The sequence below is a fragment of the Dysidea avara genome, chromosome 11, assembly GCF_963678975.1.
Source record: "Dysidea avara chromosome 11, odDysAvar1.4, whole genome shotgun sequence".
NCBI lineage: Eukaryota > Metazoa > Porifera > Demospongiae > Dictyoceratida > Dysideidae > Dysidea > Dysidea avara.
In genome coordinates, this window is record NC_089282.1 from 24,650,087 (window position 1) to 24,713,649 (window position 63,563).

The 63,563-nt window shown below is 37.3% G+C and overlaps 3 protein-coding genes, 2 long non-coding RNA genes and 1 other non-coding gene across 8 annotated transcripts; 2 read left to right on the forward strand and 4 right to left on the reverse strand.

Moving 5' to 3' along the window:
* Window positions 1-31: 31 nt before the first annotated feature.
* On the reverse strand, window positions 32-1,455 carry LOC136239038 (uncharacterized). The gene is made up of 2 exons (XM_066029776.1): window positions 1,291-1,455; window positions 32-807 (listed from the first exon to the last, which is right to left on the reverse strand). The coding sequence occupies exons 1-2, from the start codon at window positions 1,354-1,356 to the stop codon at window positions 205-207; spliced, it is 669 nt and encodes a 222-aa protein (XP_065885848.1). The 5' UTR covers window positions 1,357-1,455; the 3' UTR covers window positions 32-204.
* A 25,609-nt stretch (window positions 1,456-27,064) lies between these two features.
* LOC136238587 (uncharacterized) lies at window positions 27,065-34,590 on the reverse strand. Its single transcript, XM_066029142.1, has 3 exons — window positions 34,504-34,590; window positions 34,373-34,429; window positions 27,065-28,008 (listed from the first exon to the last, which is right to left on the reverse strand). The coding sequence occupies exon 3, from the start codon at window positions 27,997-27,999 to the stop codon at window positions 27,199-27,201; it is 801 nt and encodes a 266-aa protein (XP_065885214.1). The 5' UTR covers window positions 28,000-28,008; window positions 34,373-34,429; window positions 34,504-34,590; the 3' UTR covers window positions 27,065-27,198.
* An 86-nt stretch (window positions 34,591-34,676) lies between these two features.
* On the reverse strand, window positions 34,677-43,239 carry LOC136238586 (proline-rich protein PRCC-like). The gene is made up of 6 exons (XM_066029141.1): window positions 43,066-43,239; window positions 42,957-43,016; window positions 38,267-38,743; window positions 37,573-37,707; window positions 35,700-35,774; window positions 34,677-34,838 (listed from the first exon to the last, which is right to left on the reverse strand). The coding sequence occupies exons 1-6, from the start codon at window positions 43,207-43,209 to the stop codon at window positions 34,752-34,754; spliced, it is 978 nt and encodes a 325-aa protein (XP_065885213.1). The 5' UTR covers window positions 43,210-43,239; the 3' UTR covers window positions 34,677-34,751.
* Trnas-uga (transfer RNA serine (anticodon UGA)) lies at window positions 41,305-41,386 on the forward strand. Its single transcript has one exon. It is a non-coding gene; the product is annotated as a tRNA-Ser (tRNA).
* Window positions 42,781-45,461, forward strand: LOC136238588 (uncharacterized). Its single transcript, XR_010693075.1, has 4 exons — window positions 42,781-42,868; window positions 44,861-44,927; window positions 45,059-45,116; window positions 45,250-45,461. It is a non-coding gene; the product is annotated as an uncharacterized lncRNA (long non-coding RNA).
* A 7,594-nt stretch (window positions 45,462-53,055) lies between these two features.
* Window positions 53,056-60,510, reverse strand: LOC136239394 (uncharacterized). Of its 3 annotated transcripts, XR_010693438.1 has the most exons (5): window positions 60,218-60,510; window positions 56,130-56,369; window positions 55,354-55,413; window positions 53,303-53,361; window positions 53,056-53,253 (listed from the first exon to the last, which is right to left on the reverse strand). It is a non-coding gene; the product is annotated as an uncharacterized lncRNA (long non-coding RNA). The 3 variants fall into 3 exon arrangements; XR_010693437.1 differs by lacking the exon at window positions 55,354-55,413; XR_010693436.1 differs by lacking the exon at window positions 55,354-55,413 and having other exon boundaries at window positions 56,081-56,369.
* Between the last annotated feature and the right edge of the window lie 3,053 nt (window positions 60,511-63,563).

The window sequence follows — 63,563 nt, forward strand, 5'->3', positions numbered from 1 at the left end:
GGAATAAGGTGACTAACTATAACTATGAGCATCACTCATTATTATTTGTTCAATTTAGGGCATGATCATTGCATACAAGATTCTATGTAAACATACATATCGTCATACTGCACATTGCAAAATCACATGCACATACCAATAATAACACTACTAAAACAATGTCACTACTTTTCTACACAATGTCAGATAATGTCAAGATCAAAATTAAGGTTCAAAGTTAATATCCAGAGTAATATACCTAAAGTTGTATCTTTCTCCAGTATTGTCAGCATAGATATCCAGATAAAGTTGCTTGCCCACAGCTAAACTGGCATTATAAAACCCTGCATTGGTGTAGCTTCCTTCATCTTCTGTGGCAGTAAAGCAGATTCCTGTTTGTTGACTACTACTGATCAGGAAATTATACGTCTGGGGATATCGATTATCATCATCAATTGATGGCCCATAATGCCACACTTTTCGGTTGGTAAGTGTAGAACCTGGTGTTCCTCGGGCATGGATACATGGTTCATTACGGTTGTAGTTTTTGCAGTCCACAACATTGAAGCCAATGCCTACAGATGTATCAGAGAGAAGTGCCCAAAAGTCGCTATCTTGTGTGTCTCCATACTTTGGGTAAACACCAATGAAGATATCTGCAAGCACATTCTGTTGATAGGTCCCAAGGTACACATGGAATAGTCGTAGGTATGGTTTGGCAGAACTTCCGCTGTTGTAACACTCTACTGCATCACCGTTTGAATTAATGTAACAGACAGGTGCCATATTGCCATGAGTAGCCAACCTCTGAGGTGTATACAGTATTTCCTGTTAGCAAAACACATCATAGTCTATAGCTATATAGATGTAGTTGTACTGTTAGTGTACCTTACAGGGGCGGATCTAGGATTTATAAAAGGGGGGGGGGGCTAACTCAAGGTGCTAATCTCTTGGGTAGAAGTGTGCGAAGCATACTTCCCAGCATGCAAAGCATGCTGGAACTAGGGGGGTCTGGGGGCATGCCCCCAAGGTTTTGGGGGTTAGAAAGCTTAGACTACAGTGAAAATTCTAGACCTCCAATACATTTTGAGCAAGTCCACGACAAAAGTAAAATTATTGATTACTCAACCTCGAAACTTTTTCCCCCTGAAATATTTAGGCTATACGGTATAACCTATATAGCAGTCTATAATATTATCTAGGCTATAGATATCAATTCCAGCATTTGTCAACACAGAAAAAGTACCGCAATTTTCCAGGATTAGCTGGCTAGATGACAATGCAGTTAAATGGTTTACAAGATAAGCTAACCTTTGCGTCAATTGCAGCTGCAGCCGCTATAATCAGTAACAGGCATATCTGCTTGAAGTTGGCCATTTTATGCGAGCGCGGTAGTATAGCAAGTAGAACGTATTAAATAGCTAGTACGTAGAGAAGCTGCAAAACTACTCTGATTTGAGCTCTGATTTGCACTTCAATTTCTGAAAGTGACTACAGAGCAGTGGCTACACAGCAGCTTATATATCAGAGAGACCGCATAAGACCGGCAGTTATAGGATACGTAGACCCTTGCAACACGGGTACGTCACTGCTTTTGACACCCCGTCACCATGGCTCTTTGAGGTTGAATGTGCATGGCAGGGAAGCCATGATTCGCTAACTAATTAGTCTCGCGTGGCCAGACCGCTTTTTCTCGGCACGGCGCTTATCAATTGCATTATAAGCGCCTGATTCGTATAATGCAATCGATAAGCCCAGAAGATGGCATAGACTTGTTGAACTAAGTTATTAATTAAGGTTGTTTTGTAGTTAAGGTAGCTAGTTTTGTAGTTAAAGTACTTAGTTTGGTAGTTAAGCTAGTTAGAATTTTTTTTTCTTTTCTTTTTTTTTTCATTGTTAACGATAATGATAGCTAATATAAATAAACACTTAAACAGTGGGCAGAGAGGCAAACTCTGCCCAGTCCTGGGATGATGGTATATTGTTGCCATTACAGAAGCAGCATTGCCACGTTGAACATCAATGGCAACCTTCTAGTCATTAAGTCTAAGTCCTTGAAACTAGGTTAGGTAATCCTAAGGCTGCAGCACATGTTGTTGTAGACCTTCAGTGCTGGTCACTGTAAAGTGTTAATAATAAAATAATAAAAAATTGAGTGGCCCTATCGATAAGCGTCCCGACTTCCATTCCTAAGAATAATAAACCTACTCCTTGGTGGTCCAAAAACCTCTCTAAAGCCATTAAAGCTAAGCAAATTTCCTTTACCAAATATAAACATTCCAAATCAAGATCTGATTATGCCACCTATGCAGCAAAACGCAATGATATCAAATGTAAGATACGATCCGCTAGAAATTCTTATGAACTGTCCCTGTTAGACAAGCTACGTTCTAATCCAAAAGCACTGTACAGTTACATCAAGTCTAAACTACCTCCGTTACATACTCGTGATTCCATAAAATTCTTATCATTAAACATTCAAAGTATTACAAGTAAGAAAGAATCATTTTGGGAACTTCTGGAACATGAAAAACCTGATGTTATCTGCTTATGTGAAACTTGGCTGAACAATAACATTCTAAACAATGAAATTTTACCCCCTAATTACAACGTGTACCGATGTGATCGTGCTGATGGTTACGGTGGAGTTCTTATAGGAGTTACTTGTGACATTTTGTCTGATTTGATTGATGCATCTCCACATTTGGAAATTTGTTCTGTATCGCTTAAACTATCTAGTAATGTTAAGTTAATAGCTATCTGTGCATATAGGCCACCTCGTGCGGATGCAACATACCAAGCTAACTTGTGTAATTACATAATTGACATAGTTGATAAACATCCAGAGGAAACTGTATGTTGTTATGGTGATTTTAACTTACCAGACATCGACTGGGAAAACGGATCAGTTACATCTCACAGATACCCTCTCGAAATTAATGATCTTGCCTTAAACATGTCCACAGAATGTGGATTCTCACAACTGGTCAATTTTCCCACTCGAGGACCCAATACACTTGACTTATTTTTTACCTCCCACCCATCTCTTGTGGAACAGTGTATGCCACTGCCTGAAATTAGTGATCATTGTGCTATTTTGACTACCATGAAATTAACAATTACCTACCAAAAGTCTCTGGGCCACAAAGTTTATCTTTGGAAGCAAGCTAATTTACAAGAAATGAAGAAAAGTATGGTGGAGTTTTCCTCCAAACTTACACAAGATTATTCTATTGAAACACCTGTAGAAGTACTATGGTCACTATTTCATAACAAATTATTAAGTCTGTTAAACACATTTGTCCCATCAAAGATCAAACACACTAGCAACCGTAAGCTTTGGATAAATCATAAGATCAAACAGTTGAGAAGACATAAACAAAAGGCCTACAACAAGGCCAGACAAACGAATTTATCACTACACTGGACACAATTTAAAGACCTTAAAAGACAAATGCAAAGAGAATGTCGTAAGTCTTATAACAAGTATATGTCTGACATTATCCATGATTCATATGTAAATATTAAAAAGAAAAAGTTATTTAGTTTCATAAAATCCCTACGGAAAGACTATTGTGGTGTACCAACTTTACAAAAAGATGGACTTCGGCATGATGATAACCAAGCTAAAGCTAGTATTTTAAACCAGTATTTTTCCTCAGTTTTTAGTAATGATGAACATCTCCAACCACCCCCGGATATGGGGCCTAGCCCCTATCCAGATATATCTAATATTGAGATCTGTTGTGAAGGAATCACTTGCTTACTTAATGATCTAGACCCATCAAAATCCCATGGTCCTGATGAGGTACCTGCTAGATTACTGAAATCCATGGCTGCTGAAATTTCTCCTAGTTTGAAGCTGATATTCTCTGCTTCCCTTCATCAAGGTGCCATCCCACAAATTTGGAAACAGGCTATCGTGACACCCTTATTTAAAAAAGGTGATAGATCTAACCCCTCAAATTATCGACCAATATCACTTACGTGTATATGCTGTAAAGTTCTGGAACATATTGTACATACAAACATCATGTCTCACTTCTCTGACCACAGTGTACTCTCTGAATCCCAATTTGGATTTCGTAAGAATTATTCAGCTGAATTACAATTAATAAAAACATCTCATGATTTTGCTTCTAGCTTAAACAACAAAGGCCAAACTGATGCCATATTACTAGATTTTAGCAAGGCTTTTGACCGAGTACCGCATCACTTACTGCTCACAAAGCTTCAACATTATGGTGTAAGTGGTAACATCTTGAACTGGATTACTGACTTTTTGGACAGCCGTACTCAGCGTGTGGTATGTGGTGGTGTCACCTCTAAACCTATAAACGTAACTAGTGGCGTACCTCAGGGAAGTATGTTGGGACCATTATTATTTTTAGCATATATTAATGATATCACCACCAATTTATCATCTTCCTGTCGTTTATTCGCTGATGACTGTATTTTGTACAGAAAGATTGATACACCGGATGATGCTAAAATACTTCAAGAAGACTTGAGAAAACTGGAAATATGGGAAGAGACCTGGGGGATGAAATTCAATATAGAGAAATGCATGATATTAACAATCACATTAAAACATAATCCTTACATTACGGGATACACCCTCCATGGCAAAAAACTGAATCCTGTTGTAAATGCTAAATACTTGGGTATCAATTTTGATAGCAAGCTTACATTCAACCATCATGTGGACACTGTTTGCCAAAAAGCTAATAACACTTTAGCATTCTTACGAAGAAATCTGAAACACTGTAACCAAAGAGTTAAGCTAGATGCCTACAAGATATTTGTTCTACCAATTTTAAACTATGCTGCGACTAATTTGACACAATAAAACGAGCAGCACGCTTCTGAATAGCTTCTAGTTTATTGATGTAGTATTGCATGTGTGGGGACCAAACTCCGCAGATTAAGTAGTATATCACATATCCTAAATTCACTAAAGTTAAAATCCATAGTGTACCATCATACAAGGCTTCGTCTCTTGATGTTCTACAAGATTGTCAATCACCTAGTAGAGCTTCCTATCCCCAGTTATATTGTACATTCTACAAGATGTTTACGAGGAAACCAGGATAAATTTATCAAACCATCTGCTACTGTTGATGCATACAAATTTAGTTTTTACCCAAGATCAATTACCCTATGGAATCAACTACCAATCAATGATATTTTTTCCCTAAATGATTTTGATAGTATTCTTCAATCAACACTGACACATTCAATGAAAAACAGTAATTAATAATCTAAAGACATTGTTTTTATACTCAAATTTGTGAGTTTTACAATCATAAATATATATATATATATATATAAACAGAAGATTAGACCTAGTATTGGCCCATTGATAAAGAGTGATGGTTCTCTCACTACTGATGATCAGGAGGTTACTGAAACCCTAAACCAATTCTTTGAGTCAACATTTACCAAAGAAAATTTATCTAGTATGCCTGTTCCCTCCTTTGTGTCTGAAGATAGTATTTGTGATATTGACATAACAGAGTCAACAGTTCTTCAGAAGCTACTTGAGCTCAAGGTTAACAAAGCTCCTGGCCCAGATGGTATACACTCTTACGTCTTAAAAGCTTGTGCTAACACACTTTATGTACCTTTAACCATTCTGTATTCTCAATCCTTATCTAGTGGTGTCCTCCCTGATGAGTGGAAACAGGCACACGTTGTTCCTGTTTTTAAAAAGGGTCAAAGAAACCAAGCTTCCAACTACAGGCCAATTAGTTTGACATCTTTAGTTGTTAAGATCCTGGAATCTATTATACGTTCTGAATTGGTAACCTTTCTTGATGGGCAAGGCATACTTAATGGTGAGCAACACGGTTTTGTTAACAGGAAGTCTTGTTTTACTAACTTGTTATCAACTTTTGAAGAGTGGACTTCTGCTTTGGATCAAGGATTTGGCATTGATGTCATCAGTATTTCTAGACTACAGTAAGGCATTTGATTCTGTACCTCATCACAGATTGATCTCCAAGTTGGAAACATTTGGTGTTCGTGGTAATTTGTCTTTGTGGCTATCAAACTTTCTTTCCAACCGCTTCCAGAGAGTTGTGTTGAATGGTTACTTGTCGTCTTGGGCTCAGGTGGTGAGTGGAGTCCCCCAGGGGTCTGTTTTAGGGCCCTTGTTGTTTATATTATATGTTAATGACATCCCAGACCTTATTGAAAGTAGGTGGGGTCTATTCTACGGAACGGAACGGAACGGAACGGAACGGAACGGAACGGAATGATGGACTAAACTACGGAACGGAATGCTTTCTCAAATTGAAGCTTGCAGCTTACCATTGCTGTACAAGTTATCGGTGGCACTTCCAGCTGGTAAACAAACGTACCCCAAGAAAGATAAAACGAACTTAAGGATCGATTGTGGGTTCTTGCTGTTTATCTTCGGATGTATCAAGTATAGGGAACTTAAATGCATGACTTGTTTTTTGCTAATATGTGAGTTGTTTTTGCTTACTTTGACTTTAGAATGTACAATCTGGGGCTCAGCCTTTCTAATAGGCATAAATCCGGCAGTATGTAGCTACACTACAAAGGAAACAAGTATGGTGACAAGCTGAATCAACTCTGTCAGGCTAATCAGAATCTAAAGGAATTTTGTGCAGTGTGTGAGGAGCAAACATTCAGATACCTCAAGGAGGCTATATTGTGTGAACATCAATGATTCATTAACAGAATAGTGGACTACATAATGTCAGATATCTTAGCCTGAGTAGTGAGTTGAATCCAGGTGGGGTCTATTTTACAGAATCGAATGTTTTCTGAATCAAAACTTACAGCTTGTCTAGCCGCTATCATTGCTGAAGTTGCATTCATCAGTGGAACTTCCAGGAAATGGAATAGGATAATAATAAAATATTAATAGCTGTTTCATGCAGTGCATTGTTCTATTACCTGATATATCAAGCAGGTCTCTTCAATTCATTTATTGCATGACCAAGGCAAGTTTTGTTACTACAATATGCCTGATTATCCATTGGCAGACCATGTACAACTCCAAACTGATTTAGATAATCTAGCCAAATGGTGTGATGTGTGGCAACTGAAGTTCAATGTTACTAAATGTAAAGTGATTCACTTTGGTCGAGCCGCACACAGCTTTGGAGGCTATTATCTTAATGGCGTCTCATTGGACTCAGTTAATTGTCATAAGGACTTAGGTATTATATTTGATGTGAATTTAAAGTTCCACCAACACGCTTCTGAAGTAGCTATGAAAGCGAACAGGGTATTGGCTTGTATGAAAAGAAGCTTTATTGATTTGAATGAATTTGTACTATCACGGTTGTACAAATCAATGGTTCGACCAATATTAGAATACGGAAATGTAATTTGGGGACCCCATTATGTATTGGATTAACGTAAACTTGAGGGTGTGCAACGGCATGCTACAAAACTAGTACCATCTGTAAGAGACAAGTCTTACATAGATCGACTGACATCAATGAATTTACCATCTCTTTTGTACAGGCACAGACGTGGTGACTTAATATTTCTTTTCAAGATGTTGAACGATTACTTCAATTTGGATCACTCCAACTTTTTTACTTTCTCCCACAATACACAAACTAGAGGTCACACATATAAATTACTTAAGCCCCCTGCCCACCTTTCATGTCGGGTCAACTATTTTGGTACTAGAGTAATTAATGATTGGAACAATCTTACGAGTGATATTGTAGGAAATTCTTTATTAAATAATTTTAAATCAGTTGTAGATAATTACTTTTATGACTATAGATTTATGTTAATGTAATAATTATATTCATAGTTAATTTTTGTTTATTGCATCTAATTTATGTATGTGTATGTATGTAATTGAATGGGTGTACAGGCTTCTAAGCCTCAACCCAAATCACATCATAATCATAATACAGTAGCTGATTGGATGTCAGTTGCTTCTGGTGATCTTGAAAAGATAAATAGTTTAGAAGACCACTCAATTTCTTCAGTTTCAGAGTGTAATATCCAGAGAAATTAACTATAAAGTTACTGGTGACAGGAAAAGTCTAGGTGATCATGACTTTATTCAGTCTAATAAACAGAATATAGGGTTGATTGAGTGAGGTATCACTTGCAGAATGTTCAGACAACCAGCGATGAGATGCATGCATGGATTCATTGAATTTTTGTTACAGTTGGAGACATTAAATATCCAAAAGCAAACTGACTGTATAATATTAATTCACTTGCTTTATAGTTTCTCAATTTTGAGCCTGTATACAAATAATTAAATTTTTCTCAGTCCTAGAATAAGATGGGAGAGAAAATTTATCTTTGTTTACCTATACTGTACAACTTCAAAGGAAATGAAGAATAAAATTAGTAAAACCACAACAAGGTGAATTACAGATTTAAATACTAAATATGAATTAGAGCCTTTAGATAATTATTGTTCCAAAGCAAAATTGTAGATGGAAAAACAAGGATTGGTGAGATCTTGGTTATTTAATGACAGCGGTTGGAGATTAAAAGGGTGGTAACTTCTTGTTCTTGAATATGTTGCAAAGTGGAGGTACAAATCAAAATGGGATATCAATTTCATTATGAAAAATTTGTATACTTAAATAATCTAGCATTACTGTATTCATTTGTCCTCCACTTAAATATGCTACAACACTGTTGGTACATTGGCAGTCTACCTTGAAATCTCAACTCTAGAGTAGATCCAACACAGAGCAGCCCACACTGTAACAAATACATGTGATCCCACTGTAATTTCATGGACCATGCAGCTGGACTGGGAATCACTTGAAAATAGATGAACTGTTTTGTTTGAAGTGAAGCATGTGAAATGTTACACTTAAGAAATCCTAGGATTCTTAGGTGGTATGTAATTAATGTGAGTGTTCCATTTCCGGTCTGACTAGATGCATTGAAATTACACACACATCTTGGTCCAAATCACATTTGCCTGGTGGCTATGGGCATGGTTTCACATACATAGCTAGGCTTATAATTGAGATTTAGTTGATCTTGAAGTTTTGGCATTTGGCCTGATTCAAGGCTAGCAGTCAGACACATCCTTGAATTTGTGCAACAGAAAAATCAGTTCACTATTGAATACAGCATTAATCCACTGCACCGGCTGTTAATAACTCCATGCATACAATTCAGTGATGTTCGCAGAATATAGCCCCTTTGCGATCTGCCAAAATATTTGCTCCTCTCACACTGCACATTCTTCAAGTTTTAATTCAGCTGGCCCTTTCCTGTTACCAGTGTCTTCCTGCTTGCTTTATTTAGTGTACACTGACATATGACTTGAAAAGCCGGCCCAGACTGTTTTCTAAAGTCAAAATGAGCAAACCAGCTCACATAAAGTGCCCTTCTTGGTATATCCGTAGATGAACCAAGGGTGAACATCACTGATACAGCTCAGTAGTCATCCCACAATTAATACTTCGTTACTAATGACAACCAACAAGAACCCACAATCGATCCTTTAATTCTTTTTATCTTATGTTTAATCACCCACTGGAGGTGCCACTGATAACTCGTAAGGGCAGTTTCAGCAATGGTAAGTTGCAAGCTTCAATTTGAGAAAGCGTTCCGTTCCGTAGTTTAGTCCATCATTCCGTTCCGTTCCGTTCCGTTCCGTTCCGTAGAATAGTCCCCACCTTGAAAGTAATGTAAGAATGTTTGCTGATGATACAAAGCGCCGTGCCGAAATACGGAAATTCGAACGCAATCCGCTGTAGTCCATCATTCCTATCCCTTCCGTAGAATAGACCCCACCCATCTAAGCCACAAAGCCATGTAGAGTGTGAGACTGCGGACTTGAGTGTGTCAATTCGTGGTAGTTAGTAGCCCTAGCGTGCATGGCCAGACCGATTTTTCTCGACAGTGGGGTATATTGGCTGTTTCTGGATATAAAACTCATGAAATATTAATTATATATTTAGAAATATCCACGCTATATAGACTTAAATATAATTTTTTTTTTCCTTGCCATGCCCACTGCTGTCCACTGTTGGTCAGACATGTGGTCGCATGTTGTCCGAGGACACATAACACATAATATATAATTTGTTTGTAATCATGCATGTTTTCTCATCAATTATTAGTGATGGTTCTCTCTCTATAAATACAATTCTGTTGTCTAGTTCTCGTGGTTCCACTGGCCTGATCGTTGCTTACCGTCACCAACTCCAGTGTCCTCCACCCGTGCTCAACATCCTCTCAAGCTAACTCAATTGCAAACAAGAGTTGATGTGTACAAATACTCCTTCCTCCCTCGAACAATTATTCAATGGAACTCCCTTCAAATTCCTAACATCGACACAATAGATCTTGAAACATTTAAGAACGCTGTAAGTAATATAATATAATGTGTGATTGTAATGCTCATTAGCGTGTTGCCCCTAGTGGGCTTTGCTAATTAACAATAATAATAATAATAACTGGTCGGTTTATTGATGGCAATACGTGATACACAAAATGCACTGTATCGAAGAACACTAGTTGGAGCCAAACCTGTCCTTGACACTTTTATTGTCACCACTAATCATCTGGTTGGCTGAAATGTTAATTCTGTTGAGAAAAATCCACTTTTCATTTTTAGTTGTTTCTCGGGATCCAGCTCAACCTCAACTTGAACATGCTAAAGTATTCAACACACTTATGTTTTTTACGTAGTTATAGTCTACTTATAATAATGTTCTTTGTGACATGTACAACACTATGCTGTATGTATGCATGTAGTTGGATTAGATAGAAGATGCAGACTCTGTTTATATTTGGAGATACTTTACAATGGCAGATTCAGGATGGGGCATTTGGGGCAAATCCCCCCCTTCACCTTGTGGAGTAGCCATAGCTAGCTATTTCTTTTGATTAACATACTAAACTTCTAGCTATAGGTCATAAATATATCTATTACAAATTTACCAAAAACAATGCAAATCAGTCAAACTAGCTTTGAAATTGTCACCCAGCACCTTCGTGAGTATATACTTAGTGCCTCTAAAAATAATTATCGTATTTATTTATTGGACAACTATCATTATTATTATTATTATTTATTACAGGTAATTTATAAGGCTAAACAGCCTGTTACACCTGATCAACTGGTAAAAAAGTACAAGTAGACTAATAAAATACATTTATACATAGTGTTAGATGAATACTGGTCAATCAATCCCTGTAGGAACCTGCAAGGAGGCTAACAGAAAGCCTGTGAGGCAGGGAGTATTGCTGCTTTCAAGACATTAATAGCCTTTTATGTCACGTCTTCACAACCATCTGCAAAAGGCCAAAATGGCAAAATCAACAGTGAGACACTACTAAGAGGTGATTATTTGCTGCTTAAAAATGCAGCAACTAACAAGAGAATCTGGCTCTCCCCAACCACTTACAACTTAGTGTATTTGTGCCCCTCTCCTTGCCAGCTCCTGGATCCGCAGGGGCGTACGGAGGGGTGTTCCAGGAAACCCTTTTGGATTTTACACAGTACTTGAAACATTAAGAAATTGATACTTCAGGTTTCCAGAATCTGGAATCTGTCATGGAACAGGACACATTTTAAACTTTTATCTTAGTTAAATAATAGTTTCTAACATGATAGCAATACTTATAGCATTGTTCTGAATTGTGATTTTGGTGAAAAGATCGAGATACTCTAATAGAGCAGTCAGGCAATATAAACTACTCTAATATAACAGTCACTTAGCTGTAGTGGAAACCCCTTTTCAAAGTTCCTGCGTACGTCCCTGATCCGCCCCTTCTTTTGTATGGATATAAAGGACCTATACCAAAAAAACAGCCAAGCTGTAAAAAAGGGTATGGCTTCCAAGATTCCAAAATATGTGAATTCAAGGAGGTGGCCAAGAAATGGCGGCAATGATGCTTAGTTTAATAATTTGTTAAGCTGCTTTACTGTAGTTATACAGTCATACTGATAGTAAAATATCAGTAACTTTTAGTATATGGAACATGTTGTTTTGCTAAGTTTTAAACTATCAGTAAAACATCAGTGAATGCGGCTTTACTGAAAAGCTAGCTGTTCCATATGCTGGATATATACCACTCTAGTAAACTAAGAAATTTCAAGCATTGCATTTTATTGATGAACCCATTAAAATGATTGGTAAGTAGCATTGATGTCATTGCAGCCATTTCTTGGCCGCCACCTTTGATTTCACAAATTTTTTCACCCTGGCCGGCCACACCCCATTTCACAACTGGCAAGTAGTATTATAATTATTTTTACTGTTACATATTTATTTCTTATAGTAGTAAGTTTAGTACTGAATTTATCCACTTAGTATCTCAGAGTACTGAAAACTTACTCCCAGAATGACTTTGTATGCTTCAAGCTCTTGTGTGTAAATTATTGCTAAAGCCACTCTCCTGAATCTAGGATTTTGCTTTGGGGGGGGGGACACTGGTAGAAGTAACCACACAGTGTGCAAAGCTCATTCTGCGAAATGCAAAGCATGAGCTTCTATAGGGGTCTGGAGGCATGCCCCCCAGAAAATTAAAATTGACAAATACATTGTGTGCAAATACATTTCTGTACTACATGTGCTAGTACTCTAGCTATACAGTAATCAAAAACTATACATATAATAAGAATATATGAAATAATATATTATGTAAATACCATTGTCTGCATGCATGCATGCATGTACAGTATGATGCATGCATGTATGTGTGCAGTTTTTATGACCAAAAACTTCCTAAAAGCCACTTTCCAAACCTGCTAACAACGACAGCTTTCTTACCTGCATTCGTACAGAGCAATCCTTCACATTCTATGTCCGTATGCTCTTCAATAACATGTTTAGGCACCGGCCTATTATGCCCGAAATTTTACCTATTGTGCTTTTGAGCATTGCTCAAAAATTAAGCCTATTATGCTCAAAATTATGCTTTCAAAATCAAGATTATGCTCTAGAAGTGACTGTTTTATTAGAGTATATCAGCCTTTCCTGGCTGCTCTATTAGAGTAAGTGACTGCTCTATTAGAGTATCTCGATCTTATTTCTGTAAAAAGTGTGAATAACCAACAAAGAAACGGTTTAATAAGTTATATTACGTGTTTTCGATTATAAAATGCACTAATAATACTATTGGCAGTGAATATTTGCTTTCTTTCAGGCGCGCGTATTGCGCATTTAATTAATTTTTCAAACATCGTCCCTATTATGCTGGCATTATGCTTGATGCTTTTGGTCACCTATTATGCTTTAAATTATTCCGGCATAATCGGCCGGTGCCTAAACATGTTCCATTCTTGCTCTGATTGGATCAATGCCTGCGTGATTCTGCAGATATTTCATTTCATCAAAGTCCATGACCACCAACGCACTCAAGAATTTATTGGATTCTCTTTTTAACTTCATAATCACTTCTATGGCTTTAGGTATCACTATGTCATCATCATCTTCATCAACACTACACCCGATTTTATTTTCCAGTATAGCCATCTCTTCTTTATCTTCAGCACATGACTCCTTTTTCTTCAATTGACAATACTTGATAACATTGCATGTACATGTGATTTTCAAGGTAATCAATTGAACTAATCCATCTTTTAATATATTCAACTTGGTTAGATATCACTTCTTGATTAGTGTCACACCGTTCTAGTTGCTCAATCAACTCCTGATTTTGCTTGATCAAAGTACCTACTTGCTTATTGTTTTGCTTTCTTACTTGTATAAGTTTTTTCACCACGTCTTCTTTTTGTTCAGTCAATATCTGGTTATGCACTGTCAACTTCTGATTTTGCTCAATCAGTTTTTGCTTTTTGTCTGCCAAAGCTTGATTTAGTTTTGTCAAGTTGTGATTGTTTTCTTTCAAGATTTTATTTTGTTCAATAATCAAGTTTTGTTTTTGCTCCGTCAACTTCTTGTTTTGTTCTGCCAAGTCTTTTGTCTTGTTCCATCGTCAAGTGTTTGTTTTGTTCCACCAAATCTTGCATTTGTTCTATTAAGTATTCTATTTCCTCCATCAACTTTAGATTTTGCATTGTTAATTTCTGGTTTTTAAGTTGCAATGAATCATTCATCAGCTGAATCTTATCTTTCAATGAATAATTTTCATTATTCAAGGAATTATTTTCAGCTATTAAGTTATTGATTTCGACCAAGGTTGAATGAAACACAGAAGCCACCACAATGGTAATGATAAACACCAACAATTGGTTTTTGTTATTCTTAATCCATGCATTTCCAAGTATGAATCGCACCTGTACATGAGCAATTACACTATTAAAACCAATCAAACAATCATATACATGATGCATGATGCATGAACAGCAACAATCATAAAAATCACAATAAATTATGTGTCTTACAGTTTGTAGTATAGTACTGCGCATGAGCGTTTGCATAAAATATAGCAATAGATTATAATTATCAGCCTCATTGTTGTTTCATGACAATTTTACAGTATTAGAATAAAGTATATACCTTATCACAATAAAAGTTTTATTAATTAAACTTATAGTGACTGATCTATTACCATATCTCAATCTTGACATTTTTCATAATGTACAGGTTACACTTGTAAAGTGCATATGTATGCAGTTGTCTTTTATTTACCCATTAGTTTTCTGTAATTCAGTGCAGTCTGTTTTTTAGGAGTGAATATGTTTAAGGGATGCAAGAGAAGGGCCATGGGGAGTAAAGGTTAGTCTTGTGTCCATAATAACTTTTCTTTTGTGTGAAGCCATAACGAAAGCAGGATCTACAATATTTGGGAATCATTGATGAATAATAGCAAAGGACAGTTAGCTAACGAGATGAGAATGGAAAAATGGTGCACTTGTCTTTGAGTGCAGGCTTGTGTCAAGAAAATGCATGCTGTTCTCCTATTCTCATTTCATCAGGCCAGGCAAAGTTGACTCACAGTTTATTTATTTACTTATTTATTATTTATACTGAACAGTCAGCCCTGCTGGTATGCTCAGGAAAAAAAAAGTTACAATGTAAACCAATTATCTAATTACATGTATACAAGCTAGTGCAGTAATGTGATTGTAAAAGTGACATAAATAAGAGTCAGGTTTCAATAATATTAAGTGGCAAGGTGTTCCATTCTTTAAATACCAAGCTGGTGGTACATTGCCTCATGTAGGACTTGCAATCTAGATATCTTATGACGGGTCTCAAGAGATGGCCAGGATAGTTCACTTAACATTGCTTAGACTGAGATAAATGTACTATAGTCATTATAAATCCATCGGGCTGCATGACATTGTACCTTTTCTAATTGTTGGTTTCATTTGTGGTCTAAGGTATGCCAATTCTTTAAATTTTCTTGAGCAATTACTGAGGTTGCATTTCAAAAATTTTAGAGATTTTGTTGCCTTTGCTAATATAGTGGATAAGTGTGGGGACCAGGATAATGATCTGTTAAGTAAGACACCCAGATAAGAGTGTTGTTCATATACTTCTAATATGTGGTCATTCAATGTGTAATCATGTGTGATGGGTAAAGAGGTCCTTGTGCACCGCACTACAGCACATTTGACGATATTAAAGTTTAGTTGCCAAGAGTTAGCCCATTCAGATAACTTGTTCAGATATTGTTGGAGCCTGATGGATCCTCTCTGCTATTGTCAGGACAGCTCCTTGAGGTACTCCTGACAAAACTGGTACAGGGTTTGGAAGTTTCACCATCTAAAACCACTCATTGTGAGCATCTAGCAAGCCAAGATTCAATCCATGTAAAAGTACTGTTGTTAATCCCATAGTTTTTAAAATTTAATTAGAAGTCACTGATGTGGGACCATATCAAGTTTTAGAGAAGTCTAGAAGGATTATATCAATTTGTTTTTTGATGGTCAAGAGCATACAGTAGAATATATCTTCAGTCAGAGTGATTAGTTGAGTGACACAAGAGTGATTTGATCAAAAGCCATGTTGGTTTTCAATTAAAACATTGTGTTGATTAAGATGGTCCATGATGAAATGGTAAATAATGTATTCCATAGTCTTAGCACAGATAGAGGTTAAGGATATAGGTCGGTAATTGCTGGCACTACTGCGGTTACCATTTTTGAATACAGGGCAAATATTAGCTGATAGCCAATCACTCAGTGATGAGCTGGTGGACAACGATTGAGTAAAGGTCACTTGTAGAATTGGAGCAATTTCATCTGCACAATGTTTTAGAACGTATGGTGAAATAAGGTCAGGTCCACTAGACTTTTGTACATCAAGTGTTGAAAGTAGGCATTGTATCCGGTCCCAGACTGTGAGGTGGTGAGAGTAGGCATGTCAGGTATGGCATTAATAGTATCACTTATTGTAGGTATCCTCGACAGGTTTTCCTTTGTGAATGCTGACTTGAAATGATTATTCAGGGCATTTGCTTTATCTTTTGAACTACTAATACGTTTCCCATCTACAACTAGGGTAGGAATATCATATCTGTCCTGTTGTTTGTCTCTTATATACAGCGGCAATTCCCACTAAATGAGTTATCAAACAGTCAGGTGCAATAATTATTATGTGCCTCTTTCAATCTGCAGTTAACCAGGTTCCTGGCATTATGGTAAGTGTTCCAGTCAGACTCTAACTTACTTCTCTTAGCCTTGTTGCGCCTTGTTGTGTAGCTTTTTACATAGCTACTTTTATGTCTTTCTTTATTAATTCTATCCAGGGTAAACTGTCACATGAATGTTTTACTTTGTGAGGAACATGGTTAGGCCACTCCAAATAAATTCTCTGTTTCCCGTCCACCGCCGCATCCAGTTACTGTCAGCTCTAAATATTCCATTATTCCGTATTCTTCCATTATTTTCCGGCTATTGTTGCATACTGACAGGCTCATTTGAAACCATGTCAGCTCACGTGTTAGCAGTGCTATCAACTGAAGTCGGCACAAACTTCACGTTTGTGCGTTTGTGCTATTTTTGCAACTTCAAAAGGAAGGAACAAGCTTAAGCATGCTTTTATACAGCTTTTTAAAGTTGTGCCAGGCAAATAATGGCTTGAAAAGCTGCCAATCGTATAATGAATAATGGAAATGGACCGCCCGCCCGCATGCAAATATGCTCGAGTCTAGGACGGGAAACAGAGAATTTATTTGAAGTGGCCTTAGAGACAGCCTTACGGATTCATTGGATTGCTTGCTTAAAATTCTTGCCAAAGCTGTTCAACAGGTCTGGATTGTGGATCACTTGATAAGAAAGTATTTGCAAAAGTTGCCAGATCTCTTTTAATTAGTTCAGTGTTTCCTTTGTGGTACAAAGCAATTTTGTGTTGTTTGCACTTGGCATTGAATGTCTGTTTATATCAAGGTGAAAGGTTATGGCATCATGGTCTGAGATACCAGGCACAGCAGAAAGGTTTGCTATTTTAGCATAAGTACAGAAACAATTTGCAAGGTCTAACGTATTATCTAAGCAAGTTGGTAAGTGTACAAATTGTTCTAGACTGGTATCAAGACACACGACAGTGTGTGGTGCGGCCCAAGAAGCCGGCGCGCCACACCGTAGGTATATCGACAGGAAGAAAGAAAACGTCATTTTCACACTTTTGTATCTCGGTGATCCATTATCCAATTTGAACCACATTTTCTGCAGTTGTCCGCCAGCCAGGGGAGTCTACATACCAAATTTGAAGGAAAACGCTCAAGCCATTTCCGAGATACAAGCTGCCAAAGTTTCGTGTTTTTCTTCGTTTTTCCCTTCTTATTCTTCTTCGTGTTTTCGCACACTTGCAAAAATTGCTATAAAACGAAAACGCGTACTCCGATCGCCTTGAAATTTGGCACACAGAAAGGGAGTCCAAAGGCGAATCCTAGCATCACATTTGGTGTAAAACCGATGAACGGTTCGGGAGTTATTACCGATTATTCGCGTAAAACAAGATCGATTTGTTGTCACGCCTACAGGGTAACCTACTTCATGGAATGAGTTGAAAATTGCTATGTAAATGGAGTAACCAACGTAGGAGTGCCTTTTGGTGGTTTGAAAAGAATCGAGATAAAGACCATGGAGATATGACACAAAACGCAACCTTTGTCACAATTACGCGATCGATTTTTATGAATAAAAAAAGTATTAGTTTTTACGCCTACTAGGCAAACCGCTTAGAGCAATGAGCTGAAATCGGTGTATAGCTGGAATAATCTTCATAGAAAGTCCTTGCAGTAGTACAGAGGAATCGGATTACAAACCACTGAGTTATGATTCGAAAGCCAACTCCGTGTAGCAAATGCGAGATCGAGATACTCTAATAGAACAGTCACCCTAATAGAGCATTCAGCTAATTTATTTACTCCATTATAGAATTCTATTACATTACAAGTTATTCTGTAGGGAGTTCAGCTGCAAACAATTAATCTTATAGACAGTTCAGCAAAAAGCAAGTCACCCTATAGAGAGTGCAGCTACAAATATATTGCTGTAGTGATTCAGACATTACAAGTCACACTAAAGAGAGTTCAGCTATAAACAAGTCGTGCACCCTGTAGAGAGTTCAGCTACAAGCAATTCACTCTTAAGAAGTTCTGCTACAAACAAGTCTTCATGCAGAGAGTTTAACAATCAAAATCCACCATGTAAAGACTTCAGCTTTACTAACAAGTTACTCTGTAGAGAGATCAGCTAGAAATAAGAGAGAGCTCAGCTAGAAAATGTCACCTTGTAGAGAGTTCAGCTACAAAGAAACCATCATGTAGAGAATTCAGCTACAAACAAATCACCCTGTAGAGAGATCAGCTACAAACAAGTCACCCTGTAGAGATATCCGCTGTACATGTTACCTTATGGGGATCAGCTACAAACAAATCACCCTGTAGAAATATGTGTTGGAAACAAAATTATCTTTCATTGTTAAATATACAAATATTTTTAAACAGACAAAAAACTGTACACAACATTTCTTCCTTTGTTCCAATATTCCTGCAGGAAAAAAAAAAAAACAAGTTAGAAGGAAGCACCAAAGCCAGTTAATGGCTGGCTTTGTGGCTTGCAATACAAAAAGAAGTGATATCTAAACCAAAATAGCCAAGCTGTAAAAAAAGAGCGTGGCCCCCAAAAAGGCCAGGATGAAAAAAGATGTGAAATCCATGGCAGCCAAGAAATGGCTGTGATGGTAGGTTAATGGCAAAATTTTTAATTACGACAATTCAGGTGAATTTGGTGCCGAATCCTAGTGGAGGAGGCAACACAAATTCACCCAAATTGTCGTAATTAAAATTTTTGCCATTAACCTACCATCACAGCCATTTCTTGGCCGCCACCTTGGATTTCACATCTTTTTTCATCCTGGCCTTTTTGGGACCGCACTCTTTTTTTACAGCTTGGCTGTTTTGGTTTAGATATCACTTCTTTTTGTATTGCAAGCCACAAAGCCAGCCATTAACTGGCTTTGGTGCTTCCTTCTAACTTGTTTTTTTTTTCTTTTCTGCAGGAACTGTGGAACAAAGGAAGAAACGTTGAATACAGTTTATTGTCTGATTAAGAATATTTGTATATTTAACAATGAAAGAAAATCATACTGTAGCTAATAAGGTAACTTCTTATACATAACTGAACTGTAGCTGAAACTCCCATTGTTTGTTCTCTACAGGGTGACTTGTTCGTAGTCGAACTTTCTACATGATGGTTTCTTTGTAGCGGAATTTGGTACAAGGTAACTTCTTCTAGCTGATCTTTCTACAGGGCGATTTTATTTGTAGCTGAATTCTCTACAGGGTGGTTTGTTTGTAGCTGAACTCTCTACAAGGTGACTTCTTATAGCTGAACTATCTATACAGTGATATTTTCGTAGCTGAACTGTCTACAGGGTGATTTGTTTGTAGATGAACTCTCTACAAGATGATTTGTTTCTAGCTGATCTCTCTACAGGGTGACTTGTTTGCAGCTGAACTCTGTACAGGGTGGTTTTTTGTAGCTGAACTCTCTACAAGGTGACTTCTTCTAGCTGATCTCTCTATGGGACAATTTGTTTGTAGCTGAATTCCCAACAGGATAATTTGTTTGCAGCTGAACTCTCTACATGATGGTTTCTTTGTAGCCAAACTCTGATGTGGTTGTAGCTGAACTCTCTACAGGGTGATTTGTTTGTAGCTGAACTCTCTACAGGATGGTTTCTTTGTAGCTGAACTCTCTGCAAGGTGATTTCTTCTAGTTGATCTCTCTACAATGTAACTTCTTGTAGCTGATCTCTCTACTGGGTGACTTGTGTCTAGTTGTACACTCTACAAGGTGATTTGTTTGTAGCTGAATACTCTGCATGGTGATTTTTTGTAGCCAAACTCTCCGCAGGGTAATTTGTTTGTAACTGAACTCTCTACAGGATGGTTTCTTTGTAGCTGATATCGCTACTGGTGACTTGTTTCTAGCTGATCTCTCTCTACAGGATGGTTTCTTTGTAGCTGAACTCTCTACAGGGTGATTATTTTCTAGCTGAACTTTCTCCCGGGTGATCACTTCACAGCTGAATCCTCTACAAGATGGCTTCTTCTATCTGATATCTCTACAGGTGACTTGTTTCTAGCTGATCTCTCTACAGGATGGTTTCTTTGTAGCTGAACTCTCTACAGGGTGATTATTTTCTAGCTGAACTTTCTCCCGGGTGATCACTTCACAGCTGAACCCTCTACAAGATGGCTTCTTCTATCTGATCTCTCTACAGTGTGATTTGTTGGTAGCTGAACTCTCTACAAGGTGACGTTTTCTAGCTGAGCTCTCTCTTATTTCTAGCTGATCTCTCAACAGAGTAACTTGTTAGTAAAGCTAAAGTCTTTACATGGTGGATTTTGGTTGTTAAACTCTCTGCATGAAGACTTGTTTGTAGCAGAATTTCTACAGAGTGAATTGCTTGTAGCTGAACTCTCTACAGGGTGCATGACTTGTTTATAGCTGAACTCTCTTTAGTGTGACTTGTAATAATCTGAATCACTACAGCAATATATTCGTAGCTGAACTCTCTATAGGGTGACTTGCTTCTTGCTGAACTGTCTATAAAATTAACTGTTTGCAGCTGAACTCCCTACAGAATAAATGTAATAGAATTCTATAATGGAGTAAATAAATTAGCTGAATGCTCTATTAGGGTGACTGTTCTATTAGAGTATCTTGATCTCGCATTTGCTACACGGAGTTGGCTTTCGAATCATAAATCAGTGGTTTGTAATCCGATCCTTCTGTACTACTGCAAGGACTTTCTATGAAGATTATTCCAGCTATACACCGAGTTTACCCAATCACATAGTTAATGCTCCCACACTTAATGATTTTAAAAATTTTCTTGACAGTGGCTGGTCTACTTTATTGTATGATTATTAATTAGTTAACTATTATTGTATATAAGTTTTTGCTATGTAGTTGCAAATTTGTTAAATTCTTTTTGTACAGATCAGGCTTTACAGGCTCCTTGAGCCTTCTTTACCTGTAATACTAATACTAATACTGATTTTCAGCTCATTGCTCCAAGCGGTTTGCCTAGTAGGCGTAAAAACTAATACTTTTTTTATTCATAAAAATTGATCGCATAATTGTGACACAGCCTGTCAGGTTGGGTTTTGTGTCATATCTCCGTGGTCTTTATCTGGATTCCTTTCAAACCACCAAAAAACCACCATCTTCAAGTAAATAAAGTAAGTGGTCCTGATCGTATTCCTCCCTATATTCTTAAAAACTGTGCCGAAGAAATCTCTCCAGTGCTAAAAGTGATATTCACCAAATCATTCACAACAGGTACTTTACCTAAAGATTGGCTTACAGCTAATATATGTCCAGTTCACAAAAAAGGAAGACGTGATGATGCTTCTAACTATAGGCCCATCTCTCTGACATCTATTTGCTCCAAAGTCCTTGAGCACATCATATATCACAACATCATGAATCACTTAAACAGCAACAATATTCTCATAGAGAATCAGCATGGGTTCCGAGCAAATCATTCCTGTGTCACAACACTAACAGAAGACATATCATATGCCCTCGATCACCGGAAGCAAGTTGATGTAATCCTTCTTGACTTTGCTAAAGCTTTCGATACTGCTCCCCATCAACGACTCTTTACCAAACTTCATTTTTATGGAATTCAGAATGACACTTATAACTGGATTAAGGCATGGCTTTCCAACCGCACCCAGCAAATCCTTCTTGATGGTATAACATCTAGTTCAGTAGCTGTAACATCTGGTGTCCCTCAGGGCACAGTCCTCGGTCCTCTTATGTTCCTGTTGTACATAAATGACATCACCACCAACATAAAGTCGCCTTTACGAATATTTGCAGACGACTGTCTTTTGTACAGAGTTATTAACTCTCCAGAAGACACCATCATTCTCCAACAAGACCTAGATCAAATCTCAGATTGGGTCAAAATATGGCAGCTTAGACTAAATGTGCACTAATTCGATGTAGCAGATTCCTAACACCAATAGTTCATCACTATACACTTAATTATTATTATTTATTACAGGTAATTTATAAGGCTAAACAGCCTGTTACACCTGATCAACAGGTAAAAAAAGTACAAGTAGACTAATTACATACATTTATACATAGTGTTAGATGAATATTGGTCAATCAATTTTCTTAATAATTCTTTCCTAAAAGAAACTGACCAGCATCTCTACCTGGGGATCATGTTGAATAAGACATTGTCATGGTCGTCACACATATCAAACATAGCTAAGAAAGCATCTAATACTTTAAATTTTATAAAGCGTAATCTGAGTGATTGTTCAAGAGAAGTAAAAGCACAAGCATATCTTACCATGGTAAGACCCCAAATGGAATTTGCTTCAGTTGTTTGGGATCCCTGTTATAATGTTGATGTAGACAAATTGGAAAAAATCCAGCGTAGAACAGCCAGGTGGGTCATCAGTGATTGCAACAGAACTAGCTCCGTGACACAAATATTAAATCAACTATCCTGGCCTACCTTACGGGCACGACGAAAGATATCTAGACTGCAACTGTTCCACAAAGTTCTCCATCAAGACATATCCCTCAATTCCCCATATTATCAATCCGTAGAGAGACAAACAAGACACTATCATCCCTTGCATTTTATCCTGCCCACACCATCAACAACATCTTATCAACAATCATTTTACTCAAGATCAATCAAAGAATGGATTGAACTGCCTGTATTTATTATAGAGATGACAAACTATGATGAGTTTACAACTAACTTGATATCACACTTTACAAACAATCAGCACCACACTAGTTAGTATATAATTGTACCTAATACTGTGATTCCCTTTTTTCTTCCTGGGCACACCAGCTGTGTTGACTGCCCAGTAATCATAAATAAATAAATAAAACTAAATAAATAAATAAAGGCACTCCTACGATGGTTACTCCACTTGCATAGCAATTTTCAACTCATTCCATGAAGCGGTTTACCCTGTAGGCGTGGCAACAAATCGATCTTGTTTTATGCGAATAATCGGTCATAACTCCCGAACCATTCATCGGAGTTGCACCAAATTTGATGCTAGAATTCGCCTTCGGACTCCCTTTCTGTGTGCAAAATTTCAAGGCGATCGGATCACGTGTTTGCGTTTTATAGCAATTATTGCAAGTGTGCGAAAACACGAAGAAAAAATAAAATAAAAGAAAAAAAATCAAACCTTTGGTAGCTCGTATCTCGGACATGGCTGGAGCGATTTCCTTCAAATTTGGTATGTGGACTCCCCTGGCTGGCGGACAACTCTGTAGCAAATGCGGTTCCAATCGGATAAGGGATCACCGAGATACAAAAGTGTGAAAAATGACGTTTTCTTTCTTCCTGTCAATATACCCATGGTGTGCGCGCCGGCTTCTTGGGCCGCACGACACACTATCGTGTTTCTTGATAATATGATTATTATTATTATTATTAATGGACAAAAATTGCTTGGCAGTACAAGACTGTCAAGCTAGGCCGCAGGCCTTTGAGAGTGCCCATATCTTGTTGTTCTCCATAAATCATCAAGATTCTTCTTAAACAATGCCACGGTTGGTGCAGAAATAACATATCCTGGAAGAGAATTCCACAAATTAACTACTCTGTTGGTGAAAAAATTATGCCTCACTAGCAGCCGAGATCGAAATTTAAAGAGTTTACGGTGGTGACCTCTGGTGGTATCCGTATTACTCAAAGTGAAAAATGAGGTAGGGTTGATGTCATAGTAACCATTCAATATCTTGTAGGTCTCAATTAGATCTCCCCTTTGACGTCTACAATACAGTGAATATAAACCAAGTCTCTCTAGACGAGTTTCGTATGGTAAATCAAATAAACTAGGTAATAGACTAACTTGGTGGCACGTCTCTGTACTTTCTCTAAGAGATCAATATCTTTCGCCAAGTACACTGTTAAAAATGAAGTGCTATGATAGCACCTAAAAATGCTATGGTAGCACCTAAAAGTGCTAAATTTTGACTGTTCCAGTCAAAAAATAGCACCTAGAGGTGCTACCATAGCACTTCATTTTTAACAGTGTAAGGGCTCCAGACCTGGATGCAATACTCCAAGTGAGGTCTGACATACATTTTGTACAAAAAAGTCAACAAGTCAACAGAAAAAAAGTTTGAAGGACCTTCTTAGCAAACCAAGAACTTGCATAGCTTTTGCTGCAGCCTTACGACACTGTAGAGATGGTTTCAAGTCTTCAGTGCACCAAATACCAAGATCTTTTTCTTCTTGCACTTCTGTGATTTCAAAGGATAAGTTGGTGGAACTGTCCAGCATAGAGTAGGAGAACGGAGCAGAGTTACCAATCCGCATCAGCTTACATTTAGCTATATTGAACCGAAGCAACCATGTGTGAGACCACTGCAACAATCGGTCAACATCACTTTGCAGCCTAAGGTGATCGTCAAAGCTATGAATGACAGAATAAATTTTTGTATCATCAGCAAACATTCTTACATTACTTTCAATAAGGTCTGGGATGTCATTAACATATAATATAAACAACAAGGGCCCTAAAACAGACCCCTGGGGGACTCCACTCACCACTTGAGCCCAAGACGACAAGTGACCATTCAACACAACTCTCTGGAAGCGGTTGGAAAGAAAGTTTGATAGCCACAAAGACAAATTACCACGAACACCAAATGCTTCCAACTTGGAGATCAATCTATGATGAGGTACAGAATCAAATGCCTTTAATACTGTAGTCTAGAAATATGACATCAATGCCAAATCCTTGATCCAAAGCAGAAGTCCACTCTTCGATTAGGCTTTGAACCTTATTCTTTCTTCTTGTTAGCATATAATATGAAGCATATACTGTAGCAATTTTTTCATAATTAAAGGGATTACCAAACAGTACCAAAACAGATTAATTTGTTTTACCGTGATTTTGCAGCATTATATTTTAGCTCTTACTCCAATAGTAGCTGTCTCTGACTGTATCTCGTACAGATCCAAATCTTCGACTGGAAATATATGTATTCTGTGTACTTATATTTAAATGATTTGTGCTAGTAGAAATACATAACACCCCAAAATAAGTTTTAGTAATTCAAAAAAGCTGGAGTGCATGAGTCATACTTATGTAAGATTTATACTTTAGACTGTTGAATCTACAGTGAAATTTCAAACCATAATGTTAACTGTACTTTTAAAAAGCTGGTGTCAACTTCATACTTTAATATACAGGAGTCATATAATTATGTTAGATTTATACTTTTGGATTTACAGTAAAGTCGTCCTTTGATATACAAAACAAATAGACAGAGATCAATTGCTATTTAGTGTTTTGTAGCAATGAAACACTTACAAACATGTCACATTCATGCACTTGTTTAGTTTCAAAGAGTCTACTCTTAGCTAAGAAATAAAAATTGCAAATTGAATTGTTGTCAAACCACAAGTGGAGAAGTTAAGTGAGTATACACATTGTATTTGTGTATGTTCTATATTACAGCATTTTGCATCTCAACTGATCAATGGAATCTTACCTTTACCAATTTCCATCTTAGCCTCCAGTATGTTTATCATTAATCGTGAGTATATAACACATTGCTCACTAGAGCTGTGACCTGGACCAAATGTAGTAACCAATCATAATTATTGACTCCCTATTACTGATTGATTAAAAGTTTAATGATTAGTTTTACATCTTTCAATGTAATTATAGTACATTAACAGTGTTTTTTTTAAATCAAACATGCTGTTTGACATAAGAGTAAAGGGAAAGAATGGCTTTGTGATGTGTAATTAACAATAGGTGGCCTCCTTGTTCACTTTAGTACCCTCTTCATGACCAAAACTGTAAACAATTCTGTGGTCATGTGATCTAATTGTATAATTGGTTGTTGCATACATAGCCTGATTATCAATCACCCGTCAACAATAATTGATTGATAACCGATTATTGCACAACCGATTCACAGCCCTATTGCTCACACAGACTAGTTTGCATAAACATAAACTAAACAAAATTTCTTATACAAATTTGTCTTTGGACACATTGAAGAGACGTTACTGGTTGACAGCTGGCATTGAGAGTAATAATTATGGCCATAGGATGCTTTAATCTTCTTTATAACCTGAATATTGCATACTAGCAATCTTTTTGCTACAACAGTTGTGTACTCCGCAAGTGTTTCTAATTGTTTGTCATCATCCACTGACTTCACATAGTCAATGTGCACATCTGCAGTATTTGTAAGTTACTATGGTATGCATGGCCCCACTTTACCAGTGGATGGTTTAACCAGCTTATCATAATTAGATTCCAAATGAGAAGAAAGAGTTATTGTTTTTAATTTAGTTAAATACTTGCCTGACTAGAAATTGCGCGGCATACCTGCAGCTGCAAGCTGAAATTACTTTTGCTTCACATATAAATTTACGCATGCATATCATGCATTGGAAACTATCATAAAATTCAATTACATTCAGAGAAATCACCAGAACTACAACACGTCTATGCAATTCCTTGCTAAAATCTTTGGGCCTTTCATGTACAGTCCTGCATATGCACACATGTGCCTATTAAGGGTGGCATTCATAAATAAAATCTTGTAATTGACATAATGGGTAAACAGCTTGGAGTTGTGTGATCTTTGATGGCACAAGAACCATATTATTCGCATTCATATCACTGTTCGTGCATGCATTCACAATACTGAATTAACCCAACTGATATAAAAGCAAAATATTGTACAATGAAGTGTGTGCATTTGATTGTATGTACCGTAATACAACAGATAATTACATCGTATTAACTAATGTGTGCATGCCTGTTAGAATTGTTAACATGTCATGACCAAAACTTTAGTTTCCCCCAAAACCATGAAGCAAAACTGTCAATTGCTGACCCTATCGTGGAGAAGATACCTTGACTTTGTAAACTGGTATCAGTACTGAATGTGACACTGTCATGCATATGATCATTAGACCTTTTCCATTTTCTTTTTAATGATTGCAATTTCAAGACTTCCCTTGTAAAGTTTTCCCTCATGTCCTTAACTATACCCATGTTTGTATAAGCCTGCAAAGCTCGCATCTTATCAAAGTCCATAGATGACAAGGCACTCATGAACTTGTCGCACTCTTTCCTAAACTTTGCTATTAGCTCAATGGCCTTTGGTACTATTATGCTATCATCATCTTGATCAATATTATATCCAATCTTACGATGCAGTACAGCCATCTTCTCTTCATCTTCAGGACTGAAATAAAATTCTGATTGCTGTTTCTTTAAATCACAATACTCCGTAACATATTGTACATGGCTTTCAAGCTCTTTGATAGGTCCCATCCATTTGTTAATATACTTGATTTGTTCAGCAATTACATCACGGTCATTTTCAAACTGCTCTATCTGCTCATTTTGCTCCATCAACTTCTGCTCTTGATTTTGGATAACATGAATTTTGTCCCTCAAGGTATTATTTACAAACCAAACTTCATCTTTTAGAAAACCATTTTGTTCTTTTAAGTCATTATTTTCAATCCAGGTTGAGTGAAAGGTATGAACTGCCATGAGCTCGAGACTAATGACAAATACTAACATGTTGTATTTGTTTCCCTTAACCCATCCTACAGTATTGACAATCATGAATTGGACCTGTGGACAGTTATCATATTTGTAATTAAAATATTAGAAGCTCATCAATAAACTACTGTAATTCACTTTATTTTATGCAAGCGATTTTACATTTTACATGACTGCTCTATTAGAGTACTTCAGTCTTATGCAGCACTGGTAGCTACAGTAGTGATAGTGGTGGTTGTTGGTGGGGGGTGTTTGAGGCTTAATTATTGAGTAATAGTTGAAAGCTAGCTAATAGGTACAATATAAAAGGCAGTAGCTAACCCACACAGTTAATGTCTGAAAACTTTGGCTAGTAGCTTTAAGACATAACCCCATGCAAAGTAATTAATTTTGCATCCAAAATTTATATTTTACAATAAAAGAATAAGTGAAGTATAAATAATATGGCAAGATGACAGACAACCACTGATCCTAATAATTTATGCAATCTACATTTTCTATGCCCATGTTCAAGATACTACCATGATTTGCTTCTTTTTTTTGCTGTTGTAAAATAATTTTCGTATGCAAAACTTGTATGAAAATTTCTTACACAAAAATTTTTATATAAGATCAAACTACTCTAATAGAGCAGTCATTCACATAAATCATACGAAAATATTTTTACACTAAAATTTTTACCATGAAATTTATTTTGCATGGAAATAAAGCAAATTACAATAATCCCAATTTACTTCCCACAACTTTGATAACATAAGTAGAAACTTTAGTATTAGTTAAGTTTGTAACTGTATGTGTAGTCAAGTGCTACGGTTGTAACTACTGTATGCATACCCAGGCTGTTCCCACAGACAGTTAATGCAGACTTGCTGCATTAAAAAGCAAATAAAATAAACAATACTCCGCACAGCAGTGTGTCATGCAACCTTGAAGTATGATATCAGGCACATACATGTATGATGGCATAATGAAACAAAAGTCCTTGGTCACATGCAACTACAGAGACTAAACCAAATCCAGCATGGCAATGATGAATACAAAAATGAATACCGGCAATTATGCATGCACCTACCAATATATTGCCCCTACTTGACTATACTGGAAGAGTTGACACGAAACTGTTGCTCCAAGTCACTGTAAGGTATTGACTGTTGCTCAAATAATCTTTTGCCACTGTTTTAATGTCAAATCCCCTGCGTGTTGCAACTGGGGCTTATGTAGGGGGTTTTACAAGCAAAATATAATTTACATTACAGCATGTCAAATCTCCACCACAATATCTTGAGGGGGAAGGTAGTGGAATGGTAGGTGTATTTATAGTCAAAGTCAGAGGACATTGGTCACATGTCATAACTCTATGACATGCAATTATGCAACCAGGTGCTAAAGCTTGTGTAACAGCTATAAAAGCAACATGTTGTACTGAGGAGGCTTGTAATTAATTCAGGGGCAGTGGAGCAGGCCAAAGAGTGAGGGGGTCAGGCCAGCTGTAAGCTGAAGACCAAAAAGAAAGGTAGCTAACAACCTGCTGACAATACCTGCCCTCCACATATGACTACACACATGTAACTAAGTAGCTTGCTACACTGCTTCTCTGAATACTATGACTGCTCTATTAGAGTATCTAGATCCTGACTGTTCTATTAGAGTATCTCGATCTTCTCTTGCTAACATTGTCCCATAAAAGTGCCCCCCCCCCCATCTCCACCACCTATGAATTAATTAGTGTAGTGGTTCCAGGATGCACCAGTATGGATAATGTTGAAATGAATGGTGCCAATTGCAATCCATGACCAACCTCCTCTGTGTCCCCAATGAATTAAAGTAGGTAAGTTATAATAACCGGAACTGAAATCAGGAATACAATGGAATGACCAAACTTTTCTGTTTGCTGTTTAGCTTCTTGTGCCGTGTCCGTTATGCAGTTTATTGTACTAGGCTCAACTGTACTTTAGCTACTAGCACTTATTCATAACTATCAAGACTGACTGTGACACACCGTTTGCTTTGTAGATCAAATTACTCTAATAGAGCAATCAGCTATTAAACAGTTACTATAAACTAATCTTCTATAGAGTACACCCTGGCTGTAGATTATGGAAAGTTTCCAACACAGATTTAGCATATTCATGCATACTGTGTAATTACTATTAGATAATATTACACTGTTATTTGATTGCTCTTTTACAGTAATTAATTTTGATCTTCGAACAAACAGTGGTGTCTGTAAGCCTCACAGTCAATCTTACAAATGCTAGTAAAATATAATAAGCATAAGCAGCTATACATGAATGACAGGGTTCCAGGGAGCCATAAAAATTTGATTACTCATTCCATTCAATTTAGGCCTGCATCAAATATGCCAGCATAATTATAGGCTGGAGTGCTTGCCAGCATAATAATAGCATATTAGGTGGATATTTCGAACTATGGAGCTTAATTCCATGAAAATAGTTTGATACTACCTAATAGTGCAAACTGCAAGAGTACTCAAATGTATTCATTGTACATAGCTCCTTAGATCGATACTTTCTAATAGAACAGTCACTTTGTAGTGAAATTGAATGATACCGTCATTTAAACAATGAGAGAATGTACATACATATACAATAAAAGAGTGAATGTGTCCTTGGTCACATGCAACCACAGAGAAGTGTTAAATAAACACCAGTGTGGGCAAGGCAAGGTGTGAAATATAAAAATATATATGCGTACACAATAAAATTTAATACAGTTTAAATCAGTTCAGGTCTGGAGAAAACCACTCACTGCATTTCTGGGCCATAAATATTCTCTGTGAAGCTGATATACATTTCTTTGCTGCAGTATCAAGCATTTGTTGCACCATAGCCTTTGGAAAATGGAAGGATATAATGCAACAGGTTCAGCACATTCTTAACAGAGAAATGCTGATAATGCCCTAGCACACTTACTCATAAAAGTTTGGGAAGTTTAAATGATAAAGTTCTGCCAAAAGTTGTTGGTAATCCGTATTCAATTTCGTTCTGCTTGTGGGACCTGGCTGACTCCAGATAGTCTAATAGAGCATTCACTGATTAAAATGTTCCAAGATAATTGTAAGAAATGATGCTAACCTAGGAGCATAATGCAAGCAAAATGTGAACACTGAATAGCATAATAGGTGAAAGTTTAGGGAAATTCCTGAAAACATTTTGGGTAAAATTTTGAGCATATAACATTTGACTCAGTTCTAGTTCCATTCCTGATTCCAGTTCCGATTATTATTTGCCATTAAAGTCTATTCTTTGAGATGTGGTAATGGTAATTGCTGTGGGAACTTAGGGGGCGTCTCCAAACTGATTTTGGTACACTTAACGTCATAATGACGTTAAGGGGGGAGGGGGGTTCAGGCCATGACGTTATAAATTTTTATTAAAGCAGTTATAGTGTAAACAGCTAGGAATAGAGGAATTGACGTGATTAAGCTGCTATGCTGCTTGTAGACTATGTTTTCAGGTAAAGAATATAATGTTTTGTGCTTCTATTGCCAATGCATTGTTTTCATAGTGTGACGTTAAGGAGAGGGGGTCTGAAGTTAGCGTCATTATGACGTTAAGCTAGGGTCAGCAAACCGAAAAATCAACTTTTACAAATCGATCCCCCTACCATTATGGGATGTTCATTGTGGTATCCCATTGCTAGATCCACCATGAAACTGGAGGCACGATTGTTGTCTTCACAGAAATATCGATTTTAGTATTTCGTGAGATGCAAAAATTATTTTTAAAATTTCGTACTCCACACAAAGAACAGGATAGAACTTGCTGCTTAGCTAGATATTATCTATAGTTAATGTAGTTAAAAAGTACACACAGTAATAAGCAAATGATTCACTGGGTTCCCGGCACAGGGTTGCTTTCTCTCAAAAAGCAGAAAACGAAACACAAACTTTCGAATTCAAACTGCCCTACCAGCCAAGACAAGAAAAGCCAACTCTTCCTCATAGTGATGTGATAAGGTTGGATGCATAGTCTGTCTATGCTGTTAGTCTGGAAAGGATCTGAGGCTTCTCACCATCTGGGTGAAGAACGTCAAAATTTTCTTTCAAGGAATTCTCTCAATGGTACCAAAGTGCTTTCCAGTACTTCTGATGCCACACTGGTCACTTAATTTTGTTTAGAATGATGATAAATATGGATCAAAACGTTTGGCAGTAGTAGTAGTAGTTGGTGTTTCTGTGATTTCATATGATGCAGTATTCCAGCAGCTCACCAGGAGCTCCACTAGTCTGGCGCCGCCCGCCCCTTCGCAAAAAGTAAGGGTCTGGTGAATTACAAATACCTAATCATTTCAAAAGGAATTCAATTAGACAGCGTACGTAATGCTTGTTACGTCAGATGATTGCACTTCAATTCGAACAAAAGTATTGTGTTGCCAAGGCGATTTCTGTGTGAACGTCATTGGCATGCACTAATTGGCTAGCGCCGAATCTGGGCGCTAGAAATGATTTAGTATCTGTATTTCACCAGACCCTTACTTTATGCGAAGGGGCGGGCGGCGCCAGACTAGAGCTCCACCTAGCTCGAATCAAAAATGAAATTTTTTTTTCGGTTTGCTTTTAGATGTTTTGCAGCATAATGGTGATGTAGGTGATCTAGTGAAGATTTGAAGCTGCTGTGGAGCGTGAGAGGTGAAGTCAAATTTGGACGATTTTGCTGCCTCCCTTGATGCATAGCTTAGAGCGAGGCGTGGAAGCCAAGGGACATCTTTTGCCATAGTTTTAGTTTATAATTGATGATTGTTGTGGCTGCAGAAGCGATGGAAATGGCTAGAAAGCGCGATACAATTCTTTGATGCTGCAGAAAAGTTTGACGCTCGTCACCCAGATGGTGAGAAGTCTTAGATCTTAACAGCATAGACAGACTATGCACCCAACCGTATCGAAACACTATGAGGAAGAGTTGGCTCCTCTTGCCCTGGGTGGTAGGGCAGTTTGAATTCGAAACTTCGTACCTCTTTGTCTGTTTTTCAAAGAAAGCAACCCTGTGCCGGGCACCCAGCAAATCATTTACTTATTTCTGTGCGTACTTTTCAACTACAACAACTCTGGATACGATTTGTCTAAGTAGCAAGTTTCATCCAGTCCTTTGTGTGGAGCATGAAATTTTAAAAATAAATTTTGCATCTTGCAAGATACTGAAAACAATATTTCTGTGAAGACAACAATCGTGCCTCCGGTTTCATGGTGGATCAAGCAATGGGATACTACAATGAACATCCCACAATGGTAGGGGGATTGATTTGTAGAAGTTGATTTTTCAGATTGCGGACCCTAGTTAAGTGTAGCTACCAAAATCAGTTTGGAGATGCCTCCTTAAGGCCAATGAAACTTGATTCCCAGTTTCTTGCTCAGAATTTTGAAAATTTGATGCGGGTGGGCGGTTATTAATCATTATTTTCCAAAAGCACAACACACATCCCAAACATGAAGATTTCTACCAAAAACAGTGAGATCTACATTGATTACTCTTGCATAAATAGCTAAAGTACGTTACTAATCCATATAACAAGTGATTTTTCCATTAGAGTATAGCTGATTGCGTAAAAATGACTGCTCTATTAGAGTATTTCGATCTGAAATACCAATAATGAAATTCCTTGCGGGTGTATCAAAAGCATGCGGGCGATGACGCGAAACTGCTAATCAAGTTTCATTGGCCTAACTAGCATATTAATTTTATAGCTATCTACCTTAACATTTTAATGGCACTCCCCTCGTCTCTAAGACATAATAAATCTAAGAATTATTTTGACCTAAGGCCAATGAAACTTGATTAGCAGTTTCGCGTCATCGCCCGCATGCTTTTGATACACCCGCATGGAATTTCATTATTGGTATTTCAGATCGAAATACTCTAATAGAACAGTCACTTTTACTCTAATAGAGCAATCAGCTATACTCTAATGGAAAAATCACTTGTTATAGATTAGTAACGTACTTTAGCTATTTAATGCAAGAATAATCAGTGTAGATCTCACTGTTTTTTGGCAGAAATCTTCATGGTTGGATGTGTGTTGTGCTTTTGGAAAAATAATGAATAATGAATAATAACCGCCCGCCCGCATCAAATTTTCAAAAATCTGAGCGAGAAACTGGTAATCAAGTTTCATTGGCCTAACTGTGCTAGCTATCCTATAGTCTCGCGTATAGTTTCTTCAAACCACGCTTATCGATTAACATGAAATTTAATAGACTGGCGGCGCTGCCCTTTGCATTGTTAACGTAGGGCGCCGCCAGACTAGTAATTTAATGCCAACTTACTAGTCTCGCGTGGCCAGACCGCTTTTTCTCCGTCACGGCGCTTATCGATTAGAGATTATAAGCGCCTACTCCGAAATAGGCGCTTATAATCTCTAATCGATAAGCGCCGTGACGAAGAAAAAGCGGTCTGGCCACGCGAGACTACCGACTTACTTCTGGCCTTCTAAGCTTGGGAAGTTCCAATATCAATCCAAGAAGTTCACGAATAACCTTTATCCAAAAGGAGACACTCGTGAATATATTCATAACGAGATTCAAAATAGCCATATTGTCAAGGAACGCACCTCGAACTTATCCAGTCGAAAAACAATACACACTGAACGGAAATACCCTATGACGACAAAACGAATCCCTTGTGACGACAACGGGAATCCCCTAGGACGACAAAGGAAATCCCCAATACGGGACAATACGTAAACTACTAAATTTAGCACAGATTTACATGCAAAAGTTTACATTTCTGAGCAATAAAACGTGAATTAAATTATACATGTACATGTAAATGGTGTAAAACAATCATGTGATAAACATCTCAAAATCCATATTTCATTCTTGATTCTCTCCTACTGAATTTGTTAGCCGCCCATTCTTGTTTCAGTTGAATCTCCTTCTCTTTAGCCTACAAACAATAGTGTCAACACACCACTTCAAAGATGAAGCCTCAACTTATTTAATTGTTTCATGGGCTCAACCAACTGATCCACTTTTCAGTAAATTGAAATATCATAGACTACTTGCCGTTTTAAGGTGTGGTCATTTATCTGTCACCTTTCCATACACTTACCAAGTTTTGGTGGTCAAAAAATCTATTACAGCCCATGGCGGTGACAATATTTCAGTGCTAGCCAGATTTTAGTATGGAAAGTAGATTATAGTGTGAGGTTTGAGCTATTGATCATATAAGATGATTCCTATCAGTAAAAATACAGTTCTACAACTATCTATTCTTTGAGCACAACCCTTCTATTCTATACAATATATTCAACTACTATTCACCCTCAAAATGTCTTCAATACATATTATGGATGCATGAAAGGTATAGAGGACTTGCATGTGTGACGACACAGGCTAGCAACGGTTGTCAGGTGGCCATGTTTTGGGACAACTTTCTATGGCACACATTTCACCAGAACAATGGTGGTAACTTTTATTCACTGAGTGCTGGGTATAGTGCCACTGGGATGAAATAGAATTCCTCAACACATTGGCTCTGTGAAATACGTGTTTCTAACAAGCTGGGTATTATTCATTCAACAACTTGATACCCATACACTTCACTATGGACCATCACTTAATAATTTATCTACATACTTCTAAGGTGTGGTGCTTATTAATTAGAAATTATAAGCATTCCGGGTAACACTTTTAGTTTGTAAAATTGACAAATACAGATCTGGCTTGCGAGACCTAGTGACTCATACTCTTGCCCATGAAACAATTATTCAAGTTGAGATATGTAGCTACTGGAGTGATTGCTCACCTCATGAATCAGATAAGTGAGCTGATGTTTCTTCTTGTGTAGTGCAGTAACCCCTCCTCTTCCTCTTCCTCTACCCTACAATATGGCAAAAACGCACATACATTATACTAACAATGGTAGAAGAAAACACTCTAACAGAATACACAGAGTAAAAGTATTTTGATACCACATCATGGTCTACATGGCATAGAAACTACAGCACAAAATTGAAACAAAAACAATACAACGGTTAATGCTATGGTTACTTGTAGTGGTGTGCGATATATCTAAAAAATATTGATATCGCAATGATTTGTCGATATCGTATCAATTTTCGATACTGCTTTAGCAGATTTCGATATTTATCAAAAAGGCAATATATTTCCAATAATTATCAAAATATCGAAGAATATTTCAATAAATCTACAGCATTTAGTGTGTGATTGTGCAATCACGCTAGAAATGAATGTTGGTTCTGTACAATCTAGCCACTTTAAAAGCTTGTCTACCAGTTTTCTAGGCTTATTATTTATATGCAATAGCTTTAGAGTGTAAATTGTATTTGAAGCATATTTATAAATATCGGCTGCCCACGCAATTACTCCACCCACACAATTAAAAATCGATATTTATCCCATTATCGTATCGAAATAAAAATCATGATATCGCACACCACTAGTTACTGGATGACTGTGTCAAAGCCTAAATAAAGCAATAACTACTGCCCACCATTGCTTGTACAGTACTTGAAGCATTCCTGTCAGAAGCAGAGAGTGGTGTTAAGTAGTGTTGCACCGATATCCAAATTAGCCGATTATTCCGATAACCGATATTAAGCAACAGAATTAGCCGATACCGATAACCGATCCGATATACACTAATAACACTAACACTCATCCTCATCATTATTAAATGGCTCATATTAGTGACATAACCATTGATATACAGCTCATTCTAGGCTAAAATGTATAGTTAGATGTATACCACAAGTAAAAGTTACTCATGGTAAACAGGTTTTAAGTACATTTTACTACTGCTATACAGTTGAGACAAGTGGTTGGCACTACATAGAAACCTAAAAACCTCAGTTTATTGTTGGGCATGGCCTAAACCCTGACAGTTTATTATGGGCATGGCTTGTAGTCACTGCTAAACCATTAACACATAACTTAATTAAAATGCCAAATAACTTATGTCTAGCCTCCCCCACATCATTATACTACACAGCGCAGTGGAGATTAACATCGGCCTTGATTTAATCAAAACCGATTAATCGGCTAGTAGCCAATATCGGCCCGATACCGATTATTGAACCGATTATCGGTGCAACACTAGTGTTAAGCCTTTCACAATTTGAAATACACCCTATAAGGATTGTACATCATGTCTGTCGAAGCCACCCCATGAGAGAAGTGAGGAAGACATAAGAGGGATTGTTGAATGTGCTAGCAATGTAATACAGAATAGCATTGTTGAGAGAACACTAGCAGATTGGGTAAAAGACGATCACTTGAGAATCCTTACAAATGCCACTAGCTTATTGCTACATAAGCACATGCAGAGTATAACTACATTCCTGGCCTTCTATATTTATAAAAGTCACAGTAGCAATATATGGTACATGATAATCATAATCACAGAATAATGAAGTTCTCTATTACAACATACACATTGGACAACCTTATTATTGGTCAATTTGTTCCCATTACACAGAGTGGGACCTGCCCCGAGCCAGTCACATATGGGCAAAAAAAATCTGAATTGACAGTTACATTAGGCTTGTCACTTTGTACACAAGTATCAACACATTTGGGGATTTTCAAGTTGGCTGGTGACCTTATTACACGGTTACCTTGGAGCAGGTCTCAGCATACAATTGTACAAAATAACTCACTGATCCCTGGAAAGCAGATTCCTCTGAAAATTTCTTTAACTTCTCTCGATCCATTTGTTGAACTACATCTCCTTCATTGATGTCTACAATATTAATGTCCTCTCTTTTCCTCTTCTTTCCAACTAGCTTCCTCATCTAGAAGAAAACACTAATACCAGTAATTGTATTATTGTTAAAAAGCTGATTGACTATCAATGGACTTAGTGATACATAATTAGGAAAAACCTAGTTTTACAGCGAACCTCGTGGTCTTGTTGCTGAGGTCATGATACACTGTAGCTATGCTTGGAATCTACTTGACATGGTCACTGGTTTTATTAATGAGGTGTCAGCTAAGTGAGCTCATTATAGTGACCATGTCAAGTAGGTCCCAAGCATAGCTACAGTGTATCATGACCTCATTAATAAGACCACCTCATTATAGTGACCATGTCAAGTAGGTCCCAAACATAGCTAAGGTGTACTTCATGACCTCATTAATAAGACCACCTCATTATAGTGACCATGTCAAGTAGGTCCCAAACATAGCTAAGGTGTACTTCATAACCTCATTAATAAGACCATCTCATTATAAAGACCATGACAACTAGGTCCCAAATTCATGACCTCATTAATACGATCATTTTATTATCCCAGAGTTGGTCCTATTAAATTACAGCATTTCTAGCTCTGTAAACCAATAACATACACTTACAGCTTCAGGATCCAAATTGGTTGAATCTTTGCCATCTGGTCTACCTGGTAACCTCCCTTGTACACCAGCAGGACTGTGTAACTGCTGTTGCTGTTGATGTAGTTGCTGTCCACTTTGTGTGTCTTCAATTTGTTGGGGGTCATCTACCAATGCTGTACCATCTCCTTCAAAGTCGTATAAACTAAACGGGTCCACCTTCGGCTTCTGTGGCATGCGTGGTCCTACTTTAACAGCTGGCACTTCAACTGGTTTAGATTCCAAATGAGAGAAGAATGAAGTTCCAATACCATCTTCTGGGTCTTCTTTATCAGTAGGTGTAGGCTGTGCTGTACCTGTCAAGTTTGACTTCTTGTGTTTGGTGGCACTGCGGGCAGCTTGTATTCTTGACTGTACATTGGAAGGAACTAATCCTACAACCTTTCCTTTACTGCCTTTTGGCTCAGGTAAAAAGGACGCCAGTCCTGACTTGGCCCCTGGCTATAAGATAAGAACAAAACAAAATAAAATAGGTCATTGCAATACAATGGACACATTTTTTTGAGACCCAGAATTTTTGCTGCAATAAAGCGGTTTTCCACTTTGGAGCTTGAACTATTAGGGGGAACCAACATACGTTTTTCTATTGTGTCCTTACCTTAAGAGAGCTTGTTAAAAGATTTTACTACATATGCATTAGTACTTAACTTTTGCGCAAAAAAAAAATCATAAAAAATATAATATTTTTGCATGATTTGGTAAAATGATTGTCAGCTATCATTTTTTAAGTTCGGTGTGTCTTAGTTGAAGCCAATAGTTACAATATTAAATACAGCCATACAGTTGGAAACTTTGCCCAACAGTTACAGATAGCTAGTTGTGTGTAATAAAATTGTGTTTAAATAGTTTTTGCAAATAAAATTTATACCATGCAACTTGAATTGAAGACTTGGAACATCTAGGAAATTATAATTGGTGTCCCCAGCTACATGTCTAGGTCACAAACTGATCATAAAACTATTTCTTACCACACACACTGGTGGTTACATAAGACAGATACGGTAGCTTACAATACACATCCCAGCGTGAGTACTCCATATTAAAAGAGCTCAGTTTTTGTTTATGTAAGGGAGGGACACACCCCTTTTCAACTCATAGGGATACAAGATTTCTGTAAAGCCCACGCTGTTGATTTTGGTTGTTACAATACTTGTACAGCCCAATAGGAAGCTATTCACATGATATTAAGAAACCATATTTCTAGCTGGCTTGAAGTATACACTTCAGAGCAGACTCAAACCTTCGTAGAGGATTTTTTAAAGAAAACATTATACATAAACTAATAAACAGTCAATAGTTCTGAGCATTGCTCATAGCGTAAAGTGGATTGTTCAAGTGTTTCCTTAGCAACAAAGATGTGCTATTAATGACATAGATGCTGTTGTTTGCTGATATCGATGGCTACAGAGCTAGTGATGCTTCTTAGGTTACTATGCCACCATCTATACAACATCTTATCATCCTGACATTGTTATCTACAATGAGCAACATCATAAGATTCAATTGCTAGAGCTAACATGCATGTTCAACTACACTGGACATTTACAAACCGCTCGTGAGCACTAATCTAACAAACCAAAGTAATCAATTATCACTTTCAGAGCTAGGGCATAATACTCTATACTTAACAGCTGCTTGGCCATTTTCTAACTCCCTCCATCAGAGCTCTGCAAGCTACAGTCTGTAGTAACTTGTAAGTCCATCTTGTAGCTATCAGCGTATCTTTTAGCACATGATTGTCCTGAATGGAATACTTGATTGTAATTTAGTTATGTCCTTGTTAATGTAATGTTTGTGTTGGTATTGCATGTCATGTTGTGGTTTATTTTTGTTTTTTCCTTACCATGTTTTACACTGTGCATTTTATATGTGTAGTCGCATGTATCCGAGGTATTTGTAATTGTGTGTTTTGAACATCATAATGATGTCTCTCTCAAAACAATTAACGAATTACTAAATAATATGGGGACATGACTACAACATGGAACGGACTGGGAAAACGGACTCACAAACGGACTGGAAGGAACTTCTCTGAAAACGTTTTTTTTGCCATAGAAACTCACTAAATCGCTGCTACAAAGAACATAACACATAACAACAGTTTTAAACAAACCTCTAAACGTGTGCTCAAGCCACCATTAAACCCTGGGATAATTTACAAAGCACCACTCTGCCAGTGTGAGCGCCTGTGACAGCAAAGTTGTCGGTTAGCTACAGTTTAAATGAACAAAAGACTGTATTTGTAGTAGCCTTGCAGTGCCTTGCCAGCTGATTAAATACCACGAAACCTACCTGTCCACACTAACTGTCACCGAAGAGTGTCTTAACAGGCTTAAAGCTTGTATCTTGTCTTGTTTACACATGCAAAACAGAAAGTGCGCTTTTAATTAAACACAAAATGAATACAATTTCAGACTATCTTTAAGCGCAGGGCTTAATATCGGCTTGAGCACACTTCGACATCGTGTTCAGAGCAGTTCAGAGGTTTGTTTCAGGTTGTTGTTGCCTGTTATACTCTTTCTAGCAGCTATACAATGAATCTCTATGGCCAAAATACGTTTTCAAGCGAGTTCTTCCCAGTCCGTTTGCTAGTCCGTTCCGTGTTTTAGTCATGTCCATAATATGGAATACATAAACGCTATGCACACTGCATTTTATAATACAAAACAAAAGGTACATTGACTACACTACATAATTTTAAAAGTACAGTATACAGTAACTTAAACTTACATGGGCCCCTGGTTTTTGGAGAAGCAAAATCAACTTATTTAGAAGGAAACTATATTGGTTGAAAGTCAGTCAGAAACTGAGTTTCATTTAGTGAAATTAAAACTTTGACTCAGAGGGTCTTTCATCATTACAGGCTCTGCTGTAGTGTGCTGATAATAGCGAGGTAGTCTACTGATACAACAGCACTCATGTTGTAACAGTACTGTGTAGTATAACAATAAGAACCACATAGCACCACTAAAGAGTGCACATAATAACAGCTAAATACATGTGCAGTGATGGCCGAGTGGTTAAGGCGTTGGACTTGAAATCCAATGGGGTCTCCCTGCGCAGGTTCGAACCCTGCTCACTGTGTTTTCCAATTGTTTTTTTTTAATTGTTTTTTTTTTTTAATCTTGACATTTACCAAGCAGTACCCACTCCATCACATACAAGTTTTTGAGACAGAAAAAATTCAACAAGTCACTTAAATATTTCCATATCATACTACCTTCAAAAATGCTAAGCTTTGTCCTACCTATTGAATTCTTCATGTAAGCCCAAAATGTAATTTAATACACAAACTGTTAATAGTCAGGGTGTAACTAATCACTGGACTGGACTACTGGACTGGAACACTGGACTGGACTACTGGACTGACATATTTTTGGTTTCTACACATTTTGAGGTTGATTTTATTGAGTCTTGCTAGCTAAGGGTCTTCAGAATAGTTGCAGTCTGCTAGTAAAATGATGAGTGTGAGGAGTGGAGTAAGCAAAAACTGACTTCTAGTGATTTTCACTACTTATGTTCCTCTACAGTACATATACCTATACTCCTTATCAGTATGCTGCAGAGAATGTGCTAGTTATGGTTAACCAACGATGAAGTCTTGGAGCTGAGATAGTAGCAATGCTAATAAATTTGGTCACATATTACAGTGTGCCAACCAGCACGGTTAAGAACTAATCATGATAGCAGAAAAACCCTACAGTTGTGTATATTGCACGTAGGAACGAATTTAGCTACAATAGATTGTTTTAGGAAGGATAAGTTGTGTCTGAACTATTTAGTTCAAGGATATAGTGTATCATAGGTAGAACAAATATAGTTAAATGATTTTTGGTTAGCTATTGCTATATATTACAATCTCCAAAACACAATACTAAGACGTGTATAAATGCTGCAGAGCATAACAAGTAGCGAGAAGTCAGTTTTTGCTTACTCCACTCTTCATACTCATCATTTTAGTAGCAGACTACAAGTTCTCTGAAGGCCCTTAGCTAGTAAGACTCAATAAAACCAACCTCAGAATGTGTAAAAACCAAAAATATGTCAGTCCAGTAGTCCAGTAGTCCAGTCCAGTAGTCCAGTCCAGTAGTCCAGTCCAGTAGTCCAGTCCAGTAGTCCAGTCCAGTAGTCCAGTCCAGTGATTAGTTACACCCTAATAGTCATAGCATTATTGCAGTAAATCTGGATTGTAATCTTCTGGGATTTAATTCTGGCAGTGTGAAAATAACTATCCCTTGACGACTTGACCTACACTGCAATATCAGTTTAAAAGGCCCCTTGACTGCTTGATTGGATCTTGATCTGGGTCACAAGTATTTCAACAGACAATATATATACAAGAGGATGTAACATGCGTGCACGCTGTAAGGAGATCTGCAACCGCAGTCAAAGTCCTGACTGGCTGAAATTTCACTTTGACCTGTGACTAAGAGCCTTTTTCAATCTTAGACTGGTGACCTAGCAACGATGTTTTAGTATTTTTTGATTGTGGGTTGGAAATTGTTACCCTTGACTGTTGACTTGGCACGAGTTTGGTAGCATTGACTTTAGACATAGACTTCTACAGTGAGTGCCTGTGTGTCGTCACCCCCTTGTATATAGCCCTATAAGCTACACCCACTTAACATATACAGTACAATAACATAGTCTTTACCGGCCTTGGTTTCCTGACAACTGGTGCTGTCTCATCATCTGAATCATCAGAATCTGCGGGCTATATACGAATACATCACACGTGTTTTAACCTTTTTATATTTTAGTACCGCGACGTTGTTGAACGATGGTAGGCCTATTTTCACGCTCTGTCGTGCTGTGATAGACGTCCCCTTGGATATTGTAACTGTTGGACCTTGAATATCGTCCTCATCGCCCGAAGTGTTGCTGTCGTCGTAAGCAACCAGTGCCATGTATTTGTTATAATTCTAATATTTTCGTGATTTGGAAGATCACTGTTAATAATTAGCGCCGGCGGGCCCTAGTACTTTCAATGCATTTCGTGAATTCATTCCCTCCACTTTTAAGGGTTTGAGTTAGCAGGCAGTACATGTTCCGCACACAACACAGATACATACAGTAAGCATAGAACTCTCTGTGGTTAGCTACTAATGCTCAGCATCACTTTTTGGTTGCAAGGAACTGTCGCTAGCCGTTAGGCTCATTACTTCAACATGGTGGATTTTCAGTTGATCTTGTGACAATTGAAATTGACTGTCTAGGCTATTTCATGCCAGTGACTGTTACAAAACTTAATGTATGCCCTCTACCGAAGAGTACAATATCAACATTGCATAGCTACTTCAGCAGGCAGCGGCTCATGTTGCCATCTCCTGTTTGTAAAGGAAATTTAAGGGATGTAGTCATTCTGTTGAACTGTTGATATAGCTGATTATTTAGTTTTATAGTTACTATTTAATTTTTTTTGTCTTGCCGGGGCTCCAGTTATTGTAGTAATTAGCTATTAGCCAATCTTTTTTTCAGCAGTAACTTGGTAACTCTGAGACCACTAGACTCCTGACCCTTTGTAATTATATTGTGTATGTATAATTGTCAAATTATGTCATCATCATGTACAACAGATAGTGGGCACAGTCTGGCAGCACTTTGATCCCTTTTGCAAAAAAACTAGAGTTGTAACAATGGAATGTAACGAAACAAGAACACCCTAATAGCAACTTATGCAATTCTATAGGGTATACGCGTCTATGGTAACTCCGCCGAAACCTTGACTGTTTTCTGTAAAACGCTACAAATTTTGAATGCTGGAGTAACCATATCCTTCCTCTACATACAGGGGTAGCTATGCGAAGGGACGAATGGTAGGCACAATTCAGTAGATACAGCAGACACAGTCACCTCAACTCAACAGACTCAGTGGACACAACTAGCACACGGTGTCTTGATATACCGTGTGAATAGCCATTCAGAAAACAACACTGAGCCAATCAAATTATATGCATAACTTTCAGTGAGAATGATTATAAAACCTGACAGTAACACTATGAAAATGTCAAAGGATTGTGCTGAAGCTATGCATGTGCTTATTATTGATCTTGTTGAGAAAAAGTAAATCTCAACACATGTCAAGCTGATATGCTTGAATTTGGTGAGTATGTATACCCTATACCAACGTGCAATCTATAAGGCTTTCTAATAGTGATTACTAAATTGAAATCTTAAAATAAAGAACCTTATAACATCATACAAAACCACCCATGACTGTGTAAATTAATACTTTCCAACACTTGATCTGTAAGGGGCAATCACTCAAAGTTTATCCAACTATATACACTGTTGACTTTACCTACTTGCACTATCTAGTATCTACATGTTCATTACAATCCATGTCATTTGACTAGACATATCATTGGCATTTGGAAATAGGAGGAGCCCAGTACTGTACCCTTGAAACACCATTCAATACTTCAGCAAAGCTAGAACACACACACACACGATGCATCGGTATCCAATATATAGTTAAGTTTCTGATTCCATATTTTAGTCTAGGTACATAGTCAAATGCTTTAAAAAGTTTCATTAGCTACTCGTTTTAACTGATAGGGAGGTCATCAACTGTCTGTAAGAGTTAGAGCTCAGTTGAGTGGTCTTCATTAGCCAGATCAATCAGGTGAGAGAATGTTACAAACTTTAAAGTGATACATGCATTATACTGCATAGATGACCTTAATTTGTCTGTGATCTTGCTACACAAGTCTGTAATTAAATGGAATTTATGTCACCTTATATTTACCATTATAGCTTTCTTCCAATCTGCTAGAACAATAATTTGATGTACAGAAATATGGTTGAAGGAAAGGTGAGACCTCATCAACTAATGATTTCAGCGATTACAGTATGCACATACGGCAAGAATATTCTGCCAACTATTATCATTATGATTTAGCCAACATGACGGCACTGCTTACAATGATCCTTTAACTGTTTTATAGCACAGTCCTGTCACTCTTGGTCGGATTCCTTTCAGATTGGTAGCTACGCTTCAAATCAACTATTGAAGGCAAATCTTTTAATCTGGATTGTAATTTGAGTCCTGTTACACTGCTTCCCAAAGTGACTAAAACATTTATTGTTGAAACATTCATTACCATGCAATGTGTAAAAAATTATGCAATTGGTTTTAGCCCAGTAGGTCACATATCATGAATTCTTAGGCCTGTTATATGTAAGTTTCTTGCAGGAGCTAATTAACAGCATTATTATAAAAATACATAGAAATACTATGTATAATGTAACTACAAACTAGATAGCTGGGATGTACTTTCCTGGTAGTGTCAGTTAACTATGTTTTGAGCTACTTTAAAAGCCCCTTGGAGCAACAGATCAACAATTGTCTCTGTAGACACAGTGTCAGCATCCTCACCCTCAGCCTCAGCCTGTTTGATTAATGCACGGCTTCCAGTAAGCATATCGTGAACACGACGTTGAGTCTCACTTTGCTGGGACATCATTGTCTTGAGATCACCATCAATCAACATTTCTTGATATTCAATCTCCAATAATTCAAACTGTTTTAAGAGGTCCTCTGTTGCTTTCTTTGTCCTGGAAATCACCATGTATCCCTTAGGCAGCTTGTGATCAAAGTACTTCTCTAGTTTGTCTATTTCAACATGTTCATCATGTGTAAGTGCTTCCTTGCTGCTTAACATTCCCCCACCAGTGGCATTCTTCTTCTGTAGTTCATAATGTAAAGCACTAATAATAAATAATACCTGCTCATTTTTTGAATATTCTCCTGGACTAAATCCTTCTCCTTCCTGATATTTTGAATATGATTCATTTGGGCCTTAAGTGTGTCAATTGTGTCCTTCAAATGATCACGTTCTTTCTGAAAATTGGTACAATCTTTTTTAAGTGTCAAATATTTGGTGTCAATCTCCTGTATCTGCTCTTTCAGATTTTGAATCTCAACTTTATGTTGGAGCCAATGTATCGCTACACCAGGGATGATCTCTATATTGCAAATTATTAATGATACACATACACAGGAACTTCTATTATAACAGACACTTTGAGACCAACTGATTTTTAATGAAAGTTTATACCCTTATAAGAAGGTTGTCCTTTTTCAGAAGTAAAATTGTATTGGTAGAGTCTAGGGATCTCAGAAACTGTCCTTTATAAGGAGGTTAAATGTACAGTGTCCTCTACAGAGAGTTCATTAAGAGAAGATCCACTTCAGCTATGCATTGACATAATGCAATCACACTCAAATTCAAATATCATATTCCATAATTATAACATTCCTATTCTTGTATTGTATGGAGAACATATTAAGAGTCAGATGGCTGTACATGTTATAAAATTAAAAATGTTTACTATAAAAGTTAAAAGCGACCATAAGTCAAACACAATTTCAATTATATATCAGCTGGACCAGGCAAGATTTAGGCCTGAAGAGCAGATGGTAGGGGTCCCAGTCTGGCTAAGGTATACATTGGCTAAATTTATTGATATGTATATAATTTCAAAACTGAAGTTACACAAAATGTCGCTGTTGTACCAAATTATTTACAGTGTGGTAATATACAGAATGATACACTATAAACATGTCTGAATACATCAAACAATATTGCATGTGCAAAGCAGCAAATGCACATTTTCTTGACATTAATCATGAAATGTGGTAAAGCAAATACATTGGAATAAACCAATGTCCATGGTCCCAGATATCTGAACATAAAAGTTACCCTAACACCTCTGAATCAACTGCTTTTTATTGTTCTACATAACAGCTATTAGACATGCAGCTGTATAGGCTTCAATCACCATGCATGCTATTGCTGCTGCAAAGACAACCACATGAAAACTGGTATATGCATGACACGCAATAGTCTGCCATGTGGCTAATATTGTAAATAAGGGGTAATGCAGGATGTGCATGGGAGGAGCAACAGACACGTATGTAGAGGCAGATCCAAGGTGTTTCTAAGGTTCCAGAAACTGGTCAAGTAGTAATATTCAGGCAATTAAAATTAATCTTTCATTGATTTGCAAAGGTTTAGATCGAAATACCCTAATAGAGCAGTCAACTATGCTAATACGTACACCACTTGATAAGTGTTGTGATACAGTGTTTGTAAGTAAGGAAGGATTTACATGTACACAAAAAATACATGACACTGCATAGCCAAGTGGCTAGGGCACAAGTGGCTAGGGCACAAGTGGCTAGGGCACAAGTGGCTAGGGAATTGGCTTGGTAATTGAAAGGTTCCTCCCAATTAGTATTGTTAATTGTTGTTTCCTTACATAACAAACCTTACTCACATTGCTCGAGTCTACCCAGCTGTTTCAATGATGCACAGGAATCCGAGTGCTGTCTCACTGGGTGGCAATAGCTGTGTTTCACATGGCTGCCGGAAGCTTGCTTTTGTTCTGTGTGTGCATGTTGGCAGACTACACGTTCCATGATGTCTATCTGTTAAACCTGAACAGTCCTCCTGCAGTGAATTTCCCTGCACAAACTCAAGTGCTTTAGTGGTATGTGCAGGCTAGGCATCCTAGTGCTGGTTCACTGGATGGTAATAGCATGGCTATCTGAGGGTTTGCTTTGTGTGTGTGTGTGTGTCTATGGCTTTTACTTTGCTTGTGTCTATGTGTGAGTGTGTCTGTGTGTGTGTGTCTATGGCTTTTACTTTGCTTATGTCTCTGTGTGTGCGTGTGTGCGTGCGTGTGTGTGTGTGTGTGTGTGTGTGTGTGTGTGTGTGTGTGTGTGTGTGTGTGTGTGTGTGTGTGTGTGTGTGTGTGTGTGTGTGTGTGTGTGTGTGTGCATTAGACAACACCAAATAGTTGGATTGTTTTGATGAACAATGATGCCCAGTTGCTGCTAATTTCCAGTATGTGACATAAGGGTGAGGGAAGTACCTGGCACACCTTCACCTAGAGATAATAATAATGTGTTATGGAGTACTGGTGTACTAGTCTCATTAAGGAGAGCACCTGAGTAGTGCACAAGTGATTAACATTTGCTGGTAGATGTAATCTTGTACACATACAGCTTCTAGACGCTTTGTTGTTCTGGTGGTTGTTATCATTTGTTGTGTGTATATGTGTGGAGAGAGAGAGAAAAAGTCCCATTTTCAGTTATCACTCAGCAATGTTTTCTTGGACTGTTTACACTGTTCCACTATAAGGACCTGGTGATAAAAGCTATTGCCCATGTCCAGAAATTTGAGTGTCCACACTGTAAGAGATAGTAAAACATTCTTGTGTTACTATCTTAACATTTGGTGTGCTAAATAGAATGTACACACGTACCTTTATGTTTGTATAATACCGTAATGCATATGAATTTCAGTTGTGTTGATGAGACTAGACCACTAAAAGCTTTTACTTTACTGATTATGTTAGGACACCGCCTAGTAATTTTATGTTTACAAGTGATCTCCTAATAGGTTGGTATAGTACGTTACCTTTTAGTTATAATGTAAACTTAATTATTGATATGAGTTCAATGCGAAGGAATACAACTAAGTTACATACATAGCATGACCCTTTAGTGGCACCCAAGATATGAAATTAGTCATGTGCCATGATATTGTTCATGGATCTCACCTGACTATGTCAGCAACACATTTTGTTTTCCTTTTCAACTATTTGAATCATGTTGATACATGCAGAGATTGGTAAGCGAGCGTCATCAATATCTGACATATGAAACATTATGTCACAAAAAGGTGGTACTGAGATAAAATTTTCATGGGTGGGGATCCAATCCTGTACTTTTTAGTTAACAATAAGGTGGAAGCAAATAATACAAATATTCATGATTCGTTCATTTGTTATTCTGTTAATCAGACGATTACACATTATTTTAGTATTGAAAAAGCTGCTGAACACTACAAGCTGTCATTTTTGAACCACCTTTTAAAGACAAATACATACATGTAAAGGACTTTTCATTGCTTAACATTCAAAGTTGTACTAGTAATCAAAGTGATTTTGTCCCTTTCAAGTACCTAGTTAGAATGATTTGTTCATTAATTTGTATTCTTTAAATTTGATATTCGTTTCACGTCTAGGTAGCAGTTCAGTAGGGCTACTTGTTTGTGGTGTCTGCCCTGTAGAGTAAAGTCACTCTAAAATTAAAAACACATTAATTTTATGTGGGCTACAGAATGTACGACTGCAAAAGTTGTAATGTACCCCATGTGTTTAGTACTACATCTACTAAACTTTGTTTAGTCAACACTTAACATAAATAATATATTTGGCTTGTACTTCCTGACTACTGTGGTATTTGTGTCCATTTACTTGTGGTCATGCAGGGGAAGTTTTAGGGGGTTTCTGGGGTTACCCCCTCTGATCGTAGCACGTGCCCCTACGATTTGTGTGGGTGATAAAAAATCACCAAGAGTTATGCATACTGTATTATATTAGCACTTTTTCTATTGGTGAAACTTCATATTTTTGCCTTTGAAATCACCATTATGGTGTTCAACAGCATGTAGTAACCTTTTTTTTGGTCTTTGACGTACAGCTAGGCTGAAGTTGCAATTACAAAGTGGAAACCCCCTCTAAAAATTTCTAGATCTGCCCCTGTCATGCTTATGCATAATTGAATACTCAACTTATTCATTATATACCAACACACAGCTACCCTCTCTTGAACTTACTGTAAATCAGCCCTGCAGCTTGTGCCTTTACACATTCGTACATTACAGATACATTATGTTGTAATAGGTGGCCACAAGCGGCCACAAAAGTCATCTGCATACATGAGTGAGTTAAGTTTTTGTATTAAATTATTAAGGCTGGATAATTATTGAATTGCTTTTGGTTACTGTTTTGTCATGGTTATATCGACATATTAGATGCTAAAGCCATGCCAACTGATTTAGTTACTTCACATGCCCAACCAACCCACTTTTGTATGATTAAAAAAAATCTAGCTGAGTTAAATACCATGTATACTGAGTGTGATCCTCAATAATGCATGTTCACCGGCAAATATCATCTCAAAACTATATATCACTTGTTTCAAGCTAGTGCTATTTCTTTGAGACCACTCCCTAGTTGTGCTTCATTATTTTTCACTTGTTTGTACTAGACTTCTGTTGATATATTTATATACCAACCTACTGACCTGCACTCTTGAGATTTCCCGTGAAACAAGTCAAGTCGAACAGTTGTCTATTTATTTTTTTGCTATATATGTAGTTTGTTGTTGAGAAGAGGAAGCTATAGGTATTGGCCATATTATACAAAAGTGTGGATTGTTCACATTTGAACGTTGGGGTTTCTAGGAAACAGTTGCCAAGCCTTTTGGTAAAGATTTAACACTTAGTTAGTTACCCAATTATATGGAATTTATACATGATGTATAAGTTTATTTATTATATCCACTTTGTTAGTCAATTTTGTGTGCACAGTAAAGGGATCATCACATGCATGTATAGAAAATATGGTAATAGCAGTGTGTCAGGAGGCTAATACAGTGCAGACGACGAACTGTACTAACCTCAATTGCAAGACACCCTCTGTGTGCTGCGCACATAAGGATAGGTGGTGCTTTAAGTTCTTTCTGAGTCATATCTTGTTCTTGACATTCATGAACTGCTTCATTTTTTTGCAGAAAGTGTTCAAAATTATAATCTATATTTCTAGTCGTAGAACAAAAGGCAGGTTTATATATATATATATATATATATATATATAATTTAGGGATTTATGCATGTGATCAATCTTGGTGTCTACTGTCTACATATAAAAGTGGAGTTTTTTCATATCACAACTGTAGTATTTGTATTTTCTGCATAGCTATATATGTACTGTATTTCAAGTGTACTGGTACAATACAGTACATTTTGCCACTTTTATTCTCTCACACAATGTGCAATACATGCTTAAACATCTATGTAGTCAATTGGCTTGTGACCTTAATATGGTGCATGCATACTTGTGGTCTTGTTCTTTGTAGTTGCGGTGTTATGACAGCAGCAGAAGCTGAAATTCTGACCACAGAAGTGCATGATAGTAGTAAGTTGCTACCAATATAGAACGTACAAAGATCATGATTTCTCTTCAGGAAAAAAAAGAATCGATCGAAGAAAAGAGATAATGCCTTTTACTGACATGCATGATGTTTTGTGTGAAGTGGCAATTTGCTATGTAAAATTTCATTTGTTATGTACCATTGACATAATACACTTTTCAATAATGGTTTACATATAAAATCTGTTAACAGTGCAGTTGACAGTAGACAAGTAGTCATGAAATACCAACTCATACTGTGTCAGTGTAGCTATGTATAAGTGTGAATGTCTACACTAGACAATACCAATGGTAGAGACATACGTAGATGCATGTATTATTAGGGTGTATTATAGACTGATAGGTATATCTGAAATTTAAGCAACAGTTAATAGCTGATGTAATACTCCTGCTAACATGGATATGTGCACGTATACACTGCCAATTGCAAGAATTACACACTAGATACTGTGAGGTATACAAATAATAATGGGTATAATTATTTTACCAACAGTACCATTGCATGTGAAGTATAAAGTAATGCATGACATGCCAAGTGTGCTTCAGTCATAATATATTGCACATTGTTCAAGATCAAGTGTACACATTATGTGTATGTGCTTGCCCATCTATAAGTTGCTATATGAGACATACACTGGTATAGTTAATGTTCGCCAAGATATTTATACTGTCCTTTTAACAGTTGCAATTGTATAAAATTTTATAATTTGGTGTCAAAATAGTAGATTGGAAGTTCAAATCATTGTGCAGGGTTTTAGTAAGCTTTTTGTCTATCCCTAGCTGCATAATGGTGTATGATGCTATAATACCAACCCATTGTACATAGCTCTAGCCACAAATAAAGTTTCAAGCAGCAGACTCAGACTTGACAATGCTGTTCTGTATACATTTAACTAAGTGTGCATGCAAGTTTCCACATGTTGTAGTTATTATACTCCATTAAAGTATTCATCTATACAAACTGACACATGATTAGTGTATACAAATGAGCAGATGTGTATCATTCTTTCTATAAAATGCATGTTTGATTACACGTATTGATGATATAGGGTCATATGATATGCTAGCTCTATTATTAAGTATATGTACGTAGAGTGAGAAACTGCAGTGTGGCCAGCATGCACTGCAATCAGCATAGTGAGGTATTTCAGTATAATATACACTATAGGCATGTATATTATTATTATGTTATGACTACTGCCCCTAATTCTTGGCAGTGTACATGTACATGTATGCACCGTACTAAGAACACTATGTATAAAGTGACTGTTGTTAAAACAAGCTACACTGTATACAAGATCTATAATACCCTAATTATACATACATGTACACCTACGTATGTATAGCTATGTACATACGCCTCTAGCATCATGCACTATTAAAATTATTATTTGTGACCCGGTCTACGAAAAGGGATTATATAGACTTTTCAGTTACACGTACTTGGCAACCTGTAATTGACTTGTGAATGTGGTATCACCCTGAAATTTGGTCCCCTTATACCCCTAACATTGCACTATGGCTTGGTGTACTATGGTTGAAAACATGAGGAGTTATGATTAGTCAAACTTGAGTCACTAGACAAAGCTATTATAAGACCCCTTTTTGCAGACCAGGTCACATATTGGTATAATGACACATAGCTACACTGGCACAGTATGATCCCATGACCACTTGTTTTATCCTTAAATTGTGCTCTTGAGGACTGTAATTCCAGAGAAGGCTGTATACATACATAACTGCACCGTCACCATACTGTTCGTACTGTAGATTCATACATAAACAAAAAGCTATTGTATATAGAAGTGCGTTATATATAAAAAATTGAAGTACAGTTACATAGTGAATTTCTGCCACCTCACACAAAAACATAATCATTAACATGTCAGTACAAGGATGCATTCATTGTGTCTCTTTTCTACGATCAATCGATTATCTTCTTCCTGAAAAGAAATCATGATCATTGTACAGTCTATATTGGTAGCAACTTACTATTATCATGCACTTCTGTGGTCAGAATTCAGTTGCTACTGCTTGTCATAACACCTCAACTACAAGGAACAAGACCACTAGTACACTACACCACATTAAAATCATGAGCCAATTAAATGACTACATAATAGATAATAGTCATGTAAATACACATATTATGCAATGTCAGTGAACTACATGTCTATAATACACTTACGCATCACAGTCCATAAGATTATAAATAAGAGTACAGTGAAACTTATCAAATCATGTCACTGTATAATAAGGTCAATTGTCTAAACTGGTCATTATAGTAATCCCAAATGTGTCATTTTTGTACAAGCATAATGCAGCCACTTGCTTAACAAAGTCAGGAAATTTTGGCCCAAAGGCAACCAAAATAAACAGGATTCACTGTAACTATATCTGCGATGGTGATAATTATTAACAGACAAAATTCCTTGGCAACTGTTGCCTAGAAACCCCATTGTTTGAAGTAACACACACTTTTTGTAAAAGGGACCTACACTGTACAGACGTGTTTAACAAAGAAGTGTGGTCATAAAAATGCATCACGTGTACAAATTTCCAGCCATTTTTGAAAACAAATATACAACGCACAAAGCACAAACTACAAAAACAAACACATACACACAAAAAATATGCACTTAAGTTGAAGGGTGTGGCACCCATTTCTCTTGACCCTTAAACCCGCATAATCCAGAAAACTGGATTTGATAAAAAAAATTAAAAATGAATTGAAAACGAATTGAAAACGCACTACTTTTTCCAATTTACATAGGCGGTTACAAACAAGCATATCTCATGAAGCGTTCATCTGATCGCTTCGAAAAATAGATTTTATTAATTGGCAAAAATTAAGCTATCTGCCTGTATATAAACTTTCAACATACAAACAAGGAACTCACCCACTACGACATGCTGAATCATTTTGTGTCCTTCTGCATTCGTATCATCATTGTGCTTGTTCGACAGTGACGTTATCACATGATATCTATATATCAACTGAATTTCCATCACGTGAGGAGTAACATGACACCAAGCAAAAGTCAATACAACAAAGTACAGCCGAGTTATGGCCTTTTGTACATCGTTATGTGAAGAAGGAAGACGGAGGGATAGTTCTTTTACTCTTTCAAAGTGAAGCAAGTATCTCTGGGTTGGATGGACGCAACAAAGTATGGGACCATTCAAAGCAAAATTTAAGGTGAGTAAGATGGTGTTAGATAGTTTTAACAGTTTTTGTGTTACAGAGTTTAGTTTTACAAGACATGCATGCGATCCAGTTTACTGGATTATGCGTTTTCAGTGCTTGCGTTTTATAAAACAGCTGTGGGTTTAAAGGGTTACAGTAATTCATCCTGTTTTGTTTGAGATAAATACTCACAAGCAAAATGGGTGCCACGCCCTTTAATTAGTGAGTTTTTTAATCTCTTGTATTGCATGATGATGTTGCATTTGAGGAGTACTACTTCAAAAAACATTTGCCTGCATTGACTTTTCCAATCCTATGTCCCACATAAATCTGGATTTCATTATATAAAAATGATGTAATAAAATGCCACACCTTCTTTGAATAATTTCTAACCAGTACATGTATTTAGTCAACCTTAACAAATACAAAACTAAGGTTAAGCTTAGGTCGTAAATAACTTTCAGCCTTTATGCAAATGTACAGAAAGAGTACACTTTTTTCTAATCTTCCCCTCCTTGGCACAAAATATATTACTGTACATGTATTTAATGTTGATGCACACATACTGTGTACATTCACAGATCAAATTACTAGATCACTTTCAGAAAATTTTTAATGTACCTGTATGATACCCATCCTGTGGTAGTATATAGTTTACAGGCCATATGTTTGGATTACTAGTCTACTGATGTAACGTGCTCTTTCATAATCAAACTACGCCATTAAAAATATTCAGCATTTTAAAACATACATTTGATTTAACCACTCCCTGTAGTGCACTTTTTACACACTCACATAAAGCTTGAAATTAATGGGTGACCCCAACCTGAAAATCTTATAACTAAACAAGACTCACTCATGTATGCAAGAGACCTTGGTGACTGACACAAATATTCCATAAACTGCTTCTGTCCGCCTAACAGAGTAAACACGACCCAACAATAATACTAAAGTAATAGGAAACGTTTCTACTCAAAAGTGAAATTTTCATCTACCAATGGTACGGCCCCCAAAAAGGCCATGGTAAAAAAGATGTGAAATCCAAGGTGGCGGCCAAGAAATGGTTGTGATGGTAGGTTAATGGTAAAAATTTTAATAACGACAATTCAGGTGAATTTGGTGCCACTTATCTATCAGTGTAAGGGTATGATATTAGCTAGCTTGCAGTATACGTCTCGTTGCCTACCCTAAAGAGTAAAGTCACTTCTTAAAACACATAAATGAAATACAAATTTATGTGGGCTACAGAATGTACAAATGCAAAGGAGAATTATGTTTCATATAATCCCATGTACTCAAGCACTACATTCAGTCAACAAATCTTTGATCTTATTATAAATTGGAACATGAGGCATATCACTTGAATAATATAACATGGCTGTACAATAATAATAATAAGAATTATTGGATTGAGTTGTACAACTGCAACGGTGATTATAACCAATGCCAAAATAATACCAAAATCATAGTCCCACCATAACAGATTACAGTACATGTCTCAAAAATTATAAGGATTTGCACACTTTTAACAGTGAATGGTGATATACTCAACTATTACTTACTTCACATACATGTACACACACCTCACAGCAAAAGCCATTGCATGAATGTACAGCCTATGCCTCTACTCACTCAAACAGTTGTTGTTGTAGGTCTTAATTGATTCTAATACTTTTGTCACATCATCGACAGCTAAAAGTGGCTAAAGATTATTAGTTTACACATGGACACATATTGCTTAAGTTTAAGGTTCATCAAGTAAATGCACTGTACGTGTACGTATCTCCTAGACTGGTTACTGAAGTTGAGGTGTCTTCTGCAGTATATACTTGGAGCAGCCGCACACCCCCATAGTGGCATTCAAAAATGTGCCTACATCAACATATAGCACAAATTGACTTTATTGTAGCAATGGGTGAGTCTAACATAAAAGTACAATGCAGGATAGGAACAATAGAAGCCGCAGAACCCTGAAACATTTAGATGGACACAAGCCACTTACATCACAGTAGTGAGTGTGTGTGTGTGTGTGTGTGTGTGTGTGTGTGTGAGTGTGAGTGTGAGTGTGAGTGTGAGTGTGAGTGTGAGTGTGAGTGTGAGTGTGAGTGTGAGTGTGAGTGTGAGTGTGAGTGTGAGTGTGTGTGTGTGTGTGTGTGTGTGTGTGTGTGTGTGTGTGTGTGTGTGGAATATCTAAGTTTTTACACTATTCGAATCAAACTCATGTCAATGACTAAGTTTTTCATGGTGATTACTATAATTGTACTATACACACTTATTAGATAAATTAAGCCTAAAACTACAAGATAGTGTCCTTAACATCATCACATAATGAAACACAAACAAAGAAACAGAGTAAAGTTTGTAACTGTCAGTCCATCAAGACGGCTTAATATACAAACATAAAGGTACATACATACATGTACATTCTACAAGTTGGGCAACCAAATGCTAAGATAGCCCCACAGGAAGGCTTTACCATCTCTTACTGATGACAGAATGGACACTCAAACTTTGGAAAATTGCTTTCCCAGTTTATCGCCAAATCCTTATAGTGGACCAGTGTAAATAGTTTAAGTAAGTATGGCTGATGGCTGAAACTGGGACCTTTTCATTACCGTTTGTATACCGATCACTTGGCTATATACAGGATGTACTACCTCCACTCTCCACACAAACACATATATACTGTACACACACAAAAAATGACAACAACCTGAACACCAAAAATTAATCATTTAGCAATCAAGTATGTGTACAAGATCATACCTACCAGTGAAACACTAAGCACCTGTGCACAACTTAGGTGCTCTCCTAGGACATTAGCTAATCTGATAATTAGTAAAACCAAGTAAACCTTTTATCAGTTAGTTCATTAGTACGTAGGATATTAGACCAGTCTACACTGTATGCAGGTGTATAGTGTGGACAGGAATAGTACTTCATAAAAGGTGCTACCATACTGTATCTCTATCCTTTTCATCAGATATGGGAAATTGGCAGCAATTTGGTATCACTGATCATTGAACCATTCAGTGCTACCCAATGTATACATACAAAAACCAAAGTAAGAGGCAAAGCCTTCGGCTGCCGCTAGTGGTTACACATACCCAGTGAACCAGCCACTGGGACATCTGTGCACTACTCAGGTGATTTGAGTCAGGACCAGCAAATCCTCCTGGGACAGGACTACAACCCACGGGAGGCTGTACCATGCTTCACTGGACAACCGAAGTCCAACCTGGACCTTCACCCACCATGTGAGACATAGACAGTTGGCATTTGCTAAAGGAGCCATCCCAAGTAACCATTTAACCTATTACATGTTTATCTACAATCTGGAAGCTTTTCTCAAGTATCATGAGTAATACATGTATGATCCACTTCACCTCCAAACTCATGGTTTACTTTGTTCTGAGCAAAAAGACTGTACTCATGAGAGTAAAGGAACAAAGGATTAGTGGCAACACACACACACACACACACACACACACACACACACACACACACACACACACACACACACACACACACACACACAGCAAACTCTTAGGCAGTTACGTGAAACACAGCTATTCACTTAAAAAACCAGCACTGTGCAGGCAAATCTTCCTAAGCAGAACTAGCTATAGTAGGGACTTTTCAAGTCTCACGGAGAGAGGTAATGGAACCTGAAGTTCCACAATGACCTCAAGCAGTGGTGATTCTAGGCCTGACCTACAGGGGGACAGCATGACTATTGTTGTATGGTAAAAATACATTGAAAATTTCTCTATCAAGATTATTGCACGATAATTGCTGATTTCGATTATTACTAGTCAGTGAAAAGTACATGTTTCGATTATTACCAAAAAAAAAAATCACGATTATCATGACATATGAATAATTCGATAATTGAATAATTGCCCATCCCTACCATAAACATTAGATGTGTTAATAAAGTGGTAGATAATTCTATGATTCAGAACCTCTTCAACCCTCCCCTCTCAACTCCCACTAGATTTGTTACATCAACGGTGTGTAACTATGCACACAAAAACATACACTGCACATGCATGCATGCATGCATACACACACACACACACACACACACACACACACACACACACACACACACACACACACGCACACTGACCTGTCAGAATATGTACTTCACACACACGCATGCACACACACACACACACACAGACACATGACCCCACCCCACCCAACCTCAAGCAGATTTCCATAAAGCGATATGTACCCCCTAACTTTCATTATGAGATATTCTACATATTATTTATAAGCTTTTGGTCAAACTGTCCATGCAGGAGGGGTGTGACATACCCGTTATCCCACTCAGCACATTGATAACATACCAGTCAGCACATTGATAACATACCAGTCAGCACATTAAGTAACACACTATGCAAACATGTCTTTGTATATATATGCCAAAAGGAATCATCCATGCACATCCAAATTGCCAATTTTGACCCTGACTTTACAATTTGGTTAGTAGTGAGCAACAACATAGCAGCTTAGTAGATGCAGAAAATTTTAGGGTTGCATCTTTCATGAAATCTAAGTTACCGTTCACAAAATTGGTTGTGTGTTGATTACCCTTTTTGCAAATCTAGCTACTTTCATGGTTGTAATAGTTTTACCACCATACGATGTGCCAGTCACTAGGGTATGGCACACAGCTGGCATGTGGAAGTAATAAAAATCAATTGTCAAGGCCATTTAATTTGTGCCAAGCTAACAGTCAAAAGACAAATTTGAAACTCGTAAGGTATCTTTTGCTAAATCACAGGTCACACTCTGTAAAAGTTGTAAGACATTTTTGACCAGTCAACATTTTGACTGTTATCGCAGAACTACCCACAGTGCACGCATACATGACAACCTCTATAGTGATGGCTACCTAGCTAGCCTACACTTGTCCAAGTTCACAACCATATAAAACAGTAAAAAATTAGTTGTCAGACTGCCATAGTCAAGGCTGTGTCATGAGTGTTGATTTTTGTGATTGGGTGAAGCCAGGTCCTATGGTTGGTAGAGTTGGCACACGATTCTTCTATATGTAGTTGTGGTGTATATGAATCTGCTGAATAACCAAATTAGTCTAGCCACATGTGGGATATCTCAGTATCCACCTATATATCTCAGAATAGTACATACAAGGCAATTACAATTTGAAAGATCAAGGTGAAAGGACATAATTAAACTTATGGTACATTATCTCAGGTTGGATATTTTTCATGCCATTCTCAAAACAAGGAACATTTTGTAAATTAAGCTTTTTGTCGAGGTTATTTCTGCTGATTGTGCATGCTAACAATTTTAAACATTAAGCACCCATAGTATAAGACATGCAGTGGACTTGAGCTCTGAGATATTGAGCCATTAACTTTTTTTGATAGTTGCAGTTAGAATGTTTAGACTATCTACAGTGTTTTTGAAGGGGTGGACTTTCCCCCTTAAACTCATAGACTACCCCTAAAACTGTGTGACAACTACACTGTTAAAAATAGCACACAAAATGCTCTTAAAATCATCAGCACTCTAATAATACCCTCAGGTTGGTCTCGTATTACAAAAAAAAAAAAAATCTAGGATACTTGACCAGACACTACAGTTCGCCTTGGAGTGACCTTACAGATCCCTTCTATACCATGCACCTTGATTTCTTACTACAGGTGTATATCATACATATGCAACTATGAGAGGGAATGACTTACCGCTCTAAAAGCTCTCCTTCTAGTCGACCTCATAAGTCATAAGCTGAGTACCAGGGTATTCTGCCTTCACCCCTAAGGTACGAATGGGGCGTAGAAATCTTCGTGGTAACCATGGAACAGCACAAAAGTCTTCATCCATACATCCTTTCATTGTATCCAGTCACCTACGTGAGCTACCTCCTCGCCTCTGCTTCACTGCGCTTACATCTTAGTCCGTACCATGGTACACAGGCAATACCTGTAATAATTTTCTAATAACTCGTACTTATTACCTGTTAACCGAAATGCGAACCTGGTGATATATCGAGGAGTCCGATACTTCGGAAAGAGCGTACGAGATTTCCAGATTTCTACTGTGATTTCTGATTTCTAGACTGATTTCTGCTGTTTTCCGCCCACGCAAGCTATAGTTTACGGAAAATCTTCTCCAATTTACCGAGAAACACGGAGATTAGAGGCTTGATTTCTGATTTCTACTGTAGGGAGCGTACGAGATTTCACGAAGTGTCGGACCCCTCGTGATATATATATCTCTAATCGATAAGCGCCGTGCAGAGAAATCTTCCACCTAGAGTCTCGCTTGATGCATAAGGCCCCTATTTGGTGATTATTAGTTTCTCATCCACCGCCCGCATCCTTCTTAAGCTACCGCATGGTAGCCATTATTTACTCTGCGCATGCTCAGAAGAACACGTGATACCAAACTGTTATAATTTTTGTTGATGAACGCTACAATGCGCTATATATCACCAGAACTGTTGTTTTCCTTAGCAAATTGCTGCAGTGCCAATTGCAATCGTGCTCTATCGACTTCATCAAAGCAGGCTTTCAGCTGACTGTCGAAAAACAGTTGGCGATCACGAAAAGTAGAATCAGCTGGTGAAGGAAATGTTTGTAGTAAGAAAGAAAGACAATTTGGACAAGGTCTGTACATCAGAGTGTTAATATTATAAAATAATGGCATAATGGTAAAGGCTGGACATGATGAGAAACTAATAATCACCGAATAGGGGCCTAAGCAGGTAGTGCGTGCATATATTATAGTGTAACTGTGCATAATATAGTGATTGTCCTCCATTAGACTGTAGGCTGATTTCGTTTCGTTTCGTTTCGTTTCCCGTTTCGATTCCGGTTTAAAAGCCTGGTTGAGTCGCACGTGATCAGCTTGTCCCACCCTGAAACCACAAGTTTTAACCATCGGTTTGCTGGAACGGACATGGAAGTATTACAGACGTTCTTTTCTCAGCTGACAACTGTGTTACCAATGGATAACTTATCCGAGTTTGATTCTCGAGGACTCCTTCCTGGTAATCACAAAAACAAGATAAAGTCGTTGACCACACAACCAGAAAAAGCGGAGTATTTCTTAGACAACGTGATACGCCCAGGCCTTGAAATCGAATACGACAAACAGTTTAAAGACTTACTTAAATTGATGGAGAACAGCGATGATAGTAAAGTAAAACATTTAGCTGAAAAGATTGCAGCTGCTTTGACCGTTGCCTCCACATCACGTGATAATCAGAATACCATCAAAGAGACCACAAATTATCCCAGTACTTTATTGAAGTACTCAACAAGTGATATCAACTCAGCTTACCACAAGTTAGTGTCAGAAATTACAGACATCATAGAAACTAAGAACTTTAAGAAAATGCGAAGAGCTTGTTATGCAGAAATACGTGCCATTGACAGCACACTTCCTGTAAGTTTAATACAAGAACTACAATGTACTAAATCAGTAGATGATATGTTAGACACATTAGCAATGTCTCCATATTGGAACTGGTTTGACACAAGGCTTCTACAGGCTCTTGTGAGTGCATCAGGCTCATCTGAGGCTGAAGCAATCTTGGAGCAATTTAAACAAATTTACTATGCACGTAGAGTAGATGAAATTCTTCCTTGTGTGAGTGTCATACCACTTAAAAATACTGTGATTTTCACTGAAAAGTTCAACAAAGAACCACATGAATTAACTTTACTGGATATAATAAAACACAAACATATACTAGAGTACGAGGTGTTAGATATAGGGGAAAGGAAATTAATACTAAGTTGTATTAAAACAGGTTGTGTTGAACTAACATGGCATGTACCAAATGAACTGGTTTATCAAGCGTATACTTCAATGAAAAGAAAACATGACCTGTTGTCATCATTGGCAGTCAAGTCTCTAGTCTGTGAAGAAGCAGATCAATATGCAGGTCTTCCCTTTTTGTGGCGTGGACAAGAGGTAAATGAAATTGGTCCTATTAAGCCATTACCAGACTGTGTTAGACAAGAACCATACTCTTTACCACTAGGCTTTCATTGGGTTACTTTCAGCAGTAATGATACAGAAATCATTGTAAAATTTATTGACCAACAAGACCTTAACTTTATACATCTGAGTCATGTGGTTTTTTCTCATCCCAATGCAAAAAGTGAATGGCAATTTGGTATCAGAACAACGAAAGGTAAATTAGTTGGTGTGGTGATGACAATTCCGGTTTGTTTGAGTATTCGGGGAGCGTCAATACCATTTGTTCATCCAGTAATACGCTGTCACCACAAATATTGTAATAAACGACTATGGTATATTCTTGTTAAGGAACTTGAAAGAAGAATCAATATCTATAACGTTAACCAGATGATTTTCTGTAAGGAGAGTTCTATGCTCAAACCTGTTGCTACTACTGCAGTTTGGAAATATCATTTCAACTACTTTTATTGTTATCAAGTCCCTGGTTCTGTTGCAACACCTGGTTGGAGGAAAATGACACCAGAAGATGTTCCTAGTGCATTAACTCTTGTTAACAAATATTTATCACAATTTGAGATAAGTCGAATTTTTACTACTGAAGATTTTCGTTTCTGCTTTTTGCGCTCAGCCGATTCATATAGTTTTGTGAACACTTATGTGGTAGAGAATATGTCAAATAATATAACTGATCTTGTTAGTGCTATATTTCAACATGATGATGATGATGGTATTGACACCTTAAGTGCTTGTATTATGATAGTAGTATCTACACAGTCTCCAGTTAAGCAACTGCTAATGGACATGATAGTGCATGTAAGAGACAATGGTGCTAGTGATGTCATAATTAATCAGGGAAATATAGCGAGTGAGACTTTGTCATCACTGTTATTCAAGCGAATAAACTATGATAGTTCTTTCTACCATTTTTATAACTACAAATATCAAGAAATTTCCTCGGATAACTTTTGGCATTTATTTATCTGAAACTGCATGCAAGGTTTTATTGTATATATGTACATATGGTGTGTGTGTCTGTGAAATGGCTGCAGTGATGTTAATTACAATTAGTTTCAATAATGACCACATTGGGAGCAGCAGTAG

Excerpts from the sequence above, each read along its gene's own strand:
- LOC136239038 (XM_066029776.1), bottom strand. The coding sequence starts at position 1,356 with ATGGCCAACTTCAAGCAGATATGCCTGTTACTGATTATAGCGGCTGCA. Across the intron at positions 808-1,290 it reads CAGCTGCAATTGACGCAAAG|GAAATACTGTATACACCTCA; the intron begins GTTAGCTTATCT and ends TTTTGCTAACAG.
- LOC136238587 (XM_066029142.1), bottom strand. The coding sequence starts at position 27,999 with ATGATTGTCAATACTGTAGGATGGGTTAAGGGAAACAAATACAACATG.
- LOC136238586 (XM_066029141.1), bottom strand. The coding sequence starts at position 43,209 with ATGGCACTGGTTGCTTACGACGACAGCAACACTTCGGGCGATGAGGAC. Across the intron at positions 43,017-43,065 it reads CATCGTTCAACAACGTCGCG|CCCGCAGATTCTGATGATTC; the intron begins GTACTAAAATAT and ends ATTCGTATATAG. Across the intron at positions 35,775-37,572 it reads AATCTGCTTTCCAGGGATCA|GGTAGAGGAAGAGGAAGAGG; the intron begins GTGAGTTATTTT and ends GCCATATTGTAG.